The sequence below is a fragment of the Pithys albifrons genome, chromosome 7 (genome assembly GCF_047495875.1).
Source record: "Pithys albifrons albifrons isolate INPA30051 chromosome 7, PitAlb_v1, whole genome shotgun sequence".
Classification (NCBI taxonomy): Eukaryota; Metazoa; Chordata; class Aves; order Passeriformes; family Thamnophilidae; genus Pithys; species Pithys albifrons.
In genome coordinates this window covers 46078465-46150284 of record NC_092464.1, presented here as the reverse complement: position 1 = coordinate 46150284, position 71820 = coordinate 46078465, and the positions used below count along the sequence as shown (strand labels likewise).

General features: G+C 42.3%; 2 protein-coding genes across 3 annotated transcripts; both read left to right on the top strand.

The window, feature by feature from the left end:
* The first annotated feature begins 5588 nt into the window (after positions 1–5588).
* TMEM158 (transmembrane protein 158) lies at positions 5589–7342 on the top strand. Its single transcript, XM_071561368.1, has one exon. It carries the CDS (start codon positions 5815–5817, stop codon positions 6775–6777), a length of 963 nt encoding a protein of 320 aa, XP_071417469.1. The 5' UTR covers positions 5589–5814; the 3' UTR covers positions 6778–7342.
* Positions 7343–44024: 36682 nt separating this feature from the next.
* CDCP1 (CUB domain containing protein 1) lies at positions 44025–70993 on the top strand. 2 transcript variants are annotated; one of them, XM_071561367.1, is made up of 10 exons: positions 44040–44230; positions 50034–50098; positions 56960–57163; positions 58453–58809; positions 60535–60903; positions 63502–63729; positions 64104–64484; positions 64805–65170; positions 66421–66502; positions 67703–70993. In XM_071561367.1, exons 1-10 carry the CDS (start codon positions 44145–44147, stop codon positions 68151–68153), a joined length of 2589 nt encoding a protein of 862 aa, XP_071417468.1. In that variant the 5' UTR covers positions 44040–44144; the 3' UTR covers positions 68154–70993. The 2 variants fall into 2 exon arrangements, with proteins under 2 accessions (XP_071417467.1, XP_071417468.1); XM_071561366.1 differs by lacking the exon at positions 50034–50098 and having other exon boundaries at positions 44025–44230.
* Positions 70994–71820: the final 827 nt, after the last annotated feature.

Here is a 71820-nt window from a genome sequence, read left to right as displayed (position 1 = left end):
TCCACTTGTTCTTTGAAAAAAATACAAGATTGCTTCACAGTCCAAGTGTCTTGCAGTTTCCTGGGGAAGCAGGGTGCCATATTTCATAGCTGTGTTTTAAGGCCACAGAAAGACTGAGGCCACACTGGAACCCCAAGCAAGTGCCAAATCCACATCTGCTTGGTGCAGGCTAATACTAGACTTCTTCACCTGTCTTTTTTTTTTCTATACAAAGATAAATAACAGTAAAGACAAGCCTTAGGGCAATGTTCAGAACAGACTGGGAAACACTCAAAGTATTTGCAGAATTAAATGCTTTCCAGGGAGCTATTTTTCAATGTATTGTAGTAAATGTTTAGATTTTCTAAAGACAAACTCATAAAATAGTCATTAAGGAATGCTATTTTATGTACAAATATTTTGCAGAACAATTTCATGTGTAATCACACCAAATGTTTTCACATTCCTGTTACCCCCACAGCATTGGCATTAAACAACTACTGCTTTACTACATCTCTTTTCCTTCCAGAATGTCTGTGACATGTCAGAGCTTGCCCAGAACCCCAGGGCTCATTCAGATGTTCAGAATATCTGTGCTTCAAGAACACATAAAGTTTGACTCCCAGACAAACCCATCCTGCAATAGCCTTTAGCTGGTAGAAAGTAAGCCTGAGTCCTGCAATGTGTATACTCTGGTGGGAACAAAGCTCTTACATTGCCCTTTAGCCCTATCTGAGATGTCTTTGAAATTACTCAGATTGCCAGTCTCTCAACTCTACCTTCACAGACCATTTAATTTGGATTTATTATCTTTATCAACATATCGGATCCTAAATTTGCCAGTTTCAGCCAAACTCCAACACTGCCTATGCCTACTGGTGAAATAAATTTGAGGCAAAATAGATTATAATTGTAGTCAGGCTCCTGGCCAATGAAGTATAAAATAAGCAAGCGTGGTAGTTACAAGACAAAATAAATATAGTCAAAGGCTGAATCTTCCCTAAGCTTTAGAATTTCAGTTAAGAGGAAGTCTTACATGAGTGAGGGTTTTAATCAACCTGCAACTGGGAGCCTAGGCAAGAACGTGAATCCAGTCTTCTGGAACACTGGTCGAATCCTATCCATTGTATAAATGGAATACATGAAAGTATTGCAATTAACGCTCCTTGCAGGCCAACTAGACCTATCCAATACCTATGATGTTTTGTGAATACCTCAAGACCACCTTCAGCTGTGGAAGTGCAAAGTTTGCTCTTTTGACTACTTCTCTCTTAAATACATTCCCACAGAATCTTTTCCTGTTGTTTACTTTTGATGTTTGTCTAAAAGCCTCAGCCGATATATAACATACTACAAAAAGTTCTGAAAGACTGTTGATATATTCTCTGCATATATTTCTCACACCTTTAGAACTGAAGCAGTCTTTTTAGTTCTAACAGAATTCCAAGGATGAGTACTCCTCAAAGCTCTCAGAGCACTCATCCAGCAGGCCCTCTATCTTACAGATACCACCTGATGCTCTGAACAATCTTTTCCCAATTTTCTAGCAATCCTATTTATAGATGGATTAAACTTTGCAGTAATTGCCATGGATAACCCTCCTTCAGTACTCCCTTTAGGATTCCTGATGGCAGTTTCTTCCCCTTGGTCCACACTTCCATGGTCTCTGTGGCTTACAGACCATGGGAAGCCCAGCAGAGCCCATTCTGATGTGCAAGGCTAAACAGCCCTTGCTGGGCACCACTGCCCTCCCCTTCCCTGCCACCTTGTCTCTCTCCCTCAGCTACGCAGGTACAGCTTTTTGCAGGAGTTTGTGGTGATCTGGATAAGGGGTTAAAGATTGTGCTTAAGGTTGGACTGAAAGGGTTTACAGATTTTTAATTAAAAAGGGCATGACTATTAAACTTATTTTAACATCACAGTCATGTGCCCCAGATCTTGGACGTGGGGTATTTTATGGCTTCAGGGACATGTGTTTTTATAACTGAAGGGTGGTGCAGGGGTGGTATCTGCTGCTGATAGAAATGCCTGTCTAACAATGAGCTTAGTGTTTTTGCTAAGAGAGGTGTGTTGACTTGTCTGGAGAGATTATGCCCTTGTTCTCAGCCTGCTTTCCAACTGGCTGTTCCTTTTGTCTGGGCTTCTGATACTCTTGTAAAGAGTGGTACAAAACCCTGGCTGGTTGTGTGCAGTGCATGATCTCTGTTCTCTGCAGATAAGTCATTCTGACATGATGCAGCAGTAGCAAGCTGTGCAGTCCAACCAATTTCTGTTACCCGTTTCAGAAGCTTCAGTGGCCCTTAACTGTCTAATCACAAATAATTTCTGACAAATCCACAAGAATACCAAGCAAGAAGGAGGAGAGTGGAATTTTTGATCACTGTGCTTACTATCAAAGCTACACATTGGTGGGCAGTATGAAACATCCCATAGCTCCTTCCTCAACCAGCAAACCAGTGGTTATCAATGACTCCTCAAAGGACACAATCCACAGATATTATGTGATCAGTTCACTTCTTCACATTACTCTGAGACTCTCCCCCCACACAAGCTGTGAAACCATTAGCCAACCAAATGTTCTAAATTGTATCACAGTCACGGAAATGTTTTTCCTCTGCTGGGAACAAGTATACCTTTCAGAACAATCAGGATAGCTTGATCCTACTCCTTTCACAGATCTGAAACTGCTCTTTTCTGGGAGGACTCAAGTACCAAGTCCTTTTTCCTGACCCTGCCTCCCTCTTCAGCTGTTGACTGTGAAATTCTCCTTATTTACCTGGCAGTTTTACAGAAATTGGTAACGCATCACTTTACTTACTTGCTCCCAGCATCTCTTTTTCCTGTAATTGACAGTAGGTGTCTTTCCACAGGAAAAATAACTCTGTGATGTTATGGCTGGGTGTCCAACTCTGCTACTTTCCCATCTTCTCTCCCACATGCAACTCCTCTCAGAAATGACAACTTCAAAAGCATATCCTCTGTCAAGAAAAAGTTCCACAGGTATTCTCTTTCCTCGGTGCAGATCAACATAAGTTTGCTGAGAAATGCTGACTGAGGATCACAAGTTTTTGACTTGAATGCACTTATGGATTCCTTTCTGGAATCTGTAGCTACTGAGGGTCAGTTTCCACTAGCTGCTATGAGACTTCAGGCTCTAAAACAGTGCTCTGATGAGAAGCAATTTTAATGGCACTTGGGCAGAAATACTTATTCTGTTCTTGATTTCATCATACTTGAAGTATTTTGCAAGCAATACTTTAGTAAAAAATGCTCAGTTAAAATGTCACAAAACAACTCCAAAGATTCCAACTGTCCCTCACCATTAGTCTTCAACCTCCCAACAGCTCTGCAGTCTGCCTCATGAAACTCCTACTGTCTTGTTACCTCATTATTCCCTTCTAAAATTCTATCATTATAGCCCACTTCACACCTCCTCTACCATACTGTCAAATGCTACAGTGACCTATGGTGCATGTTATAGTTCTAGTTATAGCTCTAGAATCAAACCTGCAAAATCTACACCCTGATCTGCTTGTGGCATGTAGGGCACCTTTAGTTGACCTCCAGTTTTTTTATGCTTCAGTCTCTCTATCTATAAAACTACTTTGTTCTTAGAGATTTGTGGCTGAAAACCACAGAATAGAGCTATAAGTATTAATACTGCTTACAAAGAGTTTTAAACTGTGCAGCAACTTCTCTGAATGACTGAATCCATGCAGAGATTAATTATATCTGGTAGACCTAGAAATAAAGAATCTGTAATGGACCCTGCTGGACAGTGCCTATCAGCCAACGATCTACCACACTTTCTGCTTCTTCCACCCACTTGCTCAATTATTCCTTGGTGCAGAGAACTAGGTATGAGGCACCCATACATCTCCAGCCTGAAATAAACTGCTGCTGTCTTTTAGCTCTTTTCTGTGGAGGTCTAAATGATGTTGAATGTATTTAACTTCCCTGTGGCAGGTTGTCTTTCCTTGCAGAAAAAGAAACTTGGCTCAACCCTTCTCTCCTCCAATTTCTTCTCAAACACCCCTAACTGCATTCAGCTGGGTGTTGGGAGTGGAGACCAAAAGAACTGAAGCTCTGCCTGAGAACATTTGCCACCCACATACTGCAACAGTGTTCAGGAGCTAAATCTTATTTATGAGGCTTAGTTTCATTTCCAGTCCTTTGTGCCAAAAATCCCAATGCAATGTAATTAGTGCACATGGGTGGCCACACAGGTTTGGCTACACACTGGCCCTCACTTTTTCTGGTCTGAGGTCTATGGACATACTCAAATCCCATAAATGTGTGGGAGTGCAGATATGACAAACAACATCAGGAGATGCATGTAGAGACACATTCAACAGGCAATAAAAAATATCAGGGAACTCTCAAATAAGAGACAGTGAAATAGCACTGAAAAATGTATTAACTGTATTGCAACATTTGAGCACAAGCCCAGAACTGGAAGCAGACAGTTTGCTTTGAACGTTTCATCAGGCATGTTTCTCTGTAGTAAGCAAAACTAAAAACCTAGCCAAATTATAGGTAGCCAATACCCTTTGGACTAACTTGGGTCTGAGCACAAACACATTTTGGTGCTCAGATGAATAGACAGCAAAGAGCTCTGGGTTTTGTCATGATGTATTTAGGCACATGTCTGATGTGGGACCAGTGCCAATCTCAAAGGAGTGCCTTATGGACTCTAGTTCTATTGTTTAAATAAATTATCCCATTCATATTTGGGAAAGACTAGTGTCTCTCTTTTGCACCTGTATTTGTGAAAAAGGCTGCAAAGACAAAGAAAAGAGTCTAAATTCTGGATGCTTGCCAGGAAAATGTAACTCTATCCCATCCTCTGTTCAAGGTAAAGACTAAGAAACATTCAAGATTTGTGTCATTACTTCTGTCCCTCCTCAAGGCTCCAAGTGTCAAACTATAACACAACAAGCCTCAAATTGTGTCCAGAGTAACACTATAACCAGCACAGGATCACAAAATAAGCTGGAGTACCTAGTCTGGTTCTAAACTATCATGCTTATAAAGCAGTGTTTCAAGAAACACTGCAAATCTCACGGCTATCGCGCGTGGGAGTTTCATGCTCCTTGTGAGCTTCCTCCTTTAAATCTTTGCTACGAGGACCGACAGCACCCGTCGGACGGATGGAATAACTCGTGCCCAAGGCCATGTTTGGACGTCCGACTGCGTCTGAGTCCAGTCGTGGAGGGCACCACTGGAAGGTCCCGGTCACCGCGTTTAAACGCTTTTCCTGCGCGTCTCCCTCGTCCCGAACCCGTTCTATAAAATCGAAGCGAAGGCTCTTCATGGACGCTCTTCCGCATCCGCGCCTCCCTCCCCGACCCGAGGGCGCTGTCCGCAGCCAGCCCCTCTCCTTCGCCGATGCCCACCGAGGAGGGCGAGCGGCTACGGCAGCTCCCGGGGGCGAGGCGGCGGAGCCCGGAGACGGGCGAGGGGGGATCGGGCGTAGCGGAGGGGGAGAGGGGTCCCCGCCCGAGGGCAGCGCCCCGAGGAAGGGAGCGCGGCTGCCCCGGGCCGGCAGCGGGGTTGGCAGGGCGGACGGCTCCTCCCGCCGGGGCGCTGCCGGACCGGGCCGGGGGCGGAGGAGGCGGGGAAGGGGCGAGCCGCTGCCGTCACCGAGGTTCCCGGCTCACTCGGCTGGTCGCCGCGGCAGCCCCAGCCCCGCTCCCACCCCCTCGCCTGCCCAACCCTCCTTCCCTTTCTCTCGCTTGCTCGGAGAGAGCACTGTGCCTCCCTTCCCAGATGGCAGCCGGCAGCGCCATGCAGCCTCCCGCTCCTCCTCCTCCTCTCCGACTCTAAGTCAATGCCATGCTGCCGCTGCTCTTCCCAGCACTGCTGGCCGCCTGCATGCCGCCCTGCCAGGGCTGGAGCCCCTCGGCGGCTGCCAGCGGTCAGGAAGAGCAGGAGCAGGAGCTCTTCTTGCCCCCTGCCAACTCCTCCTCGCGCTCCTTGGGCAGCCTCGAGATGGACCTCGACGGGGCAGCGAGCAAGGAGGAGGGGAGCACGGACAGCCCAGGCACGCCAGCCGGCCCCAGCCAAGAACCTTTCTCTTCCACTCCCACCTCCTCCGGGCAGCAACAGCAGGAGCAGCAGCAGCGTCCCCAGCCGCAGGGGCAGCCGCAGTCCGCCGAGGACCCGCACTGTAACATCAGCGTGCAGCGGCAGATGCTGAGCTCGCTGGTGGTGCGCTGGAGCCGCCCGCTGGGCATCCAGTGCGACCTCCTGCTCTTCTCCACCAACGGCCACGGACGGGCCTTCTTCTCCGCCGCCTTCCACCGCGTGGGGTCGCCGCTGGTCATCGAGCACCTGGGGCTGGCGGCCAGCAGCCCTCAGCAGGACTTGCGCCTCTGCGTGGGCTGTAGTTGGGTGCGGGGCAGGCGGGTCGGGCGCCTGCGGGGCTACGCGCCCCAGCCCGCTGCCGCCCCTGCCTCTTCTTCCTCCTCCTCGTCCTCGTCCTCCTCCTCCTCCTCCTCCTCCTCCTCGCTGTCCTACCCGCCGGCGGCGGAGCCCGGCCAGTACTGGCTGCAAGGCGAGCCGCTGAATTTCTGCTGCCTGGATTTCAGCCTGGAGGAGCTAAAGGGCGAGCCGGGCTGGCGGATGAACCGCAAGCCCATCGAGTCCACCTTGGTGGCGTGTTTCATGACTCTGGTCATCATCGTGTGGAGCGTGGCCGCCCTCATCTGGCCCGTGCCCATCATCGCCGGGTTCCTGCCCAACGGGATGGAGCAGCGCCGCGGCACCACCGCCGGCACCTCCACCGCCGCCAAGTAGCCTCTCCCGGTGACCCCCTTCTCTTTGTCGTGTGCTGTGGAGGGACGCGGAACGGACTCTGTCGTGTTTTTGTTGTTTAAAGCGTGCCACAGGTGCGCGGCGGGACGCGGGGCTGCCCCAGCGCCCGTCCCGCCCTGCCCTGACCTGACCTGGCCAGCCCCGACGGGACCAAATTCTGTGTGCGCGTTTTATATATTTAATACCCGTTTTAAACGAACCTTTTGGTTAAAAAAGAAAAGAAAAAAAAAGAAAGAAAAAAACCAAGCAAGGAAAAGCCCACCCAAGAAATCAACGGAGGAAATCAAAGATCCTCCTATTCGGCCGCATTTATAGTCATTGGAGTAGTGTTTTCGTACAGGAGTCAGTTTGAGTGGGTTTTTCTTTTATTCAGAGAAAAGGACATCTCTCTTTGGCAGGATGGAGAATTGAAGCGATATATATATTGTTATTGCTGAAGCTGAACTTTCATGAACCTTTTAGACTGTATTTCCTGATTGAGATAGTGTATATTTATTATTGTAGCTCTGTGTTATTTGGCTTTTAATACAGAGGTTTTCTTTCTGGAGCCACTGTAGCCTTTCGTTGGTCTGTTTCCGCCAGGGTGGAACAGAGGGTTTGGCTGGCCTTCCTGCCTGAAAACCTGCCACAAAGCTCCTCTTTCCCCATGAGATGGTGTTACCAGGGTTGTTGGTGGGAAAAGGGGCATCCCAAATCCTTTCTGAAGGGTGTTTGTCCTGTCCATCTGTATGCCATCACCACAGTTGGATAGCATGGGGTGGGGGCCAGAGCTGTGCCAGAGATCTTCCAAGGAAATTTAATCTGCACCACTCCACAGATTACAGCTTTTTCCTCAGTTTGTGGTCGAGTGGCTTCAGTCCTGGGAAAATGAGGCACACTCTTTGAGATGTGCTAAAAGCAGTGTGGGGGCAAGTCTCTGACTTCCACAAAGTTCGTTCCTCAGAAGCAACTTGGATTCAGTGTATTGGAGGTGCAGTAATACTGTACCTCTTTTTCATCTGCCAGTCTGCAAGGTTGCTCGCAGAAAGTCTGTGAGGTGAGAAGGCAGGAGCTGCCAGTCCAGAAGTAGATTCCAGCTGCTGCTGTGCAAGCATGCAAAGAAGAAAGATTTCTTCTCTCTTGCTTGTGCAGAGTTGCATAGCCTGAAATACTGTTTGTTGTATACTTCCAACTGTTTAGCCTTATAAGAAGCTGTTTCATTTGCCTTAGACATGATTAGTCCAGCTGAAGTTTCTAAAACCAAAATATGAGCTAAGTGACAAATATTTGCAATAGGAATTCTCATTCCTCTGTCAACATCAATGTATTTCATTTGCTAGGAACACATTAATTCACTTGGGGCTAATTTTGTGTATCCGTAATGTTTTCTTCCCAAGTGTTTGGTGAAAATGACTGGATGACAAGTCTGGAAAAATTAAATTCTTAGGATTCCTATACTTTTTAATTGAGAACAAAGTAAAATGAATACATGCTCTGTGTGTATGCCATCTGGAAAAAAAAATGCAGAGAGAATAAGACTGACAAGTGGCAGAAATTCACCAAAACTTAAAAATGCTCTGTGTTACTGGGCTGCCTCTACATCCACTGTTCCTCTTACTGATTTTGAAGGGGTCGTCACTTGAGTAAATATTGTAGTTGTGCTCTTTTCAGAAAGCAGAGGATCCAGGCACTGTGAGGAGTGTTCACTTGACCTGTTGATCCAAAGGGCATCTTCCCCTGTATGTTTAGTTTACAGAGCCTCTCTTTTCTTCCCTTGATGTGAAAAACGGTGTCATTTCCCCCTTGTGCACTCTCATGCACAGACATTTGACTTGCTAGAGAGCAATTCTTTGCCTATCACATCCTGTATGACAGAGAAACCTCTACATACTGAAAGGCAAGGCTGGCAAGAAAACATGAAGGTAACGCTAATACCCTTCAGAAAGAGAAATGTTTAACCTATGGAATGGACAGAGGGTATTCAGACAGAGGGTTAACAATTTTTTTGGTGGACATTTTTCTGGCTTTCGAGTTCACGATATATAGCCCTTACTGTGATGAAAGCAGCCTGTGCTTAAACTCAGGGTTGGAATATCTTTTTCTGCTTATGCTTCTTTCACCAGTGACCTGCTTTTGAGTTTGTTTTTTTTTCTGAATTGCATCAACATAAGAGAGGGAATGGTGTTACTGTTTGAAATAGGCAACTTCAGCTATTAAAGATTTATTATTTGCAGTTCTTGCAGACACCTACCAGGTGGTACACCAAAAGCTGTACAAAATGATTTGTGTTTTTCTGACTTCCATCAATATCAGCTTGAATACAAACTTTGTGAATAGGTAGTGCCACTCTGAATATTTTGCTGTTTCACTTATAAAACATAATAGAAAAGAGGGTTTTACTCATAGTTATTCTGTACATACACTTGTAAGTGGAGCTGCCATTAAAAATCTGCTAAAATATGAAATGTTTAAAACACAGGGATGTCATTGAACAAACAAATGAACAAGCTCCAAAGGCAAATCTTGTCCAGAATACAAAAAACTGCAACATTTTCAGGGAGCACTGATCTCAGACATGATGTGCAAAGAGCACTTGTGAGTTAGGGAAGGTGCTTTTGTAGATCACAGTAATCATGGGGGTAACCATGTTCCTATCACAGAGAGAAGCCAGTCCATGGTTTTTGTGCCTTACAGAGGAGTTTAAGGCACAGCAGAGGGTATAGAGATTACCTGATGTACAGGCTTTAGCCTGCATCTGGTTTCCTGAACCCTTGGGTTTTGGTGAGGTGGCTGCAGGGCTTCTCCTGTAAAGAAAAGAGTGGAAATACACTACGCAGACTGTGAGCTTTCTTCAATTGCTGTTAAATCTGACATCGATAACTCTGCTCTTGCAGCTGTTGCTGTTTCTATGACTCTAAGTAACCTGTAATTTTGAGTGACTTTGGAATTTTATTTGAATCCAACCCTGAAGAGGCAAGCCCAGGGCAATGTGAAATGATACATCTGCACACCAGCTAGTTTTAGATTCCAACTTTAGACACCGAAATGTTTGTTTATTTTCTTTTTCACTGGCAGTGGAGCTTTTTTGTCTCTTTGCTGGAGTTCATTCTAAGAAGTTTTTACTGATTTGGATTTATTTTTAAGATCTGCTGGTAGCAGGGTCACCATGAGAGCAGATAAGTCACCATATATAATCCTTTATGTACTCAGGGAGGGTATATATATGTATATATTCATCTATACATGAGGACTTGCTCTGTAGAACAGAAATTCAAAACAAAAGGGACAAAAATGATGGTGAGAAAGAATTAATACTGAGCAAGTAATACTTGTTTTCCTTCACTGTTTATTGGATCTTGATTCCTGGTAAGATATCCCGACTTTATTTATGTACAAGTATTTGTTGGAAAGCAAGGCATACCTAGAGACAGAGTTAGTTTCTTGGTTTTCTTTTTATGTAATTCAACCATATTAGACATTTGTTTGTTTTTCATTCCAGGAAGCAGGAACTCTCTCCAGAGATACATTCAGTGTTAGAAGGTATGAGGCTTGTCTGCTACTGTTAGACTGGTAGATTTTTTTCTGTATATTCAGACCTCAGAATTTAATCTCTTTCACTCACCTATTTTCTTAGTTATGTTTAATAGATGTGTTAGAAGCAGAAATATACAGAGGAATACGTAGTTTTGGCATGGACACAGTTTTGCTGTTACTTGGTGCCACACTGAATTCCATTAATAAAAATATAAAAATGTAGTACAGTATAATTATAGTTATATATTATGTAAGCACACTGTTGTGCAATAGGTTATTAGTAATTGAGCATTTTTTGTATGTCAGGAGGTACATGGATATTTGGGATGAAATTACCATACTTGGTTAAATAAATATAAGAGTTGTTACTTATTCAGGGCTTAGTTCACCAGTGCTTTCGATGATTAACGTGACTGCCACAGCAGGACTATTTGTGCGGTGAGTATTACTCAACATGAGTAAGGGCTACTGAACCAGACCCTAAAAAAACCAATTAAAAGCTGTAGTTGGCTGAATAAGTATTATTCATCATGATATCTGCTTGCTGAATAAAAGTATCTCCAGGGCTGACATTACGTGATCGCAGGGGCTGAAAAAAAGCCAAGTGAAATCAAATAGTTAATTGAAGTATTGTATGACTGGAGATCAAAGAATTTATTTTAAAGATCTATCTCTAGATGTACTACTATGTATGATGTTCGTGTTCCTCTCTGGGTTTTATAAACATAATTTATAAACCCAAAGCCAGGATTTCTCAGTCCAGTGTAGGGCCTTGCCAGTTTGGAAATCAGCTTCTTTCTGGAGCTAGCGTGAAAATGTCAGTTATTTTTCAAGAATTTTACTGAATAAATGTGATTTTTTTTCCCCAATATATTTCAGGGAGTGGCCTTGACTTTCCAAAAAACGTTTTTAATGATTCTGGGAAAATGTGTAAATGGCAAGTCCCATCTGTATTCAGATTTCAAAACATAGAAAATCTTTTTAATCAGTAACTGATTTTTAAAAGCATATTTTTAAACAATCAAATAAAACCCCCCAGTTTTCATTTCCCCCCTCAGAAGTAGAACATATCAAAGAAGATCAGAAGTGCATTTGAGTGTTTCACATTGTGATTTTGTGTGGAAAAAAATTCTCTTGTGTGATTTGAAATTGATAATAGCTTGTGACATATAAAGTATTATATTTCTTGTCCCATCTTCAGAATATTTCTGGTTAAATAAGTTGTCCAAAACAATTGTAAATAGTAATAATAATAATAAAAAAGCAGTTTAGCCCATTTGTTTTGTTTCTGCTCTATTCTGCCAAGGGACAAAGCAGCCTGGTATAAAATTTAGGATATTAAAGATGTTTATTGGAAGCATTTGGATGGCGTTTAATTAGATTTGTGACCAGGCTTCAGTCTCACAATCTAAACATCTTCCAACTTCTTATAAAGTTTGGGTTCATAACTGAGTGTAGCAGTTTGAGCATTTTTAGGTCCATCACAGTCTCTGGATCTGCATGTTGGGAAAGCCAGGATCTAAAACCTTATCTTTTCAGTTTGTTATTGTCTTGGCAGGTTAACAATCTCAGAGCAAAACAAAGGGAAACTGAAAGGTGCAAATATCTCATGAAACCCCGTGTGTTTCTGTGTGTTTGACTCACTCTCAGCTTTCGTGGAAAACATCAAGTTAATGAGATATAAATTAGAGATCAGTGCTGTTCTGAGGAAGTAAATTCACTGGGAGTGTGAAGTTAAATTATATTTTTGTTCCTTGTAAGGTGAAGCTTGTTAGAAGCAGTGGGACCTTACCTAGTTGGTGTCATTCTGGGTGTTGCTAAGCAACACAAAGTAGTTAAAATGGAAATACAGAAGAGCATGGAAGAATAAAGGAAACAAGAGACACAGAAAAAGCATAGAAGAGAGGAAATGTGCCAGCACATCCTGCAAAGAAGTTGCAAAGTATGAACTGTGAAAAAGACAGCGATTAAGATCACAGAGAAAAAAGAAAACAGATACAAGATGAATTAGGAACTTGATTACACACTTCATATTCAGTCTCTCCGTATTCAAACTGTTCAGTGCTTTGCTTGAACAAATGATTGCAGATTTGGCCCCAGATGGCAAGAGTAATGGCAAAAGAGAGTAAGACCTTGGAAAGAAATGGGAGACTTAAGAAAAATTAGGAAATGGAACCACCATGCCCTCTCATAAATAAGAAGAGAGATCACTCTGTGTAGTGCTGGAAACTAAACAATGAAATGGCAGAGCACTGTCATGTATGTGCCATCTGCTCTACCCCAGGGAAGTGGTCACTGCAACAAGCCTGCCAGAGTTCAAGAAGTGTTAGAACAATGCTCCCAGATACATGGTGTGACATTTGGAGTTGTCCTGTTCATGCTGGGAGTTGACCTGACAATCCTCTTGGGTCCCTCCCAACTCAGTATGTTCTATGATTCTGATTCTACCCTGATTTTGCTTTATGTGTTCTCTGAGATTGCAAGGAAATCATGCTAACAGTAATTTTTATGGAATGAATACAGTTCTTCCATCACATTTTGCTTTGATCCGTGTCAAATATATGTTTCTCATTGTCCAACACAAGAATGTTCATGATAACTGCACTAAAGCTACTCACCTGAATTGAAGTACTGCTGGTGTGACGGTATTTCTCAGGCTGGGTCAGGCCACTGCTGTTGACAAGATTCTGTGCTTGTATGCTGTTTATTCTGGTCTGTGTCACTAATATTTCCTCACTCAAATGTTTTAATAACTACTATCTACATAATCTTCCCTTTTTTATTCCTATCTTCATTATCTCCAAAGCTTCACTGCATTTGTCTTCAGTCATTGAAAATAAATCATTCTTGAGATTTGTTCTTCCTTACTTGGTATCTTTCTCTTCTCTCTTTCCATAGCAAGTTTTTATCTTGACGTTTTTTGCCTTCACATTTCTCACCTGTCTTTCACACAAGTATGTATTTTATTATCAAACCCTTAAAAAGTATTTCAGGAAATGGTGCTGTCAGTTTCTTCTGCTTTTCCACTCTGCTTTCTATCCATTCAGACTCTCCTGCCTTTGTCTGTGACAGCTACAGGACAAACAGGAGGCCTTGTGCTGAGAGCAAAACCCAAGTGCAAAGTTGCCTTTCCCACCAGTCCTGTAGTCACAGGACTTCTACACGTCTGCCCCAGGCACTGAGCAGGGGTGCTAAGTTATTTTGTCTTCCCCCAGTAAATGACAAGTAGACCCATTTGAAGAGCTACCTTCCTCCTTAATTTCTCAAAGTCCTATCTATGAATCACCCTGTACTCATACACCTGCCCAAAACCTTAACTTGTGCATCATGAGAGCCTTCACATGCCACCTTTCCCATGTATCCTCAATGAAAATGTCGGGATGAGTGTCATCCTGCCTTCTGTTCTAACCAAAGGTGGATGTCTCACACCTTGTGGAAGCTCTGCACAACCAGAGAAGCAGTGATCTCATTTAGGAATGGATCAGTGTTTAAAGTTACACTCAGCTCAGGTATGCAAATACAGTGTCAAAAACATTCCTTTTCAATTAAGTTTTGGATTCTGCAGAGGTGGGACACCCTTGCCTGGGTGCTGCCAAGTGGAAAAATGTTATGAGCAGAGGATCTGGCAGATTTTTCAAGTGCTGGTCTAGTAACATTCTGACTTCACTGGGAAATGGCTGAGTAGTTAAACTAACTCACTGCAGTCCTGCTTTTATGAGATGAAAAAGGTGTGCAGCTCACATTGAAGCTTGTGAGGCTCAAGCCTTCTGAAAACACATCTGTGTCCCTCTAGCTGTGAGGGAAATAGTATTTATACTTCTCATACTGGTAGTGAAAGAATTAATGAGCTAAATCCCATATGGCATTTTGAGCATGTGAAGCACAATAAAAATGCAAAACATGAGCATGATTTTACTCCTTCTGTGTTCATTTTTGCACTGAAGGGCATGGATTGAACTTTGTGTTGTTAAATTAAGGTATTCTGCACAGTTTTGACCACAATTTAGTCAGGCAATAGCTGTACTCTGGAAATACTTTTCCCATTGAAAGGTGCTGTTGTGAACTGGTATATTAAAAACGAATCATTACTAAGTGATGAATGTTACTGGAAGAGATTCTCATTAATCCAAAAGTATATGAAAGAATCCCCCAAGGTGTAAGAAATACTTTCAAGGAGGTGAATATATGAAAGATTTGGTGTGGAGGTAGATGGTGGAGATTTAATAATGGGGCTATTTCATTTCTTTTCTTGCATTTTATGTTTCATCACAATATCTCTGGGGAATATGAGCTACGCCTAATTATGCCAGAAATGTAGTTGCTCCTAAATGAATACTGGAAAGTACTTTCTTCAGGCAATACTTAGGATGAATTCTTGAGATTTTTTTCATTTCCTCCAGGACATGTAAAGCACTTAATGACACATGGTCATATAATTTTTTTAACACTCTTGGGGCATGACATTTGTATGCAACAACACCTCATCCCTTTCCTAAGGTGATTATTTCCCATGGTACCTCAATCCCCGCTATCTATTTGTAGGATCACTTAGGGGCTGGGAACATGGAGACCAATGTCTTATGCCTCTGTGCTCCACCCCAGCCACACATGACTTTTCCTTCTTTCCTGGAAACACAATTATGGTGGTTGTTACTGTGAATAAATCTGCACCAAGCCCATGCAAGCAGAAGTTTCTCACAAAAACTAATATAGCTGTACTGGTAGCTGTTTCTGGTGAGGACCAGCACCAGCAGACCTCTTGCTCCTCTAGCTCAGCTGATTGCAGTCCATGCCCGTGGAGTGCTCCACAGCTCCATGGCTGTGGACCTTCCTTATAGGTCCATGTGGGGCAGGTAGGGAAAATCACATTCACAATTTGGAAAATGAAGAGACTTAGCCTAAAAGCCATTTTGAACAGAAAAGATCTTTAAAACCTGGGATATCCAGAACGTCTGTGCACTATATGAGCCATGTACTGCAGTCTTTACCATATACTCAGAGTTTTGCAGGCCTTTTTGGTTTGTCTTATTACCCCTTTCAGAGTTTGACTAGGAATTTGTAGATACTGTCTGGGAATGCTGCTTTGCCCTGCATATCAAATTTAATTCCATAGCCTTTGCTCTAGCTACCCTAATGTGAGAATGGATTGTCCATGACAAAACTCATCCTCTAAAATGACACATTTCCATTTCTGAAACAGAGACTCGTCTCCTCTCCCCATGTAACACTTATAGGCATCAGACTATGCTGGGTTAAGATAGAAAAAGACAACTCTTATTTTCCACCTACAGCTGGAATGTTTCATGGCTGTGACAATTTTGAGTTCCCTGAATTCAGCCAGTGAGACTGATAATGGTGCTGCCCAATGGTAGCTGAAGTGCTGTGGGTAGAATGGGTCAGAGAGATTTACTCTCCTCCCACACATGAAGTGCAGAAAGAAAACAACATTGGCAAATCTGTTTTCCTGCATGGGCAGAGCACAGAGAAGCAGAAATCAGTGGCTTTACATGAATAAGAAAAACAAACTCCCTGAAGCACACACTCTGAAGGATCCAGTTCTCCAAAAACGAAAAACAAGAGCCCTTTTCTGGACATGCAACTCCTGCTGATTGCCATGAAAACAGTCCCAGTGTAACTGCATGATTGGAAAGTCTTTTACCATAGTGACAGGAATAGAATTGCTTTTTGAACATATCCCAATTAATTTCATCAAATTATGATTCAGCTAATAACTGCACTATCTTTAATATCTTTGTGGCTATCAAGTTGTCTCTATTGATATCTTTCTTCTGTTACATATAAAAAGACAGTGAGAAACGTATGAGGATGAATAATGTTAATGACATTTCTAACCAAAACCCCTGCTTAAAATCACAGTTAAATCCTTCTAACAATGATATTCAGAAAGCTCATAAGCTGGAAAACATCGAAGAGTTAATACCTTTCTGTAACATATATAAAATATCAGAATCCTCAGCGTAGAGAACTACAGGTTGACTGTTGCAACAAAAAGTATTCACTTCAAGTTCCCAAGCATGTGTTGTCTGCTATTGCTTGGCAAATAATCATTATGCTTAGCTGCTTCCTAATATCTTCCAATCCCACATTCACGGTAAAACCAATTACTCACGACAATGCACATAAAATATTTTCAAACTGCTACTCTGAGTTCCTCAATGACAAAAGCATTTTTCATCTACCTCTAAGACTGCCTTGAATATGAAGGTTTAAAAAGTACAAAATATTCTTTTGCTTTGACCATCTTCATTTTCTTGCCTTTATTTCCTACAGCTGCTGTATTGTCTGTTTTTGCTCAGCATGTTTATAGATGTGGTTATTTAGGAAGCAGTGGAATATGTGAGCAATTCAGCAAAAACTTGCTACAGGCAATACTAATCCTGCTAGGCTTGGAGTTAGCACAGGAACAGAGGGTACTGGATGTTTCCTTATGCTGCTTGCTGTGAAGTGTAGAGTGCGACTTCAGAGAAAAATGAAATCAACCTTTGCTATGATGATTTTAAGAAATTGATCTTTATTTGCCAGTTCAAAGCACTGAGCAGTCAGTCTGGGTAAAGCATAAGGAAAGAAGGATATCCCAGCTCCTCTTTTTTAATTTGAGGGGTGTAACGTGTGGTACGTGCCAGTTAACCACTCTGACCTGAAATGGCTCAGCTTTCCCTGAGTGAGCAGGAGGTGAAACCTGGTCTAAAGAGGCACATAGTCCTGCTCTGACTAACTCTAGTTTCCACAGAATCATATAAGTGTTTAGGCTGGAAAAGACCCTTAAGATATCAAGTCCAACCATTAACATAGCACTGCTCCATGTTCAGTGCTAAGCCATATCCCTCAGTGCCACATCTACACGTCTTTTAAATACCTCAGGGAATGGTGACTCAAATCCTTCCTTGGGCAGTCTGTTCCAAAGCTTGACAACTGTTCCTGGGAAGAAATCTTTACTAATATCCAATGTAACCTCCCCTGGCACAATTTGACGGTGTTTCTTTTTCTGTCACTTGTTACTTGGGAGAAGAGGCTGATCTCCACCTTGCTACAAACCTCCTTTCAGGTAGTTGCAGAAAGTGATAAGGTCTCCCTTGAACCTCCTTTCTTCCAGGCTAAACAAGCGCCATTTCTGCAGCCACTCTTCATAAGACTTGTGCTACAGACCCTTGAGGAGTTTTGCTGTCCTTCTTTGGGCACACTCCAGCACCCAAATATCTTTCTTATAGTGAGGGGCCCAAAAGTGAACACAGGATTCAAGGTGCAGCTTCATCAGTGCCAGGTAAGGGGGAAGATTGTTGCCCTAGTCCTGCCATGCTTGGTCATGCTGTCATGCTTTCTTGCCTTTGCCCTTCTCCTCTCTTGAAGGTAGCTGCCCAGGTTGTTTAACAAATATTAATCACTAAAACTAAGTCCTCAGTTTCTTAGGTCCTCATGGAGGACAGAATTTTTAAAAAGCAAGACTTTCTGCAATTGTTTGCACCTTAAAATGCTGTGCAAGTGACATCCAAACATCATGACTGAGTGGCATTTGTGTTGACATTGCCTGCTCCAGTTCTCCAGGCTTCCTACATTTTCAAGGTTTCCTTCTCTAAGTTATTTTTCCCATTGGCAGTTTGGCTTCTAGACCCCACCATGACTTCGTTTCCTATTTTCCCTGACCCCCATAACAGAATACTACATGCATGATGTTTTTGAATGAGTATATTCTTTTCATGCATCTCACTGTAGATCCTTAATTTTCTCTTTTTCTGAGCTCCTCTTGGAAGATGGTGGCAAGATAAACCATCTACCCTTGTTGTTCTACAGAAGAATCCAATACTGGCTCTAACTCTGCTAGGTGAGCTTTGCTAGTGCCCAAAGTCTGAGTGATTAGTGCTAACATGACTGGTGGTTTAATTCAGCAGTACATCTGGTTATAGTCTCTGTGCATAGATATTTATGCTTCATGTCATTAATAACCAGTAATTGCATCTAATAAGGTTACACTAATGTGTACATTATATGGAAAATGGCATTTAAAAAACAAGTTATGCCTTGTCTTACAGGTCAAAGTTATAATCAGATTACCTTCTGCATAGTGAGAAATGTAAAAAAATAATGTATGAGACAGATAGGAAAAACATGTGTTTGAATAATAATTGGAGGTGGTATTAATGAAAGCTGGGCCTCTGTGGTGAACTATACTGCATATGAATGGTAACGTGTTTCACACACAGTTGATCATGACCCTGAGAAGACATGGGCAGTGCATGACTTTACTACAGACTTTCCCAATGCAAGCATGAGCCCCTCTTTGTGCAAACTTCAGCAAGCCCCATCTGGTGTGCTCCAGGTACAATGCAATACCCAAGGCCATGTCCCAGCAGCATACCGAGTACGTGGTATCATCATTCCTCCTCACAGGAACCCCACTGAGTTTTCAGCCCTCCTATAACCTTCCAGCTTACCACACTGCAGCTTAAGAGGTGCAGTGCCATTGCTGCATTTCTCTGATGGAGGTCTCTGACTATTTCACTGCTCCTCTTGATCCAAAATGTCAGAGGTATTCTGAGCCCGACCTGTGGGTCCCAGGCAGTCAAGGAGCAGTTGGTGACCAGTCCCTAGACTATCCCTAGAGGGCTGTTGGGGTGCCCTGACTTTACTTAGCCCAGATCTTGGCTGCTGTTATGCTTCAGATTCTTGCTCTTGTCATTGTTTTGTTTTCCTGCTTTTTGGCTCTGCATGCTGCTTCTGCCTGTGAACAACTTAGCTTCTACCTGCCTCTCTGTTCCTGACATCTTCACCTCATCTTGCTTGATTCCTGACTATATCCTTCACCACTGGCTTTCTGGACATGCCGTGCCCCTGATCTGATTCCTGGGATATGAGTTTTTCAGATGGGAGACTTGGAAGATGAAAGGACTTGCTCCTTTAGTGCAGATAGCTATGCTCTTCTCCACCTCATCATGACTCATGATTCATTTTTGAATGTAAATAATTCACACAGTTAAAAGGAGCAAACAAGAAGTTTATGTAGTCACTGCATCTAGAACCAGTGATTTCTCTGAAGTGCGTCAGAGAAGAATGGGACTGAATATATCCTGCTCCCTTAGGGAAGATGGAGAGTCAGAAATACAGGTATTCACAGGGCACATCTATGCTCTGCAGATGTGGGTATTTGCTTTCACAGCAGTGTGATTTATGATGTAATCACACTGTCTAATGATGCCACCAAAGACTGGCCTGTGTACTCAGCAAAAGTGACTCACTGGCAAGTTAAAAAGCAGAAAGGGAATGAAAATGTGCATTCACCAGTCGCCCCATTAATGCGCAGTGGTGTAAAGTGCCATTAACACCCCAGTACATACAGGCTAAAAAGACTTACACAAATCACTTTTATTACCTCACTATGTGTGTGCTTTAGCCTGCGTACCAAATCCCTGTGCTGGCTTTTCCCCACTGGGAGCAGAGCTGTGTTCTGTCATGCTCTGCTGGCTGCTTCCCACTCCATACAGTTGGGCTGCCCATGGCGGCACCCCATGTGTGGCTGTTCTGGGTGTCACCCACCCCACAGCCCTTGGGTACGTATTCACTGTCATCCTGTTTCCAAGACAGCAAGGACAGCTATGCCAATAAGCCAGTGTCCAGAAAGTATCACCTATTGGTCTTTAAAGACCAGCTCTTTAACTGTTTATAGTGAATTAGGAAAGGATAGATGTTGTGTGTTACAGTGCTATTAGCCTGCTAGGGAAGATGCTAAAAGTTTCCATAAATCACTTGCTATGCAGTCCCTTAGTCTCTAGAACAACTGCTACCAAACATTCATTTCTTTAATGAAATGCCTTTTCTTCTCTGCTTGACCCTTTGTAACACAGCAAGAATCGGATCCTCTGCATGATCAATAAATAACAAGGAACTGATTTCCTTATAACCACTCCACTGCTAATGCTGCAACCCCAGTGGTTTCGGCATTGTTTCTCCTGATTTACACTAGAGAAGATAAGGTCAGGACCTTTTTGTTCTCTAGCAAATAAGAGCAAGCTCTTCCAAAGGTAAAACAAAGTGCCCCTGGCTGTCCTTAGCAATTGCTAAAATGTCAGGGGACAAACTGGCCTGGCATCCCTGGGCTGGCCATGGAAACCAGAGGAGAGGAGGCAGGCAGGGCTCCTGCAGCCAGCTACCCATTATCCTCCCGCTGCAGGAGCCAGCCCACAATGAAATCTCCATCCACAGGCCGGAGAAGGACTAGTGGCAGTATGAAATTACTCCCAGGTGCAGACAAACCAAGTGACTCCCCATGGCTGAGCTATAAATTAGTCTCTGCAGCCCACCAGCATAGCCTGCCTGCTGATAGCTTATAAATAAGTCAGCTGTAGAGCAGGGTTAATATTTACCTACATTTGCCTCGAACGAGTGTCATTCTGAAGATGGAAAGTGTTACAGAAGCGCTAGAGTAAGTCGTCATTAAGCCTTTACACTGGCATATTTACTTACTTCTAATAGCTTACACAGGTGCAGAAATACAATTAAACTAGAAGAAATCTATAGGTGCTTGCCTCCTGATAATGCCACATCTTCTCATGTATTGATTTAATGCCAGTGCTGGTGGTGTAATGTATATTTGCCATGTTTTACAGGTACTAGTGTGCTGACCTGATTTCTGTGTACTGACTATGGTTGTTTCTTTACTACCTTGGTTGATATTTATTTACTGTTTCTGATATAATATAGGGAAGCTTTCCAGAGTCTGAAAGGCTGAGTGGCTTATCCATGCCTCAACATTCAGAGTGTTTCTGTAAGCAAACTGTGCTGCAGGATTGGACTTTATGGGCACTAAGAGAATCCTTCATTAAACTTCATCAAGAGATTGTTAAAACCAACCTTTAGCCCTTTTGAGTTTTGTGCTTTAGGACAGAGATGGGCAAAGCACAGTGATCTTCATTTGCTCTGGCTGGAGATATTTTTTCTTTCCTCATGACAGAGATTTTGCCATTTGCTTTTATCTTTAAAGGCAATAATAATGTACCAATGTGCATCCTTATTACTGTTGGCCATTAGCCTCACAAGCATCCCTGCATTTTCATTACAGGGGCTATCAAATGAAAAGAAAGAAGGAGTAGATGTGTCTGTGTGAGTTCACTGCAAGGAAGATTGTTTTGCTGCTGGCCTTTCACATGGACAGCATTGGAATAAATAATTACATAAAAAGGAAAAGGTGCATCTCTGGCACAGAACTTAATATGGTGAAGGGAAAGTATTATTTTGAGCAATGAAGTAATTTAATTTATTACCTTCTGACAACCTAAGCTGTAGTTTTTCTTGGGTTATATAAAACCTGATCAGCAGACACTATTTCTCCACTACTCCCAAATCACGATGCTGCACAGACATGTGTGCTGTGCCTTTCAATTGAGTGTAAGAGAAAACCTGTCCTTCAACAAGATAATGTTCCTTCTTCCTTTCTTCCCCTTATCCTCCTGAAAGGAGTCACAGGAAGCATGACCCAGAGCCAATTCCGAGAACATGACAGCAGGAAACAGAGTATTTATATTCTGCATAAACATACAATCTTTCTAACATGGCCATTGGCACTCACAGGGTTGTGATACAACTACTAAGTATGGCCCTGCGGTCGCAGCACTAATTGGATGTAGCAATCCAGCCTGCTCCTGGGGCTGCTATTTACCTTAGCAAACAAGGATAAGTGAGGTTAGCAGCCCCTGGCACCCAGTCCCACATACGTGGTGCATTTGCAGACTTGAATGTTTAGGACTATGAGAGCAGAAACCAGTTGGGATGCACTGGATGCAAGAAACAGGTTTGCTTTGCTGTGGATGAAAAGCACGAGATGTGAAAGCACTATTTTAGATGTCTATTTTAGGGTGAGATGATCCATGCTCCATAAATGACTCTTTCTTTCCACTGTTACAGATGAGACCTATCTGGAGTATTTACATGGTAGATGCCTATATTTGCTTAGATGAATTCCACCCTTAAAGCCAAATCTAAATGTCACTATGCATAACTTAAACCCATTATTCCTTGTCCTCCTCACCCCCCTCCCCGCAGTAGTCCTTTCCTGTTTATAGCTAACCTTGAAGGTTTCAGACCTTTCCTATGTCACTCCTCCATGCTCTCTTTGGCTAAAAAGCTATGCATCCTTCCATTTATCCTTGCAGGACTTACTTTCTAGACTTTCAGATTTGTGTCATCAGGGATCTCTGGAGCAGGCTGGCCTTCTCAAAGCAGAGCATCCTGGATCATTCCATCCCTACACAACTTGCGTTTGGCAGACCTCTGCTTCTGTAGGCTTCTTGCAGGGCTGTGCTGACCTTGGTACAACAGATGATCTTGCTGCTGTGCCTACCTCATAGCCACTGCTGGTTCTGGAGTACCCAAGCAAATCTCTTGGCTGCCACAGGCCTCCTCTCTCTCTCATCATGCTATTTAATATAATTATATGAAGGATAGAATAGTAATAGACTGAAATAGGAGTTATATTCTATGAAGAATAAATCGCCTCCTATAAACTCTGGATAGAATTCAGAAGCATGCTCCATGGAAGTGTGTCTTTTGATAATAAGACACATTATCAAACCCATGAAGATGCAGACTATTCTATTTACTCATATATGAACTCCATCTTGAAAGTTCAAATCATATTTCTTCTGTTCTAAAATAGCCTATAGAAAAGCAATAGAAAATAATTGATTTGGCAGGTCCAGTTTCATGCTCTACAATTCTAGCATTTCCTGAAGAGTCTTCAATGAACAGTATCTTAAATTTATACTTATTGCTTAAAAGGGAACAATGGTTTTCCTATCTGGGTGAAGTCCGTCAAACATCTAATTACCAGACTGTGGATTTTCAGATACCTGTTGTTTGACCCATGAAGACACTGAAAAGTCATTCCCTCCTCTAACAGACTTCACTGGTAGAGGCAGAAACCTTGTCTGAACCTTAGAAATAGCACGTGGAACACCTTTGTTAAACTAGTTTCCATGGTAACCATTTCATGTCATTGAACATCATTAAAGATACTAAGAAATATGAACTATTCAGTTAGCTTGTCTTTAGAGTTCTATTGACCTCTCTTTCTAAATAACTATTCTACTGGGGAAAGAAGTCTCGGGGCAAAACAAGGGATGCTGGAGGTGCAGTTGCTTTGCTGTTGCATTATTAGCAACCCTTTCCTTTGATTTTTCAGTTTGGGATTTCAGAAAAAACTCTGTAAATATGAGTAGGCATGGAAACGTGGCACAGATATTTCTGTCTCTAACACAAAAAATAAGGAACTAAAGATGTTAAGCGGCTTGTCCAGAGGGGGAAAAGGGGAAGCATGAGGAGGCTGAGCGAGAAATTACATGCTGTGATGACTTGACTCCCCCATTTAGCATCCTTGTCAGAACATTATTGTTCCACTTCATGTTAAAGATGGATAAAACCACTGTCAGGCTCCTTTGCCACCTACCCCTCTGGCACAGCATTAAAAATGAAAACCCTGGCAATTCTCAACATATGTGAGTAGCTTAACTTCTTACAAGGAGCTCTAGCAGTAAAATGGAGTGAGATGCATGAAAATTCAGCAGTTGCCTGTCTTTTCTGTGCACCGAGTGGTATTTTTAGCTTACATAATTAACACTTGCTTTCCTACCCAATAATTTTATGTGTACTACAGTCTTCTCCCATGGGCAACGTTTGTCCTTCTGCTAGGGCAAGATTGCAGCCCCAGCAATGAAAGTAAACCACATTTTGGCTCTAGCTCAAAACTCACACGGGCTTCTACGTAAGGCTTTCCCAGCAGTCTTAAGGTCTCCTGCGGCACATCACCTGTAGGGACTTCCATGGCACTGAGGAAAGACTTCAAAACTGCTGCTGAGAAAAGAAGTCAGTAAGAAGAATTTGCGAATGCCTTCTCTTCCACATGGCAGCTCTAGCTACTGGGGATAGGCCCTTCAGAAGGGGAAGAGAACTGAGGGGAAAAAGTGTACATTTCTTCTGTCAGAACCAAGCCCACAGATTCAATTATTTTGCATTTTTATATTTGCAGATATGATGCAGACAGCCTGTGTTAGTCCTGTGTGTCAGACTGGGGTGTCAACTGTACCCAGAAGGTGCAGAGCGTGGATTTCAAAAGACAAATGGTTCACCAGCTGAAAGATGCATGCAGGATGCTGCCATCCTGTGACAAACAGCTAATTGGCTGCCATCACCAACAGGATGCCCATACAGAAATCACAGGAAGGAGAAGTGTTTCAGTTTTTCCTGGTGGATAGCTACTTGAGGAGGGATGAACTAATGCACTATATTATTACAGGATTATAATGCAATAAGGAAATACCCCTCTTGGACTGACCCTAAAATCAAGCATTGTTTTCCACACCAAAAGAAAAGGCAAACTGTTTCTGGTTAAATAAAAAAAAAATTGTAAAGCATTTCACAGAGGCCTTTAGAAGATTCTGCTGCAGCCTGAGAGGGAGAAAGAAGAAAGGCAATATTCCTGTTTCCTTAAAAAGTTTCAAAATTATTTATATCCAGGTGCAGCATCACACTGTTTGTTCTGGATATTGAAGACTGACAGGGTCAATAATTCTTCCTCCCTCCCAGGGAAGCCCAGCATTTTGAGGGATACACACTTGTGGGAGGACAAAGGTGGACTTCCTCATCTCTGAGATGAATGCTGTATCTCCAAAAGGCATTTCTTTAAAAATACACTAAAATACTTGAAATTACACTAAACCAGCAACTCGGTAACCTGGTGGTGACAGGCTCAGTGGGTGAAGGGCAAGTGCATTCATTTCACAGAGTAGGAAGATGTGGATTTTCACACACCACTGCCCAGTGTAATGAAGGATTTGATGTTGCTTTTCCTCTGTTTCCTTTAGCTTTACAATGCTACAGCAGAACGAAACACCAAAATCTCAAAGTAAAATTATCTGACATTTTCAAAATATTTTTTTCTGCCTGAATTATTCAAAATGCTGAACATAAAACTTCAATAAGCGTAGAAGTTCCTAAACTGTCTCACTGACAAAAGAAAATTATTTGCTACAAAAAATTAATTTAGGTAACCACTAGGATTGAATGAGGCATGAAAAACTGCTTACATTAATATTCTGATTTAGAAAAAAACCCTTAAAAGTAATTTAGCATTGCAGCTTAATTAAAAAAATATTCTGCCTGCTTGGATGAAGGGAAATCCAGACTCTGGAATTAAGGAAATATCAACTACAATTCCACTTTCAGTTCTTTTAGCTGAGATCTGAATATTTCCCTAATCCCAGGGCAAGCAGTTTCCTGGGTTATTGGAATTGGTTTGGCCAGCCCAAAGCCCTTTCTCTTCTGTGTCTGCCTGATGGAGCTGTGCAGAGCTGCTTCCAGCAGGGACCTGGGGGTCCTGGCTCTGAGACTGGCTCCTTTACAAGACACAATGCTGCTTGCCCAGAAAATAGTTGGCTGAGCTGACAGAAACCCAGGATGAAATAACATGCACAAAACTTTGGATTTCAATTATCAAAACATTTTTCACCTGACTTTTTTCCAATGACCTTTTATAATGAATTCAGCTTTCTTGGCATATTTATTATCAGTGAGAAAAACAGCCTTTACCTTTGAGCCTACACGTTATATTTTCCTTCTCTTTTTTTACTTTCCCTGCTTCACTCTTGCTTTCAAACCTTAGCAACCCTCCTATCTTTTTCCTTCTCCTGTAGGAAATCCCAAATCTGAACAGAAATATGTCTCATTCAGTTGGTATAGCTAGGGACCCTATCACACAGATATGAACTACAGTGGCATTTGACACTGGCACTCATTTCAGATGAAAAAGTGATGCGAAGGAGAAGGGGGTGGGCATGGCTATTTCCAATTATGTACATTACATCAGATGTTTTTCTTTTATTTTTAAAAATTCAGTGTCCTTGCTTAGTCCTAAAAATTATTGTCCAAACCTCCTCTCTACTTTGAAGAAATTAAAAGTTGTGACTAAGGCTTGTCTCTATCAACAACTCAGATCATTCTTTAATGAAGAGAACAGGAATCTGGTCTCTTTGTTTTCACACAGGCTTCAATTCAAAGCAGCTTGCTTGAGGATAGCATTTAATTGACCTCAGTGATGGAGCTCTTGCAGGATGCCTCTTGCCTAGTAACAACCCCCAGGTAGGAAAGCTTTAATAACTGCCAGGATTTAGACACCAGGGAATGCTGTTGTCCAGTAGTGGTGGCTTTGGAGCAGCCCAAAAGTGAGCTGCCACTACAGGCTGGCTCTCCTAATACAAACCTTAGCCCAGGGATGCTGGCTTGTAGGTCATGAGCCAAGCTAGGGTTCATTTTATGTCATAATGTATGTTAAATGACAGATCAACCAAAACAAAGATTAAGGAAAAAAGAGACTGGAACTATTTTGACAATGAACTTTTCTTTGCATCCTCAGTTTTTAACAAAAAAGATTTTCCTAAGCCTGCTAACAGAGAGGGTCTTCATTCTACTAAGCCCATGCTGAGGTCAAGTTCTTTGTCTTTTAATACAAGGCACTTGGGAAATGAAGCTGACAAAGAGAATCTAGGACAGTCAATATTTTCATTAATCTGCATTCCAGATACAGGTTATTTTTGGGATATATGAAAAATTGTGCTGCCAATAATAAGGCATTTCCTACATTTCCCACTGCTTTCAGAAATGCTGTCTGCTATTACTCATTTTAGACTGCCTAAGAATTTTGTATTGTACATCTGTGTGTGTGTGCTTGTGTCTGTATGCATATATAGCTCATACAGCATTCTGATGGACTTCGTAATCTAATCCTCCTTCTACACTTTCTTCCCCCAGAGCCATTGCTTTCCTTGGTGTAAATCCTCAAAGCAGCCATGATACCTAACACTGTAACTAGAGACAAATTGAGAGACCATAATTAGAAGCAAATCTGATAGTTACTGTTGTACTACTACTGGTTCTCTTTTCTTTTCCTCTTGTGATTTTCAGCATCCACAACTGCACAAGGGAATGCCATGTGAGAGGTGAATAGAGTCAAGCCTTCCTAACTGCTGCTGCTGCTTGAGAGAGACAGAAGGTTGTGCACATTCACAGCCACAAGGGTTGAAATGATCATTTGGGATGGGCTAAACAGCAGAAAAGAGGATTGTTTGAACAAAGGACAGTAAAACCAGAGAGCACTGCCCAAGTACTGAAGTATCACATTTGGACTCTGCTAGTCTCCTTTGCTCTTTTTCTAGCTTGTACTTTACTGCAAAATCTGTTTAGGCCAGGAATCTGCCCATTTCTTCCCTGCTGCTGTCAAAGTATGGGATTATAAATGTCCCAGGGCCAAGACTTTGCTTCATGTTGTTAGTAAAGTGCCATTCCTGCCTGCAGTGTAGTACCAGCAAAATATCTGGCTATCTGCTTTAGCGTGGAAGCTGCCAGCCCCAAGAAAAAGGAGAAATGCCACAAACTGGCCTTGTCTGCCGAGGAGACCTATCCCATGGCTCGCTGAATCTGTCCAGCTTGTTCAGTGTGGCCTCATTAAGCCCCAACACAGTTTGTTTTGTGGTGTCTCATATCAGGATAATCCTATGGGGAAAAAGGAAACTCTGAGTCTCTCTTTGTTTTGCAGCTGTATCCTGATCCATGTGAAGCTGGTAGAAGGTATCCGTCTGCTGGTCTGCCCTCATTTGGTCCATGTCCTCTAGTGGAGCCATGCTTTGGTGTTGGTAGCAAAGGGAGAAAGCAGAGACAGCTTTTCATATCTTGCTCTCCAGGGTGCAGGTAAAAGTTTCCCATGTTATCGTTTTGTTTCCTGCGCTTTTGTCCAGGAATGTATCTCCTTGGGTGTTTGCATCCTTATGTGACTGAGCTCAGGACACACTCTGAGGGTCAGCTCCAAGATAGAAGCTGGAGAGCTGAAATCAGCGTGGAGCTGAGTCTGGCACAGAAACACCATCTTTCAAGGGGCTGTAGCCTGTGCAGGTCCAACAGTGTCATACTCTGGGTGTGTTACTTCAGCCTGGCTCAGAGCACTACCAGGCCAAGTCAACATTTGCCAGACAAAAAAGCATGTTATCTTATTGCTGGTTTGTTAGTCAGAACCTCTTATAGAAACATGGTTTTAAGGTATATCTACCTCAAATCTGAAGTAGCTGGCCATGGGATTTCAGGGGAAATTATATTTTCTTAGAGGTGTGCTCCTTTTGGTTTTACTCTGAGGCAAAACTGAGGAGTGGACTTTGTTCTTTTTTGACTGAGAGGGAGTTTGCAACAGCATTACAGACAGCAGTTGGGTTCCTCTCCATTTATGTCATCTGACAGTTCAATCTGGCCTGCAGTCAAGCCATCGGGTTTTGTGGGATCTTATCCACACTGTTCTGAAAACCTGTTTTTTAAGGAAAACCAAGGCAGTTTTAAGTTCATAATATTTGCAGTAATCCAGCTACACAAAACCAACTCCCCCTCAAGTAAAACTCCATTAGGAAGGCAGCAAATGAGATTTTTCCAGATGCCCTGCTGCTCTACAAGAAGGAGCAGCCCTATTTGCTTCAGGAGAGGGCACAGAGGCTGCAGTGAATGTATAGCTCACCAAGAGGTGATGGCTGAGAGGAGGGCTGGACTTGAGCTTGAGGGGATTAAAATCCTGCTCTCCTGCAGGCTGCCTGGTCGAACTTGAGCATTGCTTTGCTTCTGTTCCCATCTGTCATATGGGATTATCTCTCTGCTCTGCCACTGCAGGGCTGGGGGCTGGGCAAGAGCCTGTAGCAAGATGAAGGCGTTTGGATCTTGCAGTTCCTGACATCTGTGCTGGTAACAGACAGTCCACTGGTGTAGGTGGCTTTTTGATGTGGAAACTGCATCGAGACCTGAAACAAACTGAGACCTTTGGCTTCTTTGTCTTAATGAAAGCAACTGAACAAAGAATAGAGCCTTTTTATTTCTAACAGTTTTGATCTGAGAACAGGAATCCTGGTTCTCTGGAGAGCTGGGGTTATCAATTCCCATTAATGCTCATGCTGCTCCCCAATAATACCTTCCTTTGTCTTTTGCTTGTCTCCTTTCCTTCACTTCCCCCTCAATTCTCTATTTCTATTTCACTGTTCCTGCTTTTACTTTCTTCCATCCATCAGTTCTCGGAATTTTTTCAAAGCCTGACTAACTATTAAATCACAGCATTCTTTCAGAGGCTGTGACTTCTGCTCTGTGCTCACATTTTAACCCAAATATATTTTTCTCATCTCACCTCTAGGTGGTTGAAAGAAGCAGAATGCCTGAACACAGTGAGAACCATGGTTTTTATGTGTAAGGATAAGAGACTGAGGGAAATCAATAGTTCTGAGACTCCCAGGGGTACTGGGAGCAGGTAACACTCCTCTCCCCCAGTGTTGCACGTACCAGACTGCCTGTTTTCTAATCCAGTGACTGGATTTACACGGATGTGGCAGTGGCTATTTCACACTGTAATCAACATCCACCTCCTGGCTATGTTTTAAATTGGATTAGGGTGTGAGTTTCCTTCTCACTTTACAATCAACATGAGCAAATGCTTTGTTTATCAAAGCAATCTGAGTGATGCATAATGGAAAACACCAGATCTATCCGGAACAATTATAACCCTGGAATAGGAGCGTTACAATAATGGGAAATCTATTCTGCTAAAAGCTTCCTTCAAGATCATTATCTAGAGATCTGCTAATCCTGCAATTGTTCCTGCAGCCCCAGCATCTTCTTCAAAACCAAAATAAAGACCCCAGTTGTCTGCTTCCGAGTAAGAACAGCCTGGTTTGGTGCTCACACGTGTGCAGCTCCGCATGTGGGTGCAGCGTTTCCTTTCCCAGATGATGTAGACTGAGTGCTTTGAATGAGGATTTCTTTTCCAGTGCAAATCCTTGTTTAAAAACCTTGAGGGAAAGAGTACCTCTGTGTCTGATAGCCTCTTTCATTTCTTTTTAACTAAACAGAAGAGGTTTTTATAAATCAAATGTATGTTACTGTTTCCAAAGAGTGAGGGACTAATGTCTATGTATAAATTAATGATACCCATCTGTACAGAGGCAGGTATTTACTGTAATATTTTCATAAAATTGTTTTCAAAAAGTTGCTTGCTTTCTTCTCAAGGTTATTTACTCATTTAAGACGTGGACAAGAAATATCTCTGATATTTTGTGTGACTTTTTCCTGAGCTCAACAAATGATTCTACTATAATGACTTTTGTAATGTTTATAACATTTTTATTCATCTGACTAATCTTGATATTTAGAAAATGATTTATGTGAACATATTTTATCCTCAAACTTCACAACCTTGTTGCTGTGGCTGCTGCCATATGCATGGTAAAGCAGTGCCATTCAGCCCAGGAGGGGACATGGCAGTGGTAAGAGCAGGGAAGGGACTGAGCCCAAGCTTTGTCTCCAGCTGGTTGGGGACTGTTACCATGGAGGTCACTCCTGGTCTGTCCTGGCTTCCAAGTGCACTGTTAATTTGATATCTGAATATTATCACAGAAACCTCCTTTAGTTTATCCACTAAAACAAACAAGCCTTTCTCAGCAGAACTTTGACACTTACAACTACAAATGCAAAAATAATGAACTGAAATGCAAAAAAAATATTGAACAAATAACAGCAGGACAGTCAGACTTGCAAAGATGATGCCTTGCAAAGCAGTCCTGCTGATCTCCCTTGATTAATCCCAGTAGGCACCTCAATTAAACTGGATGCCCTTGGAAAGGCAGTGCAGAGTGAATAGCAGTTAGAGGAAGTGGAATCAGAGGGGAAATGCTTTATCAAGTGCATATTTCAGTGTGTTAGCAACAGAAGGGAAAACAAAGGTAGAGCAGGTGAGTAATACCTGTGGCAAAGCAAAATTCTACAGAGAATAAGAGAAAGGGAGGAAGCCAGGAGAGAGCTCTGCACTGGTGGAGAAGGAGAGGCTGAGGTCAGAGCAAGAGCTCAGCACCCTGGGGCTCCTGCTTAAAACCCTGGCTTGAACTCAGAGTGCCTGCACACACTAAGCTGCTCGTTTGGGGCAGTAGATTGCACCAACCATGGCAACCTGCAAATCGGAGCTAAAAGCATCACGCTACATGCCTGCCTGTCTGTGCAGCACCTCCTGGTGCATTGCTCCTGTGCTAGAACCTGTTCCAGCCCGTCCTCGAGCCCACACCTGTAAATCAACGAAATTAAAATCATTTTGTAGCTGGCCTGGCTCTCTGACAGCCATAATAATACACATTGTTCACAACACGGGGGTGTCTGGCTAATATGGGCATGATTTTGTGGAGTTACTCCTCTGGAAAAGAGGTTCTCATCATGCTGAGGGATGTCTTTCCACAGTACCTGTAGATTTTATACCAAAATATTTTTTGGTGGTATTTGGGTTTTATTATATTTGTTGTATTATTATTGTATCATCATATAATATTGGGTTTTGCAAATAGGGGTTTTATTCAGTAACATCAAGCATCTAACTCATTTAAAAATCACACTTATATGTCTCACAAAGAGCAAGGGCTGATGGTAATAATGATGCTTTGGCTTTTAGGAAACTCTAATCCTTAGGTTTTGAGGCACTGTTGCTGCAACAGCATTCCCAGGAGCTTTAGGTCATGATGAGAAGGGATTTTATTGAGGACTAATGCAACATGATAAAGCAACTGTCTCTTAAAGACAGCAGAGACCTTGGGGAAGTAGGTACACTTCTCCCTCTGGTAAAGGCTGCACACTGCTGCTCAAGAAATGATGATTTTCCTGCAGTAGGTAACCATCTTCTAAAAGGAGCCAGGATCCATCTGCTGCTGAACTCAACAGAAAAGCTCACATTAAAGAAAGTCATTGTGGCCTGGCCATGCAGTACCAGGAAAGTAATTTTTATTTTTCATTACTGCTGTGAACTGGCTAAAGAAGCTCTTAAATGCCATTCAGCAGTACAAAAGAATGCTGTTTATCTGCTGAGAATGCCTTAGAGAAAGGAAAATGCCAGAACTTGAAGGAAATAATGTGTTTTATATGGCAGTCTAAAGCAGAAGTCTGAATGCACCAGCTGCACCTGAAGGACTGAAAAAAAAAGTACGAATAAGCACATCACAAGCTAAGATCCATTTTAATTTTAAATACATTCAGTCTAGATATGCTGCCACACTTTTTGTGCTCATTTGCTTGCAGATATGGAGGAAATCACAGATTCCAATTTCAAATAAACTCAGGAGTGAATTTTCAAAGTTCATTTGCCTGACTGTTCAAACAAGTATTGCATTCATGTTTATGAACATTTGTACTGGAAGTGACTGCAGGTTTATTCAACCAGGAAATAAAAATGACATCACTTGATTTATTTGACCAGCCACTAGAAAACAATGTGCATATTAATGAATGTGAATAATTACCTAAAATTAACATTCAATCTACAGAGCAGTAGGATCATTAAGCTGTACCAAATAAACTTAACTAAGGAATAAATTCAAAAGAAATTCGTGATCCTCTGGCAGGAATTATATAAATGGGAGCAAAACCTGCGTTAATTGTATAAATTATTCATTTTTAATTATTTGTTCAGCTGTGGTAAGTATTGATAATAACTTTGTGTCTCAGGGAGGGAAAAATTATGACAGAGAAACTTTCTTTATTCTCCTTACAATGATAAAGTAAATAAAACTGAGGAACCATCACAAAAAATCTGGGAACATTTCTAAGTTCATTGAGGAGATCTTGTTCACTGTTTTTTCTTCTGTCTGCCCTTCTACACAGCACTAGTGACCCTTTCTAAAAGACATGCTTTTTCAAAGCTTGGATGATGAAGGAATAAGAATTGCAGAAAATAAAGCCAGCTTTAGTCCATGTGAAGGTTAAATGATAAATGGCAAATACACTGTCTGGAGAAGGTGCAGGTATGTGTGGCTGCAAGGAAAGATTGCAGCAGCATGGTGAGCTGTTGTGATCCTCAGCAATGTGCTTTGGGGATCCATGAGTATGCAGCAAAAATGAATTAAGATTCTTCTACTTCTCAGCATATCACCTGCAGCTTTTGATGGCTGCAGGTATGCAGTGGTGGTCCCTGAGCTCCTGAAACCTCTTTCCAGAAGCAGATGTTGAACGCAGAGGGCAGCAGGGATGGTGCCTTTGGAAGTACCAGCACATCATCCTCCTGGTTTTTACCCACTAGGATGAGCAAAGCTGTACGTCTTCCTTGCCAGGCACTACCCTGAAGACAGAACTGCAGATCTCCTTGTGGGATTGTCTCTAGGATCTGGTTAGATGAAATTATCAGGTAAAACAAACTTTTGTCAATAATGCTGGTTCTGCTGCTTTAGCCTGAGGGACTGTTTAGACTGAGAGACTTACCTCAATTTACAGCAGCTCTGCCCTGTCTCCTCCCTTGTTCTCTTTCTCTCATCACCTCCACAGCTTGTTGCCTTAAGCTTTTTGGCTCAGCAAACTGGGACACCTAAAAACCACATGGCATCAACAACAGAAGCCAAAGAGCTTTCAGGCTGCTGAAAATCCTGGAAAACCCCAGACAGACAAACCACCTCCACTTTATTTCTAGTTCGTGTTCCAAAGCATATGAACGGCAGAGGTTTTTTGAACAAAAAATGATCACCATATTTTTATAGGTAATAAAATGATGAGTTTATTGAATCAGTTAAATCAATGGTTAAAATGTACTCAAAGAATTCAAGTTGAATTATATAGCATGAAAATTTTCAGCATGAAGAGTATGATATGCTTACAAACAATCAAAAACAATTTTAGAGAGGGAAGCATTAGACAACATTAACCAAATGTGCCATTCCCAGTCTATAATAGGTGAAAATTATATATTCCACTAAATACCATGTATTATATTATGTGTACCTCCCACGGTACAGAGCTGTTTCCTTGAATTATGATGATGATTTTCTTGTGTACAGTTATATTTTCAGATATTCAACAGGGTCTTTATTAAAGAAGCTGTATTCCTCCATGCAAGAGGTATGCCCTTGGCAGATCCAACATTAGTTTATACTACCTGTACAAGACATCTACAAAGGAACATATGTCCCAGTGAACTGTTAGGCAATAATAATTTTTTTCTACTTGCAGCTGTTGCCCATTGAGAAATGAGAAACTGGCTTTCAACTGAGCACAGTTTCCCTCCAAAATGAACTAGCCATCACTTTATTGAAGTTATTGCTCTGCTGAAATAACCTGAGGGGCATTCAGCCTCCACACAGTGAACGTGGAATGCGGCAGAGCAACCAGTTCAAATCACCCCTACAGTCTCTGTTCCCTTCCAAGGAGCCTGAGGGCCTCACGAGTATCCTGGGAACACTGTATAAGGCACGATCAGGAGGCACTGCTGGCACAAAAGGATGCTGTAAGCTGCACCATCTTGTGTAGCTCAAAAAAAAAAAAAAAGCCATCTGACAGCATGAAGATATTCAAGAATATTTCAGGAGGCAATTAACATCTGCGTACCAAATGCTCCTGCGTGGCAAAGTTTTAGAACGCTCCCTAGGATTTTCAGCTGAGTTTGCATCCCAGCTCTAAACTTAAGGAGTTTTTCTACATTTACTACATACTGCTGGGAAGCAGGGGACAGCAAAGGTAAGTCACTTCCTTGTTTGTCCCTTCAAACCTGCACCAAAGTCCTCTCCTGAGCAGATGTAAATGTACCTGGCTGTCCTGTTGTTCTCCTTGGAGTCTCAAGGGTGCAACCTACTTGTACAGAACCTGGTGCCTCTATGCCATGTTAACCTCATAGGACATCGTCTGTAACCTCTGTTTTGAATCTGCACAGAACCAAATGTGCAGAATTTGAAGTCAAGAAGGTTTAAGCACCTAAACAGGGAATAGGTATAAATATCATGCCAAGATCTGTCCCTACTCTCTTTCATGAATGTGAATTCCCCTGATGTAAAAAGCTGATAGAAAGCTTGAGGTTCCAGCAGGTGATAGATTTGTGCAGATCTCTGCAGAGGTGACATTTGCATTCAGCTGAATGTAGAACAGCAGAAATATTTGACAGTACAAAAGAAGAGTCAAATGAAAGCAAGCATGGAAAATAACAGAATTTAAAGCATACACTAAGGGCTTATGTTATGTCCTGTTACAGAGTTAAATGGAGGTGTTCTTCACCTACTTGTTTCAAGGGAAATCTCCGAGAGGGAAGATGTGAATTCATGTTTTGCTAAATATGGAGTGAGACCCAACTGACTTTTACAATTAATTCATGGTACAGATGCAGTGTCCTAGAGAGTATGCTCTCTCTCTCTACCTGTTTTATATACAGCTTTGCTAGGAGAAAGAGATAGCAGGCTCAGTCTGTAGGGGCTCATTTGAGAGGGCTTGGTGCTGTCTGCTGAGCTTGAAGGCACAGGCAGGGATGAGGAAAGATAAAGATGTTGAGCCCTTTGAGGCAGAAGGGTCTTACATTGGCTGCTGTTGCCAGCATATTCTCCTTGTCCAATAAATTGGACGTTTGTAAAGTAATTCTTCACCTAGACTGTGTTTCTCCTGGGGATTTGATAAGTCTTTTTAGTGTAAAGTGGATGTTTTCTGAAGTCCAGCTCTAAAATCTTCGGAGACAAATTCCTTTTGCTGGAAACATTACTTGCTCTTGGAAAAGTCAGCATCTGCCAGGTGAATACATCCTGATTTTCAGATCCTATGGTATTTTTATAATGACCACAGGCAATGTGTGGCAATTGTTCTCTGAGACATGCTGATTTTCTAATAATGACCACAGCTATGCCTTTCACCTGAGTTTTGTCCTTTAATATACAAGCTTGGGGACTTGTGAATGCAGAAGTATAACAGCATGTATTACAAAGTTAGTACCCCAAAGAGCAGCAGAGGAGCTGTGGGCACAAAAACAGAGCCATACCCAGCCCCAGAACTGTGTGTTGCCAGTGTTAACAGGTTCTACAGAAAGTTTCTGTTGATCTGTGCTCTTGCAGCATCCAGACTATCTGTCCTGGGGGAGAAGTAGGTAGTGTTCAGATTTTCCAAAACTTAACTCCTCTCCCCAGAGGACGAAGCAGCTTTTGAAAACAAGAGATCTACTGAAGTGTGCAAGTTCAACCAAGAGTAAAATCTCTCATGCTTGTACAGCCTCTATTGCCACAGCATGACAGACAATCCTACCCCCCCAGTTTTCAATGTGTTTGATGAAAAAGGTGTTGCTATTTTTTCCTGTTAAGTGTTTGGCAGCTTTGGCACAGAAAGTCTAAGACTACATCTGCACAATGCAATGCTGTTCTCAATGAGCACACTCTAAAGAGTGTGACACAAAATCCAGTAGAGCCCAGTAAGTTCTTTGCCTAGTTAACTCACCCTACTGGGAAGCTTGTCAAAGCAGGGCTGTAGAGATGCACAGCAAGAGTGGGTGGGAAATCACAGGCAGATGTCTAATTACTGCCAAGTGTAAGGACTGACTGCAGTGCTCCCACACCTGAGCAGGCTTTTAAATACCACATTTGGTTAGAATGCTAGACCTGCATACCATGGATTCCTAGAAAGCTGAATTTGAATCTAAATGAGAGCCTCTTAGCTTAGCAACCGGTAGCCTGCAGAAACCATTACAGCAACATCAGGAGCCACTTAAACAACCCAAGTGTGCATCCAACATCATCAGAGCATTGTGCCCATCTCTCAGAGGCTTTGGTGACAACTGGATCTAACCGCAGACTTTTTGGTTAAAATAGAACTTTAACACTTTATGTTATCCTGTTGGGCAGAATCTCACTTTTTTATATATATATATTCTGTGTAACTTAAAATAGATTCAGCATATGCTCACTCCTTCCTCATAAAACATTTCCAGGAAAGTCTCAGCAGTTTTACATGTGGAATAAGAACTTTAGATTCAGTTTCCTGGACAACCTGCTGCAATCAAATCTATAACATCACCACTGACTCTCATTGAGATCCACAATTGTCTTTAATCCCTGACCTAATCCTTTTTCTTCCATGTCCACATGAGATGGAAAATATTTTGCCAGAATGGGAATAAGTATGAGTGACAACAGAAAATCTTGGGGTGCAACCTCCCTGCTTGAGAGCTTAATAAATCCATGATGGAAAGACTGTCAGTGCCAGGCACAATTGGTACTTGTGTGAATTGGATCATTGCAGTACATAACACAACCCATTGAAAGGCAGAATATTATGCACTAGGCACCCAATTCGCTTTCATAACAAAGCCATAGATTTTATGAAGGCATGGGAATGTCAGACTGTGTGCACAGCTTGAGGAGGAAACTTCAATGTCTCAAGTTCTTTTCAGATTTACTATGTTTTCATCAAAATAGCTAAAAGTTCAGGTACATCATTAATAGTTTCCATATATAAAGGACCCATTTCATACGTGCCAGTGTGGGAGCCGTGGGGAAATGCCGGTCTCCCATTGGAGTCCCTTGTGTGACTCACACTGTCTCTGCTAAGTATACATATAGGCATATGTGGGTTTTGGTACTGGTATTCTATTCTACAAGTTGTTTACCACACATACTATTTATAATTTATGTTATCAGGGCTTGAACTTCTGTACCAGAGATGTCTGTACAAAGTGACAGAGATCTGTACAGTATGCAATAAATAACCAAACCTTACACACTGAGGAATGTTCCTGCTGTTAAGCTGGTTTGTTATGATTTCACTTAGCGACAGATAAAGATGATGGAATATGACTTCTCTCTGACAAAAAATTGAGTTTCTTCCCAGTTGCTCACAAATGCCTGAGCCTCAAAACTCTCTCTGCTGTCTCCTTTGCCTGCCTGTGTGATATGTGATCAGTGCTGTCTTCCTACGCAAGCAGGTTACTCCTTTCAGGTCACAGTGTTTCATGTGGAAAGGCAGTACATTTTTTGCTGAACCACCCCTGACCACCATTTGGGAGCAGATGGATACAAACCAGCCAAACATCCACTCTGACTTGCTGGTATGAGTTTTTCATCCCCTGCATTTTGCATAGCACAAAGCAGAAGTGGGGCAGGCAGCCCCTCACGAAGTCCTGTTTCTGTAAATTCCCTTTAAACTGTGAGCAAGAAGACAACAGTAACTTTATACCAAAGGAAAATGAAAACGTACAGGGAGCAGCAATTTCTCTCCCATTCTACTGTAACAGCACCACATTCTTCACACTCAGTTTCACAGGAAAATTACAAGCTATCTGTCTATTGAAGTATGCTCGGGGATAAATCCCCCTCATCTTCTTTACTTGAATGAGTAACTCTTATTTGAACAAGCAGTTTGACCAGGGACAGAGTTAGCATGCAGTTTGTGACCCACCTCCTCCTTGCTCTGGGCGCAGCTTTTCACATCCCTCTCCAGTTTGCCACTCCATCCAGCCCCACTTGTGATGTCTCGGACCAAGAGCAAAAGATGACAGGAAAAGACCCTTCACATATAACTTGCAATCTTTACAGAAATCTGCTTGTCTCATCATTTTCACATCAAGGCTATGATGAGAAAAAAGCCCCATGGTAACTAGTTGACTGGAGGGTAACCAGTCAGTTTGGGGGCTGTTTGTTTTGCAGCATAAAATGATTGAATAAGCTGTAACTAATATTTCTACACTCACTGTGCAGACCTGCCAAGTCAATTCAGAGCTATCAACAAGAACATTTTGAATGTTTTGGCAAGAAAAAAATTCTGTAAGCTATTGAGGTGCTTTGTGGGTGTATTTTCAGGTAACAAGCCTTGGCTCAAAGCCTGGCATTCAAACATTGCTGAATATCACTCATGTTCAAAAACTAATCAGAATCAGTATTCAAGTGCTGTAAACAGTCCCTGTGTTTCCACCAATTCATCTAACCACCATGAATAACTTGGAAATAATCAAGCTTTTGACCAAAATTATGTGCTGCATAATTTCAGTCTATGGACTCTGATTTGTTGAATTCAAAATATTCCATGGAACATTATTATATCTGGACCCTTTTTTAAAAAAATTAATAATTAGTAATGCATATATTAGGACAGATCATGCAGAGCTGTATGGCTTATTTAGCATTGTATGTATCCTGGTTAAACTCTGGAATACAGTAGATCCCAAATACACTTCAACTCAGGAAACTCCTTCTGAGCCTAACTGGAAAGAAATGGAATTTAAGCACATGCAAAAAATTCTGTTTTATTGTGGAAAAATCTGTTTTATCTTGCAGAGATTGACTTAATCCTGTGTCCAGAGGGTTGAGTGGACTAGAGCCAGTGTCAGTAGGATATAATATCTAAATACATACCTGCATTTATCAGAAAGGTCCTGACCCTAATGCACCTTGGCCTTCATGTTTATTTCCTTTCTTTGCTCCTCCTGAGTCACTTGCTTCCGCCAAGAAGTGACTCACCAGACCTGGTCAGGGGTGCTGGGGCAGGCTTAGTTTGTGCAATAACCTCAGTAGAATAATCTCTTCAGTAGAATAATTGCTTTAAGAAGTTATCAAGGGACTGAAATTGGCTTATATGGGCGAATTTTCACAAATACATAAAAGAGCATGTGGAGCTGTATACCTGGCAGGCAACAAAAATCCCATCTCCTTCCTTCCACACTTGTTGAGATAGTCATGAGACTTCAACTCCTTCTCCGTGCAGCTGCCATGCACAGCAGAGAGGAGTCGCATCCCATGAGTGTCATATTACTGCAGCTGGATATTCCTGCTAGGACTGAGGCAAAGGGAACAAAGGTTCTCTTGAACAGAGACAAGGGAACATAGAAAGTTCTTATATTTTTCCTTAATATTAACCTGCTCTCTCCTAATTAATCTGCTAGGATGATGCAGCCAGGGAAACAGAACAATTTCATAAAACACGGTAAGTAAAACTAATTTAAAAATTAAATATGCTATTACATATTTCCATGCCTACCTGAGGAAGCAGCAGATTTGTTATATTCCAATAAGCTTCAGATACAGGAAAAAAGTACACCTGGAATACACCTTGCTAGGGTTGAAAAACATGGTGTTTCCTGCGCTTTTGCAAGATATACCGTACTTCTTACCATTCTCCTGCCATACTGAGCTGACCTTCCAGCACAGGAAAGCAGAGGCTGAGCATCATTGCTGTTCTCTACTGCAGCAGACCTGGGGAGCCAGCACTTAGCAATTACCCTAGAATGTCTGATCCCAGTAACATGTAGCTGCAGTCAGCCCTGTCTGGTGCATACGGACACCAGCTGCCCAGGTCTGCTCCCTCTAACACATCCTCTTCTCTGTTACGGGCTTCTGCCACCTTTGGGTTATGCATTTTCAAGCTCTGTGGAGCAGGGTTCACTCTCAGAGCTGGCACAGTGCCTAGGCTGAAGCTCTCTGTGTTAGGTAAGGTGTCAGGCATAACCCCAGTACGCCTCACAAATCAGCTACTCGGTCTGGTCTTTTCAATAACAGATGCGATTAAATACTTGGAAATTCAAAAAGCTAGATTACCCAATGAGTGCCCTAATTCTCACGAGCGTGGGGTACTCATTGGGTGCTCTTTGAGCAGCTGGATGACTATTGCATAGCTGGCTGAAAGCTGCTTTGGTTTACCCAGCAAAAACAAACACTATTTCACATGGCAGCTGTGTTTCAAGCACAATGAACTGTATCTTGATTACTGTCTTTGAGGCTGCATTGGTTCTTCTACAACCTGTTTCATGGACATCTGCACTAAATACACATTCCATCATTTGAGGATTCACCACAATTGTTTTGGTGTTGAGAGGCAGAGCACGATAGAAACCACCAACCTCAAAATTACTCAAGTGAACATCCTCTCATTAGGACAAAGAGCACATTCACCTGTGCCTCTCTTAGTGTGAGGTTATTGGATATTTTCTCAGCAGAATTTTTGCCTGGGCTGACCATGAGGTTCTGTGCCCATGTGCCTTTATTGTTATTACTTTAATGAATCTCTCAACACTGCATCTGTCTTTGATGTGTTCATTTAGCTATGACACACACATGGGATGAGGGGATAAGGAAGCTGAAGTGGGACATTTGCTCCTCAAAACCAGTACAGTTCAGAAGTCATGTGCTTCCCGTTATAAATTTTTAGTGTTTTATTGCAATTTGCTCTGTGTAATTTATAACGCATTTTCAGGCAAGGGATATGATTCCCACAGACCAAGGAATGCAATATTTCCCATAAACAAAGGAGAGGAATGGTTTTGACTAACCACCAGATATTTTAACCCATTTTTTCCCTCTTCCCTGGATTCCCTTGTTAAATTCACATTTCCATGATAACTAATCCCAGCCCTCCCTCTGAAGTCTGTCAACATTACTGTGGTCAGCCAGTTAGTAAAGCTCACCAGTGACATGGCCCTCATGAAATGGCTGCTGCAAAGCACTTCAAGTCTTGCAGAAGGATACCATAAAAGTAACAAATAATGTTAGTGAGGATTAAACCATCTGATTTTCTACACCATTTCCAGCTGGACCAGGGCACTTTGCAATAAGCTAATGAAAGCCGTAAGTCAAATTCGATGTTTTTGATGGAGCTTTCTTTGCATGTGGGCACACACTGACTGTAAATGCAATTATTTTTCAACCCATGGGAGCTTCAATCCATAGACTTGTGCCCCATGTCAAGCTGATCCACTAAGGCTGGTCCCCAAACCTGACCCAGCTGACTCTTGTTCTTTTTTGAGAAAATGACTGTAGAGCAGGGAGGAGGAGTGTAAAATGATACATGCTGCTCTTGCTCACCTCCAGTCTGAGATGCTGGATCTGCTTGTAAATACTTTCACATTTAACCTACATTAGGACTAAGTCAGGATCCTTCTCATCACTGTCAAATATATAAGCATAACCAAAATAGAGGAAAACCAGAAATGTCTTAAGCAACAACAACAAAAAAAATCAAGATGGAACAATTAAAAATAATTCTTTGTCCTCAATAAAAGGACAGACTGCATTGGCCAAAATGGGCATGAGGACTAATTGACAATATCACAAGAGTATTCACCTTCTCAAGAAAATATAATGCTGTTAGGAATGAGTTCTAAGTTTCCAGGGAGGATGGGGAGAAAGGTTTACCCATTTATTACCCAGTAGTTTAACCAGGGTCACATTGGTTTTGCTGAATTTTATCTCCTCGGGGACAGGCACACCTCACTTTCTCTTCTCCATTTGTTTTTCACATTTCTTCTGCTGCAAGGCTCTTTTCTAGACTTGAATAAGGTGGGAAAAAAAAGTGAACTTAGTTGTTGTTGCTGCTAGGGGAAGCAATGGCCAAGGTCCTGGCAGGACCTGTGGATCCCTGAAGAGAGGAACCCATGCTGTAGCGGGTTTGCTGGCAGCACTTGTGAACCTGCAGGGAAACCACACTGGAGCAGTCTATTCCTGCAGGACTGCACCCCATGGAAGGGACCCATGGTGGAGCAGTTCATGAAGAACTCCAGCCCAGGGGAGAGACTCATATTGGAGAAGTTTGTGGAGAACTGCCTCACATGTGAGGGACCCCATACTGGAGCAGGGGAAGAGGATGATAACAAAGGAGCACCAGAAACTACATGTGATGAACTGAACTGCAACACTCATTCTCCAGCGCTCGAGGAAGAAGATAGAGAAAACTGGGACTGAAGGTGTGCCTGGGAAGAAGGGAGGAGTGTGGGGAAGGTGTTTTTAAGATTCTGGTTTATTTCTCATACCTACTCTGTTTTGATTGGTAATAAACTAAACTAAACTAATTGCCCCAAGTCAAGTCTGTTTAGTCTTTCACTGTTTTCTCTCCTTTGCCCAGCTGAGGAGAGGAGCAATAGAGTGTCTTTGGTGGGCAGAGTCTTCAATCTTCTCCAGAGATTGGTCTCAAATCTGTAAAAGGCCCTGAACTTTTGACATTATTTTGACTTTTCTCCTTCTTTGAACATAAATATTCCTATGTACATTTTTGCAATAGCCAGGTGCTGTGGTGGGCTAGTATAACTGTACTGGGCTTTTGTAATGATATTGCCAGAGAAACAAATATTCCAAAGCAACTACATGGAATTACCAGAAGATGAGCTGTCTGATGTTAGTAAGGTATTTACTCATTAGGCAAACATCTACTCCTGACTACGTCATGATGGTTTCTGCTCAGTTTTCCCTTGCAAAGGCCCCAGATATTTAACAAACAGGATACAACCGCTGTTCACTGGGAGGAACCAACTTCTGTATGAAACGTGGCACTTCCAAATATAGAATAGCCTGGATAGGAAGGCATCTTTTTAGGTCTATCTAGTCCACCACCCCTGCAATGAGCAGGGACATCTTCAAATAGATCAGGATGCTCTAAGCCTCGTCCAACCTGACTGAATGTTCCCGGGAATGGGGCACCTACCACCTCTTTGGGCAGCCTGGGCCAGTGTTTCACCACCCTCATCATAAAGCATCTCCTTCTTATGTCTAGTCTGAATCTGCCTAAGTTGTTCAAAGCCGTTACCCCTTGCCCTATTGCTACAAGCCCTACTAAAAAGTTTGTCCCCATCTTTAAACTTCCTTTAAGTGCAGAAGTTCTGAGATGCTCCGGCAGGCAAGGGGCGCTTCACTCGGTACCATCGGAAACAGATCGGGCACCGATCGAGGGGGCGCGGGGAGCTTGGTGACCAACAACTCAAAACCCTTTCGGAAAGCAGTAATGATGTCGGGAACGGTCAGGGAAAAGCGCGTGGAGAAAGGTGTCACACCTCTCCGACCACAAACCGCAGCTCCGGCGCGCCCGCCCCGCCGGCTCCACCTGCAGCGCTGGGGCCGGCGCGGAGGCAGCGCCCGGGGCCGGGACGAGCCAGCGCTGCCATCCGGGAGGAAGAGGAGGGATTTCACCTGCCCCAGCCCGGCCCGCCCCTCCAGGTGCGAGGTGGAGCAGGAAGCGGCGGCGGCGGCGGCGGCGGCGGCGGTGGTGCCGGACGGACCCGCGCCCGCCTCCGCGCCGGACCCATGCGGGGAGATGGCGGCGGGCCGGGCGCTGACCGCGCTCCTAGCCACGCTCCTCGCCGTCTCGGCGCAGCTCGTCCAGCGGCAAGGTAGGGACGGGGACGGGGAGGGGGATGGGGATGGGGCGGTTCCCCTACCCCTGGCTCCGTTCCCCATGACTCCCACTCTCGGCGCAGCTCCCCCTCTCCACCCCGGGCTCTCTCCGTCTGTCGGCTCCCCATCACTCCGTCCGTCGACTCCCCATTACCCCGACCCTCGGCTCCCCGCCACCCTCGGGGCCGCCCGGGCTGGGGGAACCCTCCCGGTATGCAGCTTCGCTTTGTTGACCGCACCGTAGGCGAGAGACCGGTTACTCTGCCTTTATCCCCGTGTGTTGCTGCTGATGTAATAACTATTAGTTTTTAAAGGCGAGGGCGAGAGTGGGGATAGGGTAGAAACGCATCCGTAATTTTCGTGCGGTGGGACATTCAGTTTCAGCACATCTCGTCTGAACCTTCCCTTTTCTTTCTCTATGGAAATACTAGCCAGATAAATGATTTGATCGTTACATGCTCGCTTGCGGGAGTATTGATTATGCAAATAAATTCACAAAGTCCTTTTCCCTGGACGCCAGAGAGGCAGCTGAATTCCCTTCGAAAGGAGGAGGAGTTCTGAGGACCGTGTTCTGTGTCGGACTGTGCAGTCATGTGAGCTTTTCAGCAAAGAAAATATTATTTTTGTAGAGCAATGGATGCACTGTAGGTGGAGGGAAACAGAATGGCTTGTATGCCTAGCTGGGTCAGATAGTTTACTGGGACTGCTGCTCACTACCATCTCTGCATCTCTTGAAATTCCTGGATGCTTGATGCAATCCCATGTATCTAACTCATGAATAATCTTCTTAAATCCTGTCTGTTACCCCAAAAGAATTCCAGTTATGATTACAAGGACAGTGTGTGGGGTTTTCCTCAATTTCCAAAGCTGCTTGGTTGCAAAAAAATGCCCATCCACCAGTCTAAATAGTCTGGTTTTTTGCTATTAGTAGTCCTGTTAAAGGCTCTTCTGTACAGAATAACTGGTGTCACTTGCAGTGACTATGAATAACCAAGTCAGAAACAAAATCTATGCCTTTTTAACATTTCTCTTATCTTTAACTGCTCTGGTTCTACTGAAGTGGGGATCGTGCCATTTTATCATAAACAATACAGTCTAAATATTGACTATGAAATTGAACAGCCTTGAGATTTAAGTTTCAAACTGTGTAGTCTTTAAAATAAAATATTTGCATTTAATGTATTGCCTCTGAGTTGAGTGAATGACAGCTATTTGCCTCTCTGAGCCTCTCCAAAGGAAAAAGAAAGAATATTATGCTGTAGTTAATTGTATTTTGTTTCCAGAGAAAACAAACATTTAAAACCTTAGATGGGTCAGCACTAGAAGAAGAGAAGTTAGACTTTCCAAGGGCTTAATTCAGAGGAACCACTGACCTTGCACTCGGGCAAACCCTGAAGTTGCTCTGTGAAGCAAAGTTAGTAACAGTGAAGTTGCACAAAGCATCACTGATAGACCCAGTGGTTTGCTGCCGCTGGTGGTGGCCCCTCTTCCTGCCTCCTTCAGTCCCTTCCTTTCCAACTGCATGTTTCTGGCTGCTGGTCTGTCTCCTGCACAAGCACCGTTGCTCCTGTGTGCCAGGTCCCCTGTCATCCTCTCAAACTCTCTTTACTTAGTGCTTTTCTTCCTCATTATGCATCTCCAGTCCCACAAAAAAGAGGTGGCTCAGTCTCAGCTGCACTAGAAGCACAGGTTGGCAAGCTGATGGTTGCAATGGTGTGAGCGGGAATGATGCCTTCCCAGGTTTATTGGCAGATCTTATATGCCTGGTGTGTCCTTAATTCCAGTGGGAACTGCTTTTGGTATTGCACAATGAAAACTGTAGTTGGAACATATCCCAGAGCACACGTTTGCCCCAAAAGCCCAAGGTAGCTCAAGTTAAGATTTCCCCCCACACCCCTAATATAGTTTGTAATTTTTAAGGAGTTCCCTTTGTCCTGGTACTGACGGAGGTACTCATTGGCTGTGCTGTTGCTGTGTTCTGGCTGTAAATTGCAGCTGCCTCTCCTTCAACAAGGCCAGTTTAGGCTGGGTGTGCACATGGGCTGTGTGTGAGGCACACATGCCTCTTCTGGGAAGGGATGATGCTCTTGTGAGAGAGCTACAAATTTTGGTGTTCTCTAAAGCTGTCTCTTGTCATCCTTGATGAAGTTCGTTCTTCTCTCACCCTCTCCATCTCCCCCTTCCCAGCAGGTACAATGTTACAGTGGTGTTCTTACCATCCTGTAGGAACATGTGGGTCAGACGTGGCTGGTCACGTTGTATTCAGGGAGCTTGTGGGTTTTCTTGAAATGCAATTATAGGTATGACGTGAATTATCAAGTGAAAGATTGGTTAAATTAGAGCTGGAAAACTACAGAAAGAAGTATTTGGTGCGATAGCTGTGTGCAGACGTGAGAGTTTGAATGAAGTATTGCGTATCTGACCTTTGAAAGTGTGTTTTGCAACTTAAAACATGTTTCTTTGCAGTAGTAATAATAATCAGATTTTTATGCTGTCTATGAAACATAAACAAATATTTCCAGTTTCAGGTATACTTATAAATGTGATAAAATCTGCAAAGGTGTTTGGGGCTTTGTGTTTAAAATGTCATCGTTATGATAAGTGAATTTACAGATAGTGCCATGTTGATTCTTGCTCTACCCTCCAGTTAACTTTTTCTTGGCAACTGAATGATTTCAGTATGCGTCAGTCTTAACATGTAAAGCTGCTTCCTTTAATGAAATTAAAAAACCCCAAGCTGTTAGCAGGGTCTTTCTGTTATTTTGACAGAATATAAATAACCAGCCTGTTTGTTCTCCTCTGAAACTCAGTGGAAGCCAGATTATTTCCATTGTGAATTGCTGTTTGCTCAGTCAATTGAGACCTCTCCTTTTAAGACCACAACCAATGTGCCTGAGTATTCGGCTGTAGCTTTTTTTTTGGCGTGCCTCATGCCATTTTCAGTCTGGAGTGCTTAGTTTTTACTCTCTAGAAGATAATGTGTTTATAGTAAATTGCTTACCTGTAGTGTGTCTCAGTTCTGGTGCTACTACCTTAAATTCTCCACCAGAAAATACACTCTTTTTTTTCCTTTTTTGGTGGGTTTGAGATGTTTGGTTTTAACAGCTGAGCCTTGTCTTTGTATGTTTTTCATTCACCTATAAGTCTGAAGGGATGTAAAGGTAATGTGAAGGCTTAAGTTGGTATGTGAGATGGTGGGAACATGAAAGTATTTGAGGATTAGTACACTGAGCTGAACTTACTGTCCATAGCAGCACAAATGACCACCAATTTGAGTGCCCCTACTAGAGATCCTCAGTAAGGTTGTGGTCTCTGGAATTGTGTGTGAATGAAGTTTCTCCAACAGCCCTATTCTTGGTCATGGGCCTACTCATATCCAAAAGTGAAAATTCCAACAAACAGCAGCTATTTGGCTGAGAAGTGGCCCAAGAGAGAAGAAACACAGTGTGGTGAGCCAGCTCCTGAGCTTGGCTCCTTAGCTGGCTGGCATCTTTTTTGTGCCTGGGGTTGTCATTTGATGAGCTATGGTGGCTCATCAGCCAAAAAATAATTAAGGGAAAGCAGGCTGAAAAGGATCATTTTTTGGCATTGGCTCAAGGCAAAGGACTAGACAAGGGAAAAACAAGGTGGAAGGATTGGAGGCTGCTGAAGCTCATGGTCAGAGTACCACTATGGATCTGTGACATGGAGCAAATTTTTTGTTAGCTAGAAGATTGTCCTCCTCTCATTTTTATTACAGCTTCTGTGTGTTGTCTTCCTACACTGTAACAAGAGTTTCTAGACAGAAATCAGGGTTTGTTCTATGAAATAATGGAAGAACCTTTTCCCTTCCTGGTATTAGGTGTCATTTGGGTCAGTTGTGCTAAGGCGTGTTAATTGCTTATATGAATTACCTTTAAATAATATTGAAATAGAAAAGAAAGTAGGAGGAAAACTACTGGAAAAAAAGAAGTTTTGACTTTTTGAAATATGCAGCAGCAACAGTATTTTCACACATAAATATTGCTGGGGCTCGGTTTATTGGTTTAGCCCTTATCCATCTTAATTGTTATTTATACAAGTCACAGCTGCCAAACCCTCAGTCTTATGTAGAGGCTGAACAACTTTGCACTGATTTCATTCCAGAAATGCTTTCTATTTGAAATAGCATGAGAAGCCACCATTTGCTGAGAACAAAGTCAAGAGGCTTTTGGCTTTACCTCTGTTGACTTAATATGGGTGACAGGGATATGTGTTTGCAAATCAATGTAGGTCAAGGGTGAGTAACCCTTTTCCTTCTTCATCAGTTTTACTACTGATTACATTCTCATTTGCTTTTTATAATTGCTGATGGCAAAACATGACCTTCTTCGGGTTCTGGGCAGTGGTAGACTAACGCAACACAAGAGCAGTGAATGTGTGTGGAGCTGTACCCCTTGGTGCTATGGCTGGTGTGGGGTCACTGGTGGTGCTGGGTTATTGCTGGGGCTGAGAGGGGGCAGCTGAGTGTTGCTCACTATTGTCACCAGCGGGCTGTACTCTTGAACTGAGCTGCACAGTAGTTTTCTTACTGCAGCAAGGTCCTCCTGTTGTCTTCTGGGTATTCCTTTGAGCCCTCCCTTTGAGTGTTTTCTTGCCTTGGTCTCCACACAAGAGCTCCTAGAAAGACTGAGCTGCAGCAAAGCATGTGTTAGGCTGGAGGATATGGGGAAGATGGGCTTGGATGCCAGTTTTAATCTAAATAGACTCTTTTTGGCTTAATTGTTTAGGTTTCTGTTAAAGTATTTTTACAAATCTGCACCTTTAATAATTTCTCTAATTTATAAACCTTTGCACACCTGGGGGAAAGACTAAAGGTATCACCTTAACAAAGCACTTCCAGCAGTTTCTGGGACATTATTCAACTCACTGATGCTGCTTGGGCATCCCTGTCAAACTTCAGCTTTGGAGCAGACAACACACCCACTACAGCAGGGGTTGGTTGTTGAAACCAAACCATTAACCTGTTCCTGTAAGGCAGCTGGTGGCTTTTGGTGCTCTCTTGGTAGGATTCAGCTGATAGAGCCATGTCACCATCCCTCAGCTTGAAAACTTCTCTAATTTCTTGGAGGTGTGACCATACAGTTTCTTCTTGCTTCACATCTGCTTGTGCCACCAGGGTGTGAAGGAAAGGATGTGGCCTGTGCTGTGCTTAGCAAATTGTTGGCTGCTGACTGCTGTGTCAGGGCAGAATCTTGTGTTTCTGTATTGACTGGCGACAGAGGTGAGAGTTTGCTGCCTAGTGTGGATCATATTGATAGGATGTCTTGGAAGACCTTCAGAAGGAGACAGCTGAAGAATTCTGACATGATGTCTAGTAAATATGCATTTCATGTAGCTTAGCAAGATCTAGTCTGCTCCTGAGTGCTCACACTGCCAGTACTATGGGAAAAGTGATAATTTTTTAAATATATCTCTTGTAACAGGGGGAAAAGTCTCAACTTTGCCTGTTGTGTTGGACCCCTTTTAACAACTGTCCACAAGGATGCCATGGGACAGCCCATTTTGGGCTGTCCCTTTTGATTTCTTGTGGCACAAAGTGAGTGTGGTTACTTGATGTCAGAGCAAACTCTTATTTTGAGAGGTCCAATAGCACTGGCATTTTGGAGCTGGCTCTGGCTTTTATGGGTCCCTGGGCAGAGCTGAGAGAGCAAACTTTGAGGAGTGAAAAGGGATGATCTCAAGTTCCTCAGAAGTGAGAGACAAAGAGCTGACTGCAGGATGTTTGGCGTGGGAGGGACCCCTGATTGTGAAATGTTCTTTTACACCTTTGCTAACCAGAGCCAAGACTGAAGAGCTGCTCAGACATGCTCCAAGATGTTGCCCTCTTGCTGGCTTACATCAAGGTAGGAATAAACTGTGTAAGCAAACAGCTCCTTGATCAAGGGAGGTTCCTGCAGTGACTTGAGTGGTATCAGCATTCCTTGAGCCAGTGTGACATTTTCTTGTGAAGTTGTACAGACTTGAGTGCTGTACATTTTGTAAGTTGTATATGAGCTGCTGGTCAGCTGGCAGTGTTTGCTGAGCTCTGGAAGCAACAGAACTGTAAAATAATAATTAAGAAAAGGCTGCTCAGAGACAACATTCTCCTTTACATAATTACAACTAAGCTTGCCAAATCCTCAAGTGTCTCTTCTTGTGAAAATCAAAGCTTCTTTTAAAAAATTTCTTTATCACAAATTATACAAGTGTCTTAATTGTCTTCAAAATTATCTTTCTTCTAGAGAAAGGGGTAGAAATATATAGAGTTTTTTTACTTATGTTAAATCTATAGGTACTTTATTCCTGTTATGCATTACAAGTTAGTGAATTAACTTTAGAGTGAGCCAGCTTGTTGGCCCGGGGTGCTAAAAGATCTTTTCTGGGGAATTGTGCTGGAATGGTTTGTAACATCACTCTGCCAGAAGTGTCCATCCTTCCTCCCTGATGGGGAGGGGAATGTGTGATATCTCACCTGCTTTACATCCCCTTCTGTCTTATCAGTTTAAACAATCAGTGAAGATTAGGGGGCTGTACTGTGATGTCTGAGGAATGGATATTCTCCCCCAGGTGCCCTGTCCTGAGATGTGGCTGCCAGTATAGCAATTGGCAGCATCTATCTGTGGGAGTTTACAAGCTTTGCAGATTTTATTGCTTTAGTTTTCTGTGTGATTCCCTGAAAGCAATCCTTTCACAAAATATGGATCTCGTATCCTAGTCAAACGTGATGTTGGAAGACAGGTCCAAATATAAGGAGATCATCCTGCAATGTAGAGAACAGTTAGTTTACAATTTAAATGTAAACAGAAAACCTGGTTGCTTTGTAAAGTCCAACAGGATTTCAGCAGTTTGCAGCAAGAAGGGTTGGCTGTAATTTGTGATGATGCTTGTGGTCTTCCATTTGCTGCTCTCAGCACAGTTTCATAGATGAGAGGGGTCCAAACAGTGTACAGGTCCCTGACTAACTTTGCTAAGGGATGGAAAGCAATTACCTGGATGGATGTTGCAGGTGAGATTGGAGGAGTGGATGATGCCTGGGCAGCTGGGTGCTGCAGTTAACTGGAGAGTTGGACTGAAATTGTCAAAGAGGAAGTCAATAAGACAGGTGCAAAATTATTGAGTTGGCAAAGCAGGGAGATGTTCTCTTTCAAACATTCTTTGCTGTGTTGTTGGCAGATATGAGTGCAGTGAATTGTGTTGAAAGTGATGCAGAAATAGATGTTCAGATGCAGCTGTTTTTACGTATTTTAGCTGAGCTATTGGAGTGTTTGTTCAGGATGCAGGAGCTTGAGCCAGTGGTCCCCATCAGAGAGGAGACAGCCTTGAGGCCCCCTAGCCAGGAGATAGGTGTTTTGGATAGATTGCTCTGAACATGCCCTGCTAATACTGCTGTCTCCTGGTCTGATGCTATCCAACAGATCAGAGAGAGGAGGTGGTTTGGTTTGGAACTGAAATAACTCAGATTATGGCTGGGTTACTGTGTTATTAAGCTGTACCCCTTTGCTTCCCACCATCTTGCAGTGACTCTTGCCGTCGATTATGTGTACTGGAATAACCTCAGCGGGCTATGAGTGTGCTGGCAGGTCAGCATCCCTGAAAGGGCTCAGAAGAGATGGTGAGCTTTCTAGAAGAGCCTTCCAAGCTGTAGAGCAAACAGCATCCTGGTGCTATCCTTGTCCTGAGGTGGTGGCATGATATGCAGCAATGAATGAGTCTGCTCTCTGGAGAGGTGTGTTGGTTGTGTGGGTTCAGATTTCCCTCGGGCAGAATAGGGGTTTGCATGCAGGTATTTCATATCCGCACTGAGTGTTGCCACTACTAGTCTTCCACCACAGCCCGTCTCCTCCAGCTGCTGCCAGCTCATAGATGGTGGCTGAGTCAGCCCCATCCAACTGGTTTTTGTTAAAGATGGCTGTAGTGGAACAAGCCCATGATTTAACCAGAATGAGAAAACCCAACAGTTTTTGTACATAATTCTGGGATTAATTAACATCTGAGATTTTGTTGTTGGTAGCTCTTGTGGGTTTTGTTTCCTTGGTCTGTCTGGTTTTCTTTTTTGATTGTTTTAATCCATCCAGTCAAGTCACGTGAAACAATCCATAGATCCTTATGAATAAATTACTGCAATAAAGTGCAGCTGTTTAGCGAAAACTAGTTGGACTCTGTTCCAGCTCCTGCTTTGTTTAGCAAGGCATTGTGCACAGCCATAAAAACTGCTGTTCTGCCAAGTCCTTTGCTTGTACATACTCATTCACACTCTTTGTGAGTGCCACTGGCTTGACTACTCACCAGCTCTCTTCTACTTTGCACTCCCCTCTTGTAAAGGAAAAATGTCCTTTTGACACTTATATACACATGTATTAAAATCGCTGTAAGATTAGTGTCAGGTGCAAACACTGTACTTAAATTTAGGCTAAGCTATTTGAAGTAATCCAGTTTGTTTTACATTTTGCAGTTTGTTTCTTACCCCAGTGGGAAAGCTCTGAGAAATAACATTGATAAAAATTTTGGAAATATCATGCTGTTGAAAAAAAAGCTAGCCAAGGTGTGTTTGTGCATTACTCTAGTGATAAAGAGATGCTGTGATGAGACAGCTGTTGTGAAGATGCGTTCTCGTTCTTAAACAAGCACGAGCAGTAGAAAAATCCAGATGTGTAGGTTGAGATTAGGGCTGTGGAATATCCAGAGGAAGCAGCAAAACTGTAATTGCTTAGAGGAAAAGAAGAACAGGGTGAGATCAGCTGTCTGCGTCAACTTGTGAACCAGCTTGGGACTGGAGGCTTCATTTCTGACATCCTGTAGCCCAAAAATGTCGTTGTGTAGACAAAGACGAGATCCAGCTTGGCAATGCTTCCTCTTGTTTGGATATCCTGTGTGTCACCCCTGTGCAGCAGCAATGAGGCATGGAAATTGCTTCTTTTCAAGAAACATGTCCAGTTCCCGGTAATCCTAATAAAAAGGCATGCAGTGGGAATCCTAGACAAAGACAGATTAGTGTGAGTCATGAGGAGATCCACTTGTGTTTATAAAAGCTCTCCAGTAAAGGTGCTCTGTAAGTGGTCTCTCTATTGTGCTGCTTGTGTGTGGCTGTAGTTTGGGGGTTTTAGCCATTTGGTCATTTATTTTTAGTGACTGGATATGCTTTCTGTATGATTCTTTTATTCTATTTTTCCTATGTAAATTAGATTTGATAGTCTAATGTAGCTTAGCACATCTCCAGCTGGCTGCTGTTGATACTACAGCACTACACTCTTATTTCTTGGCCAAAATTATGATCCATGCAGTTTCATCTGTGCAAGCTGTTTGTTTATGCACTAAAAGTATCTGTCCTCAAGTGGGTTTCTAGCAGACAGCTTTGCTGTGCCTAATTTGGTATAGATCTACATCCTTGCCTGCTGGGATGGTGATACATTGATCCTTGGAACACTTCTGTGCTTTTGGGCAGGTCCTGGTTAGGAAGGCTGAGGCTTGGGTCGCATCTATACTAGAAAGTGACACTGACCTGACAAATATTTTATGTTTTTGCAGAGGGATCAAATGGATAATGATTATATGTTCATGAAGTCAGTAAGAGGAGAGGGAAGGAGGGAAAAAAGCCCAGGCAGACAAATTTGGGTCTTTAAAGGGCTGGGGAAGACGATGCTTTGTTTTGACCCTTGAAGTTCCTTGGTTTCAGCTCAGGGTGCGAATTTGTTCTGTTTTAAAATTAGTCATGTGCTTAAGGCAATGCTTACAGTTATTCCTCATGACTAAAATTCAGAGTCATGCACCAGCATGCAGTGCAGAAGTGCTGACTGTTAGTGGTCCTGCTGTTTTTCTTTGTCCTGCCAGGTTGGTTGTATGGCTATGCTGAACCAGGGATGGTAAAAGGAATAGTGATAAGTGTTTGACCAGAAGGTTAGAAACAGACTTTTCAGTAATACTTATAAACTGTTGATGAGTATGACAATTATGATCTACAAGAAAGAAGCCTCTTTTGTCTTTAAATATTAATTATTGGTATTATTAACACTTCATATTATTAAACATCAGAAAAAAGATGACTGTCATAGTCAAAGGTATTCTGTGCACTAAGTGTGATAAATAAAAACCCCGAAAGAACCCAAAAAGTGTCCAGTGGTATAGGAAACAAAACTCAGGGCTAGGCTGGAAGTAGTTGTTTCACTTTCTCTTCTGAAGACTGCTTCCTCCTGAAGAACGAGGAGGAGCAGAACTGATTGCTTGCTTGGCTTTACTCTCTTCCTTTCCCCACCCCATGGACATTGCCCCTGCAATTGTCCCCTGTGTGCTTGGAAGTCATTGCACAAGGCAGTTCCTAGGCTATGCTGTCCCCTTTTTTATTTCCTCAGGAAAACCGAGATTGAAAACCTCTGCAAAAGTATTTCTAAGGCAAAACCCCAGACATAAAGTGTGCCAGCATTTGGAAGATGCAGGAGAATTCAGTATAGGTGCTCAGGTTAGAGTACTATGCTATCACTGAAAGCTGTGAGAAAGTTATTCAGTGACCAGGTTCTCACTAGTGGTATTAGAGACTTGATAAACTTGTGGTTAAAAGTATGTGCAGCAATTTTGCAAGTCTCATGGTGTTTGAGATTTTCATTTAGAGCCTTTGATCCCGAAGACAAATAGGTAAGGCAGTTTCAAGGGCTTGCTGAGTCTTTTGACTCCAGGCTTGTGTAGAAAAGCTAGAAAGACTACAAAACGGCTCAAGACCAACAAAACTCAAATAAAAGAATGATGAGGTGCCTCTTTGAGTACCCTACTCTGCCTTACATCTTTTTAGTCATGAGATGGTTTGATACCTGGTGTTAACAAGCCTGGAACTGCAATGTTCCCAGTGGCAGGGAGGGATAATAGCCCGTGATGGCTGCTCAGATCCTGGGGTTTTGCCAAACATTACAGTAAAACTCAGGCCCTGCAAAACCGTGCAATTGCTGTAAAAATCAGGAGGTCTTTTAAAGCTCTCTTAAAAAGAACAAACTAGGTTTTGTGTGAAATGGAGTCACTAATGCAATAAGCTTCTCTCCGCAGCTGCAATGGCTTCAGTTTTGCGTTGGGTGGGTGCGTTTGTTGAGCGTTTCTGGCATGCTTATCTGCCATGAGAGGGTTCTGCTGATCAAGGATTCCCATGGTGTGCTCAGCCTCACTCCCCACAGTCCTTACCAGCTGAGTCCCCAGGTCTCTGGGCTTTGGCTAGCATCCTTACTCCTGTGGCAGTAGCAGCTGGTATGGACTGTGCTGACACTCAAGGGATGGCAAACAGTTGAACAGAGCCTGGGGCATCCTACAGATGTGTTTTTGTGAGCCAGTTGCTCTCCTAAACCTTCCTGGCATGCTGCCTGGCAATGGGAATGGCTTCAGAGGTTCCCTCAGGGTACTGTACTGCTAAGTTTGCCACAGTAAATCTTTCTTTCTTGGGGCTAATGAGCAAGAGGATTCCCAACCTGGTGAATGGGCAGAGCTTTGTCATGCAGCCCTGCGTGACATCCCACTCAAGGAACAGATATTTTTAAACAGAACTTGGAGCAACCTTATTTCTAGATCTCTTATTATTTTTTATATAAATAATTTTTTTTCATGTACACTAGTAACAGAAGTGCTGTAGACACTGTGATTATGTCTTCCTGGCACTGAAATAAGGAAGAGGGAGCAGTGAAAACAAGTACTGGAAAACCGACTGACTGACCTGTCCTCAGATTTTCATCTGGTGCTGGGATACGGTTGAGTTCAACACTTGTTCCAGCCAAGTCTAGTGTCTGTCCTTGCTAGGCATCCAACTGGTGCTAATAACTTTCCTAGTCATCTTGAATGTCCAGTCAGTGCTCCTTGGTGGCTTATATTGTGTATATATTTTTAAAAGACAGTTGGGTTTGATCAGTTTGTTGGTAAGCTGCTGGCAATAAAATGAAAGATTATTCAACAAGCAGTTTATTCTGTGGCTCCAGTATTTCCTGTGAGAGCTGCTGCTGCATCTGGTAGTGCTTGAGGATGAGTTGAAATTTGTGAAGTGTTTCTGTAAAGCTTCAGGTCGGTGAGGGTATCCAAGGAGGTATCCAAGCACACATGGTCTGTCGCAGGCCACAGATGCCATCAGTGCTGGTGAGGGGCATAGCATGGACATCCTGTACCTTTGGAGAATGAACTGTAAAAGGTGGGGAGGGTGGGAGACAGCCATGACCGCCTGTATAAGTGTCTGTTAGTATGTGCTTTTGGTAATACCTCATCTGCTCTGCAGTAATTGTTGATCTATACCCACAGATTCACTTGTTACCATTGAGTGTGATTAAAGTTGAGGCTTGTTTTGTTGTTTGGCTGCTGAATAAACTTCCTGAATTGAGTGATGACTTCATGGCTACCTTCAGAAATGAAGCAGGCTGTGTGATAACAGACTGAGAACCAAGTCAGGAGAACAAAAGTTTGAAAGGAATAACTGAACTCCTTTTAAAATGTGAAATAAATTACACTATTGAGTGTAAACTGGAGCAGAACTGGTTCTGCACAAATTTTGTGTCTACCTCTCCTGGGCACATGCAGCAAGTGTATTTCTATGTTGTCTGTGCTGACAGAGCCAACACATTTTCTATTGGTACAATACCAGAGACTCCTGAGAATGTGGATGCTAATATTCCTTTGAACGCTGTGGCATCCGTGGAGATGGGTGGAAAAGCTGGTGTTGCTCATACGTGCTAGTAACAAAATACCTCTGTTATCTATTTTTTCTTTCTTAGCTTCCTTTACAGTCTCTCTTCGTAAAGTGGACAACACCACAGTTATGATTAAACTGAGACCTGGCGTTCCACCAAGCTGTCGAATTTACATTAAAAGTGTCACCAGATCTGAACTCATGATAAAGCCTGGGGAGAATGTGACTTTTACCTTTACTTGTAGTACTCCAGAGCAGTATTTCATCATGGAAATTCAGAAAAATATTGGTAAGATACAGATTTTTAATTTTTCCCCAATGGTAATTTTTCTCCAGTAAACCCACATACCTTACTTTCCTATTACTGTATTAAGGTATCCTCTGTAGTCTTGGATAAGAAGAAATCTTTAAACAAATAACCTTGAATTATTGAACTATGCAAGTTAAAGAAGTCTGTATTGCAGCTGGCACAATTAATGTTAACTTGTCTTTGTTGAAAACAGTTAAATGGAAGTTTGTTGCACCAATTCCTTCCTGCCTTTCTTTTTCCCACAATTTATAAACCCATCAAAGAATCTTTTTTTCCATGTCAAAAGCCTCTGAGCACTTATAATAATATATTATGTATTTGATGAAGAGCTTAACTGTGTCTATAAGGACAACAGAAACACTGAAGACATGCACATGTTTCTTTATATTTAATGAATGTTATTGAAGTCAAGAAACTGAATATTTGCAAGCGTAACTAAAGCTTCATTTGCTTTGAATATTTTCCCTGGTGTATGTACTCTTTAATGGCAGGAACACATGCTACTTCACAACCATGTCCCAAACTTCATTGGGCATTCAGTCTTTAGTAACATCTTCATTATTTTTGGGGTGGTGTTCAAGGATAATTCTCTTTGTGTTTTAGAATTTTATTAATATGATTCATGCAAATAATAAAACTCGCAATATCTCCTGATATATTTGCAAGATGCACTTGTGATATTTCTTCTTTTAAGTTGAAGCCTAGACATAGATTAAAGTATGCTTATTTTGAGTGACAATCAATCATGAGGATTTTTCAGATTAAAGTTTCCTAGGGTCTCCCCAGAATCCTGGGGCAGTTGTTTTTGTTTTTCATTTGGGCACCAAGGGAACAGAAATACAGTTCATTGCAAGCAGTAGAAAATTTAATGATGAATAATTTGACAGGAATTCTCTGAGTGAGATGGGATAAAATGGATTCTCTGCATCTGAGATTTCCAGCTCTCTTGATGCTGTGTTTTTCCCTTTTACCCATTCAAACTCTACCCTATTCAGTAAATTCTTCAGCAAACAAGGCAGAATTCTAGAGACAATGGAACCCTTCTGTTAGTCAGCCTGACTAAAGCAGGTTTATCCTGTCTATTCTGTGGGAGAACTGTTTAGAGACAACATGTGACTGTGTTACAGGAGTGTCTTTTAGAGCACGTAGAAGAAAAGTTAAGTGCAACCTAAAAACTGTTAAAATATCAAGTAAGGAGAAGTGTCAAATTCCATGTTTACTTGAGTGGATTCCAGAGTGTATTATGGCTCTTCTCTCTCCGCATTTAGACTGTGTGTCAGGCCCATGTCCCTTTGGAGATGTTCATCTTTACCCACCGGGGCTGCCTCGCCTTAGCAGGACTTACATCTGGGATGTGAAGGCCAGTACAAAAGCTGGACTTGAATTAAAATTTTCTACGCCGTGGCTAAGGCAGATTGAACCAGGAGGGACATGCCCAGATTTCATTAGCTACAATATCAACAGCTGTATCGATAAGGCCACGGTGAACATCGGCACCTTCTGCAGGAATGGCTCAGTGTCTCGCGTCAAGTTGCTGGGAGGAGTTGTCATGTCTCTGCACCTCCCGTGGGACTCACCTCTCACCACCTCAGGCTTCAACATAGCTAACAGGGCTTCCATCAAAAGTAAGTATGGAGCAGTGTCATTTCTTCTCACCTGACCTAGTTGTGGTGCTGCTATCCCTAACTCCCTTCCACTTCATCTTTTGTGGAAACTATTGTATAATTTTATCTTGGTAAGCTGATGCTCTTCTGCACTCAAAATATCCTAGATTGGTCAATTAATAATTGTGGACACTGTTCTGTTGCTGCTTTTATTCCCCTGGAGAGGGTCCAGCAGAGGGCCACAAAAATGATTAAGGGTTTGGAGCATCTCTTATGACGAGAGACTGGGAGCTGGACCTGTTGAGTCTAGTGACAAGAAGACTGAGTAGGGATCTCAATAATGCATATAAACATCTCAATGGTGGTGTGAAAAAGATGGTTCCAGATTCTTTTCAATGGTACCTAGTGACAGGACTGGGAGCAATAGCCATAAACTAAAATGCAAGGAGTTCCACTTGGACATGAGGAAAAACTTCTTTGCATTGAGGGTGGCAGAGGACTGGAACAGCTGCCCAGGGGTGTCATGGAGTCTCCCTCTCTGGAGACATTCCAAACCCAGCTGGAGATGTTCCAGTGTCACCTGCTGGAGGTGACTGTGCCTTGGCAGGGGGGTCACACTGGGTGATCTTCAGGAGTCCCTTCCAACCCTAACAATTCTGTGATTGTGCATTTCCAATTTCTTTAAACTTCCTAAAACTTCAACATACATGCTCTCTTGGTTTTGTGTGTTCAGCCAGGTGAGACTAGGTAACATAATTAGAATGAGCCAACAGAGTTATTTTCTGGTTGCAGTGTGTAGTTTATTTTTAAATGAAGCTTCCTTACCTTCTGGAGCCTCAAACCGTTGACTCTCTTCAGGAGAGACATGTGGGGAAAGGAGAAACAGTGCTTGGGAGGCATGAGGCTGCTTAAATACAGTTACCTGTTTCAACCTGCACAGTAACACAAAATAATCTTCCTAAAATACCTGAAATATTATTTACCAATCAGTGGATTGTTTTGTGATCTCATGACAAATCCTCTTTGGCAGGCGTTCTTGCTCTGTGCTTGAATTCTACAGTTGTTGCTTTCAGTTATAAAAGCAACCTGGTCCAGGTCCAAGCTTCTAGAACATGAGTTTTTTTGTAACTCTTGGCACTCCTTGAAGTTGCACATCACCACTGGAGTCCTAGAGTGGGACCATAATCTCTGTGTACCCAACTTCACACTGCCAAGAGTCATCCAAGCATAAAGTATGTTACACAGACTCCACAGTTCATAGTCATGTTTTATCATGCCTGTTTGAGGCTCTTTGTTGGTGTGCTTTTGTTACATTCTGGAGGTTTTTGGAAGGATTGCTCCATGCTGGTATAAAAGCTCACATCTTTTGTTTCCTAAAACTCAGTGAAGCAGAAACAGTTGTCAAGTTTCACATTTGCTCTTGAAAGCCAGGAATAGAAGTAGGAACTAGGATCTTTCCTTTCACAATAATAAAAGCTTGACTGTCTGCATGCTTGAAAGGTGAACCCACTAACTGAAAATGCAGCATTAATATATTTCTTATATTTTCTGTAATTGAAGACAAAAGAATCAACTTGAGTATATGTTTTTGTCTGAGGGTTTTGTAATAAACTACCCTGTAGCTGAAGTGGATGATCTCACTGTAAAAACAAAAACACTCTGCTGCTGTGGTGATAGGTATGTCAGTATGTCTTCATTAATTGAAACTTGTTTTCTTTATTTTCTTCCCCCTGCCCCATGTTTTAGGGTTATGCATTATTGAATCCACTTTGGAGAGGGAGTCTTCCATCACCCTGATGTCCCCTAACTACCCACTGGGCTTTCCAGAAGACGAGCTCATGACGTGGCAGTTTGTGGTTCCTTCCAGCATGAGAGCAAGTGTGTTTTTCCACAACTACAGCCTCTCCAACTGCGAAAGGAAGGAGGAGAGGGTAGAGTACTACATCCCTGGCTCCCCCAGCAACCCGGAGGTGTTCAAGCTGAGCGACAGCCAGCCTGCCAATATTGCTGGCAGTTTCAACATGTCCCTGCAGGGCTGTGATCAGGATGCCCAGAACCCAGGCATCCTTCGCTTGCTCTTCCAAGTCGTTGTTCAGCACCCGCAACTTGATGAGAGTAAGTACCTGCCTGCTCCTTCTTATTGCTTTTGCTTGCAGACACTTGGACTGAGCACCACAAGGGAGAGAAATACTCTTTGTTTTGTTATTTTCCTTGAACTTGGGTGCCTCTGTGAGTTTAAGGTGGTGGGTTGCCAAGCAACACTGAGGCCTGTTTTACTGCCCTTGGTACCAATGGCCATAGCTACAGCAAGGTGAGCAGTGATGCTGAAATTTGCAATTTGCAATGGAGTATGAAGCTCCCATGTAGATTTTACACTGTAGCTTGCAAATGGAGGCTCCTTTCCCTTTCCAGCACCTGACTCATGTAATTGAAAAGTACCTTTAATACCTGCAGTATCAGGTCTTGCATGTTGTATAGACAAAGCTGAGCTTTTCCTTCTGACTGTGTTAGCTCTGAGAGTCTGATCAAGCCATCAAGCAGGGACTGTAACTGCTTGGTTGGAATTGTCTGGGCTTACGAGCTGCTGCCTATTCTCCAGTAAAGAGATCAAGTCCAAGCTCATTTGGACAGTTTTGCTTTTTATTGTAAGGTTCAACATATTAATGACTGTTTATAAAATGTGAGCCCAGTCTCCTGCTCTCTCCATGAGCAGTTGCACTTAGTAAGGTGACCCCTGCTGTCATGATAGGTAGCAAGATGCATAGCATAAACTGGTGAAATGAGAGATGTAAAATTGTCTCTGAACATCATCTAGTGTGAAGTCACATTAGACACAGAAGTCATCAGGATATTCCACTAGGAATATCCCCTATATATTTGGATGTTCTTTGTTTCTTTCTCTACACTATGAAAATAATTTGTTTTTCTAGCCCAAAATTCAGATTGGTTTAACACAATGACTTGTAATACTAGAGCCTTTATCTAAAAACAGGAATAAAAGGCCTGACTAGGTAACGAGCTAGTGATTTGTCCTCTGACTTATCAGCTCTGACCTCAATTCAATGTGGAGGTTAATACTCAAGGTGCACTCACTGCAGAAGAAGAGGTGGAGGAAAGTCCATAGTTGACCACCACGGTGACAGGAGCTACTTAGTGGCTTTTAAAGGGATTTTAAAGGGAATAAAGTTTGAATGGCCTGTGCCCTAAAGCCATATTTCCAGAAAGGGTCTGTAGCATTTCACCACTGCAATCCTCCATTCTTTATCTCTCTAGGCTGGCTCCATTTATATGCAACAAATCCTCACAAATTTGTTGTTAGCAGAATTGTGTTTGTTTACATTTATTGTGTGTTCCATCTTGGAAGCTAAACAGAATGAAAACATTGTATTCAGTTAGTCAGCTTTATTTCCCTTCTGCTTTGGAAAGCCTGAAGAATTTTAATATATTTATGGCCAGTAGACAAAGATGATAATCACCTAAAAAATTGAAAACAGGTTGTCCTTTCGTGAATGAAATGCAAGTAATAAACCACTTGGATTTAAGAGACAACAGTTGTTTCTCTAGAGATTTTATAGGATTTCATGATTGATTTTGTAGTTATATAAATTCTATCAAAGATTCAAATTCAACCCTCAGGTTGCCATCTGCAACGTTGCTCTTATTAAAAATGCATTAGTATCTGCATATTCTCAAAACTTCACAAACATTTGGGTATTCCACAGCTGTCTGTGGAGCTGTCATTAATAAGAAGAAAATGTAGCTCTTTGCAGTCACAATAACTTCTTGATCTAACCCTCACTGTGTTTAGCTGCTACAGGAAAAAACATTCTGAATAACAAGTAACCTTGTGGTAGGAATCCGAGGTTCTGTGCTTGGTTGTGCCAATGACTTGGAGAATTTCACTTGACTGCTTGCCTTTTTGTGTGTCTGATTTCCCACACAGGAGAAAGCTATTTTATTCACATTTTGTGTATGACTTTGAGATACAAAGCTAAAGCTGAAACCAGAAAATGAAGAGTAGTAATAGAGTATATGTGTGTATACATATTTTTTAATTCTTTTTTTTTTTCCCCTGTCCTTTATACTATCATGGAATGATTTGGGTTAGGAGGGACCTTAAAAATTATCCAGTTCCAACTTGTCTCTGCCAAGGAACAAGGACAGGGGCAGGGACATTTTCCACTAGAACAAGTAGCTTTCTTTGACATCAGAGACATATGCCTTGTTAGCAGCATCAGGATGTTGTGTGGATCCAATATCTGTCTTTCCACACAATAGTCAATCCTTGTGAACTACACTGTGAGCCGTAACCTTGCATTTTCTCCTCTTTCTTTCTGTTTCCCCATTCCAGATGTTCCAAGTATTTGCAACTGCCCTTAACTTATATGGAAGAAGGTATTTACCCTTCCTGCATTGTTGTTCCAACTTGCTGTAGCTGCCCGTACATGGGACTTGGCATACATATGGCCCTGCTGTAACTGGAAAGGGGAAGGGAAATGGACTTGGTGTGTCGAAAGGCTCAAATATCTACATTAGAAGAGTGATACAATAGTTCCTGAGTTCATATTACATTGATGGAAAGAAGTAAATGTCTTAGAAATATATATAGAAAAAGCTGTAGCAGCTGCTTGTATAACAGGATGAGAAGAAGTGAAGTTCTGCTTTGCACCACAGTTCTTGTTTGTCATTGCTCTGGGATGCTTTGCCTTGCAGATGTTACTCATCTGGTTGACCTGAGCAAGGAGTGGAACATGACTGTGACGATACACTTCGAAGGGTGGCCCAGCCGTGTCCCACTCATGTCTGAGCCCATCTGCCTGATCTGCAAGGACCCTCGCACGTGCGACCGCGTCTTGACTTTAACGTCTGGCACCGTCTACAGGATCTCCTTCCTGTGCAAGGACTTGTCCCGTCTGAGGGTCACAGCCGAAAAACACATAAGTATGACTGAAGTGGCTTAATGTTGTTTCCTTGGTGTAGGATTTTCCCAAATGCTTTCACCTACCTGTAGAGAAAGAGATTTAAAGTATGATCTGTGTCTTGACTAGTCTGCAACAGTGTCCCAGTCAGCAAGTGATACAGCAAAAGTAGTATCTTGAGTGAAGGATTTTGAATATGTTTGTATCTGTTTGTTTCTTTGGTCTCTTGGAAGGAAAGCTCTTTAAATACAAACAATACATGTTTGGATAAAGGTTACTAAGAGAGGATGTTTTCTCATCTGGTCTGTAGTGCAAAACTGACAGAACTCTGTATGTGGCTAGATAACTCCTGCGCAAGAAGCACACAACTCTTGAGATTTGTTTTTGCGATTGCAGGCTGTGTTGATCTTCGGTGGTGTCAGAGGAGGATCTATTCCCTCTCGGTGCCCAAGGCTATTATGCAATTGCCAATTCGACTGCGTAAGTTTATTTGGAAACTCCTGGCTCCTGATCTGATCAACATAGAAATTACGTCTCCATCCTTGAAACTTCAGCAACATGTCCCAGAGCAGAGGTGCAACACCAGCTACAGTTACAGCATTGTTAGTGCCACCCCAGAGACGGAGCTGAATGTTGGTGTATTTTGTGCTGGTGGATCCATTGAAAAGATTCAGTTGAGGAATAATATCACCATATCCTTAAAAACCTTTGGTAAAGGATTCATCAATGAGTCTAACTATCAGGATTTGAAAATGTCTTTTGTGCCACATATTAAAGGTAAGGTGATGGGTTTTGTACTACTTTGTTGTGCAGTGATAAATCTCTCAATATGCTTATTAAAGCACATAAGGATAAGCAGAAATTAAGAGTTCAGTTCATTAGAGTCTAGTCCTGGAGCTATTGCTAGAATCAGTCTGTATCTGAATCAGTCAGGTTGTTTATTCCTGGAAGAGAGAAGGAACTTTGTACTTCAGGATAGATGGTTGTGGGAAGTTCTGCAGATATGACTGTGTTTAGTGTGATAATTACTGATGCAGGAGGGGACAATAATTATCAAAACTAAGTTTTCCTTTCTTTATTATTTTCCTTTACTACAGATGAGTGCATTTTCACTGTGAGTCCAAATCCAAAAGCCAAAGTTTACTTGCAGACTCCCAACTGGCCTTATGGTTTACCTCCTTATGTCTCCATATCCTGGTACGTTACTGTGCCCAGCAAGCAAACTGCCCGCCTGGGGTTCTCCAAGGACCGCATGGGCATCGCCTGTGAGACAGGCCGTGCCTATGTCAACATAAAGGAGGAGACTCTGGGGGCAGAGGAGACTGTGCGCCGTGAGGATGAGCTTCTGCCTGATCCCCGAAATATGTATCACAACTTCTGGGTAAACGTCTCCAACTGTAAACCTGTGGACAAGACACAGCTGACCTTGCAGTTCTGGGTAACCTTTGCTGACAAGCAGATAGGTGAGTCCTGTAAGGCTGTGATTATTTGTTTTCTGCCTGTTTGCTTGCTTTTCCTTGGGTGTAGCAGTAATGGATAGTGGTCCCCCTTGGATGTGGAGGGTTTATGAGATCCTGCCTTTGAAAATGTCTGTCCCTCAAACACTTTTGAGAGTTTCATCTGGGTACTTGTAGGAGCTGAGGAGGAAGGAGTGGTTTTAATGTGGTGGGGCTTTTTTGTGGGGAGAGGGATATGTCTGGGTTTTCTTTTGTTGACACAGGGGATTGAAGGGATGTGGGTAATAAGACTAGATTTCAGGGGGTTTTATTTCATTTAGCTTTTTAAATTGGAGATAGCAGACAGAATGTATAATAGTGTTTCTCCTTTCCAAGGTAACAAACCTGGTGAACAGCTTGGGATTTGATTATGCAAACTTACTCAATCCAAGTAGTCCTCATTTCATGTTAGCAGTTCAGTTAGTGTTCACATGAGCAAGAACTCATCCCCAGGACAGGTCTGACCATTTAGTGGAGAGTGGGCCCTGACTACTAACAGCAAAATCGACATTCTTGTTCTCTTTCATCTCCCTCAAAAAAACAGTTTGAAAAAAGAGGGGAAGGGGACATTTTTAGGATAGTCTTTGCTTATGTAAATTTGCTTCACATATGTACTTCCTCTTTACCTGTGGGAGACTGCTGTCTGTAGAAGTATTGGATTCACAGACTAAAGCAGTATCAAATTGATTTCTAATTTTTAAATATTTTTTTATTTGTAATGTATACTTCTTTTAAAACATGATGGTTTTTCTTTGCTCATGTATGGACTTGCCTAATCAATTTTATGACTCCTACAAAACCCCAGGTCAACACAACCTGTGTATTTCAGAGCAAAGGATGTTTTTGAGGGGAAGTTGTTGAAATGTCACTATTTCTTCTGTTGAATCTTTCTCTGTTTCTTTCTGCACTTTTTTCTCTGCTTGCCTATTCAGCCAGAGGTGTGTGAGATGCTGTGGGTAAGTTCAGCAGTGCATGAGCTGTATTGAATTCCTCGGGGTGGGTGGGTTGGTTGGGTTTTTTGGGTGTGCTCCACTGCTAACTGCAGGAGTTTGTTGTTGCTTGGCCTCCAGCCCCTTGGAAATGGCTTGGGAACTCCTGCTCTGCAGGCAGCTGGTATCATAGAAACTCTGGAGGAGAGATTCAAACCCAGATGGCTTTTAGGAGAAAGCTGGGTGTTCTTTCTTTTGCTGAATGTCCTTATCTTTGTCTGTTTGCAGACCTAGGAATCATACTTGCTGTGGTGGCTGGGACTGGAGTTCTCGTGGCTATTGGACTGACTGTGTGCTGTGTGAAGAAGAAGTAAGTTCATAATTTGGTGTATGTGACTTATCAGTTCAGGAAGGTATTTTGGAATTACTGCTGGGCTGTCTGTTTCATGTGTTGATACAGATCCCTTGAACCAGGGTCTAAAACAAGGGGTAGACAATGGTGGTGGAAGTAGTGTGACTCCAGCAATGCTTCTTCACTCCAAATTGACTGACTTTAAGAGCAGAGCAGCATTCCTGGAGTCATTACTTCAACCTGCAGAGCATTGCTTACCTTGGCCTTAGTACAGGCTTTTGGCTGTACTTTAGGTAAGGTGCTGGCTGGACTTCAGCAGCAGTCCCTGTGACACACAATGGACACATTCATTGTGGTTTCGTGTGTGACCCTATTCAAGTCTTTGTTCAAACAAGTTGTCAACTCACCCAGGTATACTAAGAGCTTTCTTACACCTACACAACATCCAGCAACTTCTCCTGGAGTTTGCACATCAAGTGGGAGCATTTTTCTAAGAGATGGGCCCGTGGGGAGAGAACTGGGTTGTGCAAAGCTTACCTGTGTAGCATTAGTCATACAAGCAGAGTCTGAAGTCATTGATACCTTGGGATTTCTGATACGTGTATTCTCAGTGCTGTCAAGATGATTGGGTCCAGAAGCTGTAAAGCTGGAATTAATTTATGCAATATGGTGACTAGAGCCCTTATGACCACATTTTCCTGCCACACAGGAAGGACTTTACAAATATAGACTTAAAAGTCTTCAGTTCAGCCTTCATTTTTTTCCAATTTAGGGACAGTCACTCAAGAAAGTATAACCAAGAAAAGTTCATTTAACTGTCAGAGGGAACCCACTACCTCATCTTCAGTAACACTCAGCCTTGTTTCGTGAGGATCTGGTGGTCTCTGGGTCTTATTCATGTCAGTGGATGTTGTGGGACTTGGTACACTGCACAGCCAGGACCCCAATGCCTGGGAGGCCATTGCAGTTAATCTTCCAAACTTCAGGGTCACAGAGCAGCAGTGGGTAACCAAGTAGTGTGAAGTTGTTTTCTGCCCTGTTAAAAAAAGCATGCCTTAGACTCAAGAGTCTATTTTTCCTCAGATTGCAAGTAAAGCCTTTAATCCAGGTACACTGCCTAACACTGTGTGGCCAGGATGGGTAAACAGAAGCTGTTATTGAGTTCAAACACACCAGACATGCTGTTTTAACTTGTTAACAATTTTGACTCTGTAACAGGAAGAAGAAAACTCAGAATCCCATGGTGGGAGTGTACAATGCTAATGTGAATACCCAGATGCCTGGAAAAAAAAGCCTATTCACAAAAGGGAGACAAACCAACGAGTCTCATGTCTATGCAGTTATTGATGATGCTGTGGTCTATGGACACTTGCTGAAGGAGTCCAATGGCTCAGTTGGTCCAGAAGTTGATGTGTACCGGCCTTTTGATGGACCCATGGGCAGCTTGCCACCTTCTCCACCTCCATTCTCCTTCAGAAAAGACATTAAATCCTCTTCTAACACTGAGGGGGAACCTCCACCTCTGACAGACACAGATCATGACACTTACACATTTGCTCATCAGAAATCCGAGCAATTGGAGGACAATGGAGATGCAAATATAAAGGATAAGGGAGATACAAGCATGCCCTTGCTGGAAAATAAGGAACAGAATGGTTTAGTGGAGTAATTTTATACCAGGTATAGCAGTTTCCTGTGGAAACACAGGTGTAAGGACAGCAGTCTAGGTGGGAAAAAAGATACTGAAGAGGAGTATTATTTTTAAATATATTTTGATGTTGTGTTGTTCTGTGTGTGTGGTTTGTGTTTTGGGGCTTCTTTTTTGGTTTTGTTTTTTTTTTTTTTAAACTTCAACTGTTGATAGCTTTCAATTTTAAAGTGAACATTTATCAAATTCAATATGAGTCAGGACATTCCAGGACTGCATGCACTTCTGGCTGTAAAACAGGTGCCAAAGGTACGCTTCTGCTTTTTACTAAAAAGGCATCAGGAAAAATAAAAATTTTTAGCTACCTGCTTAAAACTGTGGCTACTAGTAGTGGGGAGTTGTCCTGTTCAGTATTCCCTCCTTTCAAAGCAATTTGTTTGAGTGTTGGTTGGTGACTCTTAGAAGAGGCATCACTGTCTCAAGGCAGCTCCAGGTTGCACATATCTTCAGCAATCTGATAATATCTGGGCAAAAATGTGGGCATTGTCCTTTCCACCACTTGCAGCTTGAAAATTCACCATGTTTAACATGCCAGTTGTTATATAGGTGTAGTGAGAGACCATGTATGCCACCTGGAAGAGCTCCATGCCTGTAAATCAGTGGGATCACTTGAGCTTGGGTTCTTCTATTTCAAAAGGTAACTTATGGGTTTTCTCTAATTTTCAACTGATCTTACTATACTTGGATTGCACCACATCAGCCTGCCCCAAAGACTGTTTCTTGCTCTTGTACAAAAACAGTTTCAAAAGTCTAAACCAATTGGTGCTTCTATTCAGATGCCTGTACCGTTCACATTTTATTCATACCGTGAACTTCTCGTTGAAGTAACAGTAAGGATTCAGTGAAGAAATAATGATGTGGTCATTCAGCTATTTGTTAGTGCTTTTGAATTCACCTGTTACTGAGGATTAAAAAACCGGGTAAAGAAAACTCTGAAATGCAAAGAACAAGGGTGAATCCATAAGACAGACCATGTTTTAATTTTAATTTTTTTTTAATCAATCTGAATTTAACAACAGTGTTGAAATGATGGTGGGGACAGCTCTCAGTTTCTGGCAGGACTTGCGGTTCAGTTGCCTGGCTGCCTTTGAAAGGCAGCTCTTGAAATCAGGTAAATAACAGGTCCCATTTGAAGTGCTTCACTAGCATGCCCCTCACACCACCCTTTCTAAAACCTGTGCCTTTTCAAATGTGAGGGTCAGATCTTTATGCAGAGGATTACAGTGTATAAACAAAGTTGCCTTTTATTTACAAACATCTGTCTTGTGCAGTTTACTGAGGATGTTTATAATTTTGTGTGCAGCACAACGACTGGAGAATTTCTCTCCAAATATCTTACCGTGACTGTTTCTTACTTAGTGATACACAGAGGTGATATAAAACTTTTCAACAGTGTTGCATGCAATAATGTTAAACATAAAATAATGCTTAAAATTAAAATGTCTTTATTAGAAACCTCACTGTTTACATTAATTAAAAATGTGGATTTCTTCCTGTGTTAACTGTGCTGGCATTGCAGATTTACTATTTATTTGATCAATTGTGTGTATTTAACAGTGTGTACCATTATTCTGCTTGGAACCACTACAAGATTCAGTATAATGTTATATCTGATGCAGTTTTCTGTAGTATATAGCAAAACACATGCCAACTAAAGTGCCTTTTATTTTTCCAGGTATCTTTCTGCTTATTTTTATCACTTTTAATACAGTAACATGTATTTCTATATCTCTGGCTATTCACTGGGATCACATGTTTTGAAGTGTGCTGGGTCATTTTAATGTCATTTGAGAATTTAGAGATTTCTGCAATACTGATACCTGTTTTGCTCAGGTAACTGAATTGCCACAAGACATTTTTTATCAGAGTAGTCCAGTTGTGCATTTGTCTGATCAATGTTCCTCACTCCTGTTTTATGGAAAAGAAATGAGAAGTCTGTAAGAGAACTTCAAGGCTTTCTCATCCCCTCAGCTGCAGTTGCTTAGATGAATTTTTGTAGTTCATGTTCTGTCTAACCAACTGAAGAAAACATAGTGGAGTTCAGGCTTTTGTTCACAACCTCTTGATCTTTGAGAATATATATGATGCTTGTTGACTGACATTTTTATTTGTTCTATTTGAACTCAACTTCTGGTATGGCAATATAAACCTTAGTTCACACATGTTTCCAGTCTAAGGCTGACTTTCACTGTGCTTATTTTCATGTGTTTAAAATAAGAGTTCAGGCACAGATCCCAGGTTGCTTTTAATTAAGAGGAAGTTGTGAAGTAATTTTTTTAAAAAATAAATGAAATATGCTACTGCCAGCTAAAGTAACTAGTGTATCTGTGTGTGTGTGTGTGTGTGTGTGTGTGTGTGTGTGTGTGTGTCTGAACTCAGCCTCGAGTATTTTGATGTCTGATTTTGTAGCTCCACCATCACCCTGGACAATGGAAATGGGATTCCAGAGAATCAAGATTCCTGGGATAATATACTGCTGACTGTGAGTGTTCTTTTTTCTTGCATAGCCAATGATATGCTGTTAATTTCAGGTTTAAGGGTGTCTGTTTAGATCATTGAGAAGAGTTGTAAAATATTTGAAGCTTTCATATACAAATTAGTAGCTCAGGGCCTTTTCTGTAGGGTCGCAATGTTTATACTTTATGCATCTCCAGCTGGCACATACAATTGAATTCAAAATTATTTTCTTTTCAGAGATAATAGCATAACATTTTATGAGTAGTCCTTCAGCCCAGAAGTGACCCTTATGAAAATGTGTGAAGTCCATTTTGTTCTATATAAAAGCTCATGGGATCAGTACAGACTGATTGCTCTTTTGCTTGTTTGTTTTTTTTTGTTGTTGTTGTTGTTGTTATTGTTCATTTTGGGGCAAGTTTAATGCACATAGAAAATGGTGTTTGAATTCCCTACTGCTGACAACAGCAATTGCTGGGAATGGATTCTAGGCTGAATTAGTTACATCTACACTTGGAAGACATGGGAAACTCAACAAGGCTTGTCCAGTCCCAGGTCCTCTCCAAAACTGCCAATTAATATGAATGTAAATGAAAGTGCTTATCATTTGTATCTTTACTGCAGTTGTGCCATCCTAGAGTAATTCCCATGCAGTGGTCTTTACCTAAAAATGAAAATTTCTAAGTCTGTTTAACCATTTGTTAAAGGTAGGGGTCCACAGAAGGACAGCCTTTTGAAGAGCAAAGGGAAGCTCAGGGTTTTGTTGCCCAAACCAGCAAAGCTGAAAAGGTACTTTGTGCTTCTTGGGCTTGAATCTGTAAGATGTGGACAACCTTGAGCTGTCAAAATACTCAGTAACTGCTTTATTTTTAAGCACATTTGTGAATAGTCTAGTGCAATTTCCAGATAAATCAAGAGCCAAGGTACTAGTTTTTTTGATTACAGCAAAATTTGTAGGGCACCAGTAGGAAATGTAGAAAGTAATTTTTGTTGTTGACTCCAAACTAATAGTGAGAGTTCAACTCCTTGACCCTAGGGGGTGGGGGGAAAATGATGTTACTCTGAAGAAACCACCCTGGGATACGTGTGTGACAGAGAATACATTTAAATGTGTGAATGTTGGTGGGGAGGGAAAAAGCAAAACGCTGGATATGAGCAAAACACATCCATGTGC

Bases quoted from the DNA above. Each gene is read 5' to 3' on its own strand.
- CDCP1 (XM_071561367.1), top strand. From the start codon at position 44,145: ATGCGGGGAGATGGCGGCGGGCCGGGCGCTGACCGCGCTCCTAGCCAC. The intron at 63,730-64,103 runs GTATGACTGAAG...TTGCGATTGCAG, and splicing joins CACAGCCGAAAAACACATAA to GCTGTGTTGATCTTCGGTGG. The intron at 66,503-67,702 runs GTAAGTTCATAA...ACTCTGTAACAG, and splicing joins GTGTGCTGTGTGAAGAAGAA to GAAGAAGAAAACTCAGAATC.
- TMEM158 (XM_071561368.1), top strand. From the start codon at position 5,815: ATGCTGCCGCTGCTCTTCCCAGCACTGCTGGCCGCCTGCATGCCGCCC.